Here is a 72,089-nt window from a genome sequence, read left to right on the forward strand (position 1 = left end):
CACATTGTTCCCCACTGTCCACAAAAAGAAGAGCCTATGGACATTGGGATAGCCAGATCATCCTATTATCCATCTTTAGGAACTAAGCCATCCTATCATTGTTTAATGAAAGTAAATTGGAGTCCGGTCCAAGCCTTTTGGACATAGGATGTCACCAGAGTACAATTAGACCACTTTTAATTCCAGGAAGTCTTGCAGAACCAACAGGGGAGGTGAACGTTCAATGTGTTCGGGGTGATAATAAGAAGCATCCTGTTGCAGAGGTTCAGTTACAACATGAGTAAGACCCAGTAGTACCTTTACAAGTAGGGATGATCCCACAGGTTCCAGAACCTCTTACTGTGGGGACTGACTATCCCGATTTAGATACCTTGTTGCAAGAAACCTGGAAGGAGGAAGATGGGTAGTAAAAGAATGCTCCTTTTTTCTCAAATCGATGATAACGAGTGGCCGGCTCCTAAGGAACAGAAGAGCCAATCACAAATGAGATCAGAAAAACAGATAGTGGCAAAAATGTTTCAGGTCTACTCAGTGGGATACATTTGGAAATCTGATAGAAACTTTGAAGCTCCCCAAGGAGAAGAACCCCAGTTCAGCGAAGCAAGAAATGTGGCTAAGGAAGCAGAATATCCACAAGTAGTAGGTCCCTAGTTTTTCAAACATCAGGGACTGCTATGTAGAGAAGGGGGAAATACACAACCTACACAATTACTTGTTCCCAACCCAATGAAGGAATAAGGTCTTATTCTTTGCCCAAAGATATCTATTAAGGGGACATTTTGGATTTGACAAAAAACAAGAAAACAATTCTAGACTGGTTTTATTGGCCTGGTATCTACAGTTCTATAGAGAAATATTGTAGGGATTGTCCTATCTGTCAAAAGCATAGTCAAACACTTCCTAGAAAAGCCCCCTTAGTTCCCCTGCCCATAACAGTTGAACCCTTCTTCCCGGTTGGCATGGATATCATCATCGGGCCCTTGATGCCCTCTAGAAGTGGGTGTCACTATGTACTGGTAATAGTGGATTAACTCATTCATTATCTTGAGACTATTCCCCTACGCCATCCTACTACCACCATTATCGCAAAGACTATGATTGATCTGTTATCAAGGGTGAGTTTTCCCTCCGAAATGCTGACAGATCAAGGGACTCATTTTACCTCCAAGCTAATGAAGCAGATATGCAGACAACTGGGGGTAAAACAAATCTGTACAGCTGCCTACCATCCTCAGACAAATGAATTAGTGGAGCGATAAAATGTCACTCTGAAAACTACCTTGAAAAAACTATTGGACTTGGAAGCATGAAAGTGGGAACAAATGCTACCCCGGGCTTTATTTGTGATCAGATGTCAGGAACAGAGTAGTTCGACCTATTGTTTGGAAAGAAGCCAAGTACTCTACTAAATGTGGCCAAAGAATACTGCAAGCAAAAGACAGAGTACTCCAAGTCCATATTAGAATATGTGATCAACCTGAAGACCCATTTAAATCAAATTTGAGAATTACAGGAGAACATCTGGAACAAGATAAAAAATGACAGAAAAATCAGTACGATAATCAGACTAAACTAAGAGAATTTGCAGCAGGAGATCAAGTACTATTGCTGTTACCCTCCCCTGACAATAAAATGTTTCTTGGTTTTAGAGCTGATAACCCCAGTTACTAACAGGGTAGAAGTGAATAAAGAAAAGAAAGAATCACAAATATGTCATGTGAACGTACTGAAAAAATGAGATGCCCCACAGCCCGTCCTCTTTGGGACCACTCCCATGAATCACAATCAAATACTCACCTGTATTGATCCTGAGTTGGGACAGGAACGGCGGCAAGAGTTGATCTTTCAAATGGGACCGCTCCGGGGGTCTTTTCAGCTACCCCAGTGAGAACCCGTATGGTTACTACTCAAATAATACGGAACCAGGTGGGCAAGTACGCCTAAAACCTTATAGGATCCCTGAAGCATGTAGGCAAGCCATTGAAAACGAAGCACACTCAATGCTAAAGTTGGGTGTCATTGAGCCATCTACAAGTGAATGGTACTGGCCTATTGTTCAGGTTCCAATACCTGGTGGCTCAATACGTTTTTGTATTAAAGTCAACAAGATCTCTAAATATGATTTATATCCCATTCCATGTTGGTGAAATGATAGAGAAACTGTGAGATGCCCAGTACATTGGCACCTTAGATCTGTGCAAAGGGTATTGGCAGGTCCCTCTTAACCCCTTGGACAAGGAAAAAGCTGCTTTCTCTACCCCAGGGGGTTTGAACCAATTCACTGTTCTCCCTTTTGGGCTACAAGGGGCAGCGGCCACTTTTCAATGAATGATGAATATCCTACTTCAGCCACATACCAAATATGCTGCAGCCTCTATTGACAATATAGTTATATATAGTCCCTCTCAGGAATCTAATGTTCAGCAGTTGAAAGATGCTCTTCACACTTTAGGCTCTGTAGGCCTTAGGTTGAACCTGACCAAAAGTAGTCTGGCAGCCCAACAAATAGGATACTTTGGATACATGTTAGAGGAAGGAATAAGACAGCCCTAGGCTGAAAAGATTGCCGCCATTAACGCTGTACCCTTCCTAAAGACAAAGAGGGATCTCCAGGCTTTCCTTGGGATGGCAGGATATTACCGATGGTTTATACCCCATTCTTGTCAAGTAGCCATCCCCCGACAGATCTCCTAAAGAAAAAAAAAGAGGCTGAAATAGGTCTCTGTCAGCCTTTGCAGCAGGACTTAGATGCTTTCCATACACTACGGACTGCTCACAACTTCAAACCTATCCTTCGCAGTCCTGACCTCACATACTTTCATCCTGCAAAAATATGCTTCCACCGTAGGCTTGGAAGGACACAGAGGGAATGGAAAGACCTTCCTTTGTACATTAGTTGGAAGTTGTTTCCACAAGAGAAGTATTATGCTACTATAGACAAGGAAGCAGTGGCTATTAACCAGAACGGCGCCAAGAGTTGATCTTTCAAATGGGACCGCTCCAGGGGGTCTTTTCAGTTACCCCAGTGAGAACCCATATGGTCTACTACTCGAATAATACCGAACCAGGCGACCAAGTACGCTTAAAACCTTATAGGATCCCTGAAGCACGAAGGCAAGCCATTGAAAACGAAGCACACTCTATGCTAAAGTTGGGTGTCATTGATCCATCTACAAGTGAATGGTACTGGCCAATTGTTTTGGTTCCAAAACCTGGTGGCTCAATATGTTTTTGTATTAAAGTCAACAAGATCTCTAAATATGATTCATATCCCATTCCACGGGTTGGTGAAATGATAGAGAAACTGTGAGATGCCCATTACATTGGCACCTTAGATCTGTGCAAAGGGTATTGGCAGGTCCCTCTTAACCCCGGGGACAAGGGAAAAGCTGCTTTCTCTACCCCAGGGGGTTTGAACTAATTCACTGTTCTCCCTTTTGGGCTACAAGGGGCACCAGCCACTTTTCAATGAATGATGAATATCTTACTTCAGCCACATACCAAATATGCTGCAGCCTATATTGACAATATAGTTATATATAGTTCCTCTCAGGAATCTAATGTTCAGCAGTTGAAAGATGCTCTTCACACTTTAGGCTCTGTAGGCCTTAGGGTGAACCTGACCAAAAGTAATCTGGCACCCCAACAAATAGGATACTTGGGATACATGTTAGAGGAAGGAATAAGACAGCCCCGGGCTGAAAAGATTGCTGCCATTAATGCTGTACCCTTCCCAAAGACAAAGAGGGATCTCCAGGCTTTCCTTGGGACGGCGGGATATTGCTGATGGTTTATACCCCATTCTTGTCAAGTAGCCATCCCCCGACAGATCTCCTAAATAAAAATAAAGAGGCTGAAATAGGTCTCCGTCAGCCCTTGCAGCAGGTCTTAGATGCTTTCCATACACTACGGTCTGCTCACACATTCAAACCTATCCTTCGCAGTCCTGACCTCACATACTTTCATACTGCAAAAAGATGCTTCCAGAGTAGGCTTAGAAAGACACAGAGGGAATGGAAAGACCTTCCTTTGTACATTAGTTGGAAGTTGTTTCCACAAGATAAGTATTATGCTACTATAGAGAAGGAAGCAGTGGCTATTAAATGACTCATCAAAGTCCTTCGTTACTATCTGGAAGAGAATTCACCTTGTATACTGATCACACTCCTTTAGAGTGGATGTCACATAATAAAAGCAACAATCCCCATATATTAAGGGATAGTAAGGTGGTTTCCTGCCCTCCAACCTTTTTATTTAAAGACTGCATTGAAAAGGAAAAGAACAAGCAAATGCTGACTTTTGGTCCTGGTACCCAACAGATTTGTTTCTTTCAAGAAAGAAAGTAGGGGAGGAGATATGTGAGGGGTTTCCCTCCCGTGTTCCCTTCCTCCTATCTGATGGCTATAGGAATAGCCATCCTTCTCCACCCTCAAGCTGCTGTGAACTCCAGTATCTGCAAAAGAAAAAGGACAAACAGTTATTAACATCACAACAAGCAGGAACCTTCCAGAACCAGACATTGAAAACTGACTTCGCCTTGCAGGAGGAACGGTGAGGGACCAGGTCGGAGGAAAAGACAGCTCATTGGCTACATGGAGCAACTAGAACTTCTGGGTGCTTTTTGGAGGGGGGCGCACCAGCAAGGAGACAGAGTTGCAGCACCGAAGGAATCAGGAGTTGGAGAGAGGAGATGCCCTAGGGGGTCTAGCTGAGAAGAGGGCTGAAAGGTGTGCCGGAGACCGAGGGACAGAGGAAGTCCCAGAAACTTGGTTGGAAAAGTCGTGGATGCCGCAGGATGGGAAGCAGCAGCTCACCATAACTCAGGAGAGTTGTAGCAAGCACAGTGGGTGGGCTGAGACAGGGATGGGCAGTAAGGGAGGAATGGGCTATGAATGTATACTGTTGGGGAACTGGTTTATGTCCTTGAAGGGTCTTAGAATTTTTGTTCCTTTGGGTTTGTGGTAACAAGTCTGGAAGATAGGGCAGGGACACCCTGTTACGACCCAGACCCACAAAGAAAATCCCCTTGCTCAGAGTCCTGTGTTCCCTCCTCACTGGAACACTTTGATTCTTTATTTTTTTAACGTTTTTTTTTCCTTATGGCATTGGGCATGGGTGACAATTCACTTTGGGGATTTCGCCCTAAGACCCGCAATATAATGGTCTGAAGGAAAGGTGACAAGGAAGGACCACAACTTCACAAACACCTAGGTGTGGGGTGATGGAATTATAAACCTTAGTTACGAAAGGTTTTCTTACCTCCTTGTTTGACTCTCTTAGGATGGATCTGCAGGAGCTGCAGAGAGACATTTCCCAGGAGATGCGGGAGCTACGTGCAGACATTACGTCACTAGGGGAAAAGGTGGTGAATATAGAAGACAGCGAGATCTCGCAGGGGGAAGAAGTGGAACAACTGCAATAGGAGGTCCTGCGTCTTCGTGAGCAAAAGGAGCTCCTGCAGATGGCAACGGAGGACTTAGAATACCGCTCGAGGCGGCATAACATACGTATCAGGGGAGCCCAGGCCGGGGCGGAAGGAGAAGATATTAGAGGGTTTGTTACGGCACTGTTCCACTCCATCCTGGGCCCTGATAACACGCAAGAGATCACATTGGATCGGGTCCACAGAGCAGGTCGGATGGGGGGGGAGCCAGTTAGCACCCTCCTGACATCTTAGCGTGTGTGCATAATTTTATGACTAAAGAAAGCATCCTGCAGAGAACGCGAAACCTCCCTCAGGTCCAGTTCAGAGGGCACGCGCTTCAGCTATTCCAGGACCTCTCGCTGCAGACATTGCAGAGGCGAGGAGAACTTAAGCCCATTACAGAGCACATCCGGGCGAACTCTACACCTTATACTTGGAGTCACCCCTTCCGCCTTATGTTCCGCTGGGGAGACCAGCTGCGTCAGGTGAAATCACTGCAGGAGGCGCGCTGGGCTGCGCGAAGAGGCCGCTGCCGAGGACCGCCCGCGATGGCGATGGAAAGAGAAGAAGTGGAAGCAACCGAGGCCGTCCTCGACCGAACAAGCACTGGAGAGACAATCTGTATTGAACAGTCTTGCAGCGGGGACCAGTGCCTAAAAGCGGATACCCCCGAGTGATGCTGCAGTGGTCTGGGGTTGTGTTTAGAACAAATAGTGAAGCTGCTGGAGTTTGGCCTGGGCTGTGGGGTCTCTGGATGCCAAGTGACGACCTCGTGAGGTGTTGTCGACCCCTTTCTGGATCTTGCCTCTTTTTGGACGTTCGATAGAGGACTTGTATGTGTTGAATATGCACCTGTTGTGCGCCTTTGTTTTATGTTGTTGTGCTTCCCCTAAAACTCCTATGTGCCCTTGTCTTGATCACTGTTCTTATGTGTGCTGGCCACCCCCGGGCCGACCTCGGGTCCTGCCCCTGGGTGAAGGTCCTCGACTAAGGCGCGTTACCCGTTTAATTACTCATGTCCCTTAAATGCCTAAGCCTTAATGTCCGGGGGCTTAATAGTCCTGCAAAGAGGTTGGCGATCCTCTCTGCCCTTGAGAGATCTGAGAGCCATATCTGCCTCCTACAGGAGACGCACTTATTGTCTACAGATACATATTGTATGCGCTCGAGGTGGTTTCCCCGGCAGTTTTGGTCCTCTGCTCCTACAAAAACATGCCGGGTGGCGATCTTGATATCGAGGGCCTTTCCTGGGGAGGTAGTCGCCAAGATACATGAGATTAGGGGTAGGTTCCTGGCCATTAGAGTGCGCGTTGAGTCATTCCACTTCACTATTGCCACATTATATGCCCCTAACGCACAGCAAGAAACATTCATGAGGCAGACCATATCCCCAATGCTTACTACACCGGACAGGGCTATACTTGTAGGGGGGGACTTCAACCTGGTCATGGACAATGAGCTGGATCGCTCCAGACACCGATGTGGGCAGATGGGGGCGCTGACTCCGGCGGGGCGAGAGTGGCTGGCTGATTGTGATCTAGAGGACGTCTGAAGGAGGGCGCACCCGACTCTCCGGGACCACTCATTCTACTCGGCCTCCTACAAGACTTACACGCGTATAGACTTCTTCTTAGCCTCCTCAAAGTTTACTTCTCAAATCAGGGAGACCGCGATTGAGCCAGCTCTGACAGATCATGCCCCTATTACGTTATTGACAAAGCAAAAACAACAAGTGATGGACGGAATGCTGAACATTGTCAAACATTCACCCCCAGTACAGTGATCTGGGCCTAAATCCATCGTTTTTTTGCTGCCCATGCCATTCCAGTTTGGACCCAGCCATATGCAAATCAGTCTTGACCCTGTTCCCCATGGGAACAGTCCAGCCCGAACTGCTAGGCCAGGTCTTCCCTGGACTGGAAACAAGCATCCTGGGACCGGTTTCGGGGTTTCACCCCTCATCAGCCAGGCTAGCTTGAATCCAGTGGCATGGGAAGCACGGGACCCACGTCTGGGCATACCCTTCCCACTTAGGGCGACAAAGCAAAAACAACAAGTGATGGACGGAATGCTGAACATTGTCAAACATTCACCCCCAGTACAGTGATCTGGGCCTAAATCCATCGTTTTTTTGCTGCCCATGCCATTCCAGTTTGGACCCAGCCATATGCAAATCAGTCTTGACCCTGTTCCCCATGGGAACAGTCCAGCCCGAACTGCTAGGCCAGGTCTTCCCTGGACTGGAAACAAGCATCCTGGGACCGGTTTCGGGGTTTCACCCCTCATCAGCCAGGCTAGCTTGAATCCAGTGGCATGGGAAGCACGGGACCCACGTCTGGGCATACCCTTCCCACTTAGGGCGACAAAGCAAAAACAACAAGTGATGGACGGAATGCTGAACATTGTCAAACATTCACCCCCAGTACAGTGATCTGGGCCTAAATCCATCGTTTTTTTGCTGCCCATGCCATTCCAGTTTGGACCCAGCCATATGCAAATCAGTCTTGACCCTGTTCCCCATGGGAACAGTCCAGCCCGAACTGCTAGGCCAGGTCTTCCCTGGACTGGAAACAAGCATCCTGGGACCGGTTTCGGGGTTTCACCCCTCATCAGCCAGGCTAGCTTGAATCCAGTGGCATGGGAAGCACGGGACCCACGTCTGGGCATACCCTTCCCACTTAGGGCGACAAAGCAAAAACCCACAGCGTTTTTGTTTTGCTTTGCTTTTGCCGCCCTAAGTGCACCGGGTCTGCCCAGACGTGGGTCCCGGGCTCACTGTGCCACTGGATTCAAGCTAGCCTGGCTGATGAGGGGTGAAACCCCGAAACCGGTCCCAGGATGCTTGTTTCCGGTCCAGGGAGAACCTGGCCTGGCAGTTCGGGCTGGACTGTTCCCATGAGGAACAGGGTCAAGACTGATTTGCATATGGCTGGGTTCAAACTGGGGTGGCATGGTGAGCAAAATAATGGATGGATTAAACCCAGATCTGTGACTGGGGGTGAATGTTTGATTGGTTCCGCATTCCGTCCATCCAGTTACGCTATCCCACAGCGTTTTTGTTTTGCTTTCCTATTACGTTATTGGTCCGCCTTGATGGTGGGTGGGTCGGGATCCCGGGTTGACACTTTAGGGACACCATACTGCAGAGCCGGGAGGCGGAAGAGACGCTGCGATGTGCGATCCTAGACTACCTTAGTCACAATGACGATGGGAGGACTAGCTTAGAGACACTTTGGGAGGCACTGAAAGTAGTCGTGCGCGGAGAGGTGATATCACTCTCGGCCAAAGAAAATAAAGCCAGGAGAGAGCAGAGAGCGGTGTTAGAACAGAAAGTGTCGGCATTAGAGCGCTCCCACAAGCATACTGGCGCTCCCAGAGTGTGGAGGGAATTGGAGAAGGCGCATCATCAACTGAAATGGCTGGATTGGGACAGGCCGAAGTATGCAGTAGCACGGCTTAAACACAAATTCTATATAGGGGCTAACCGCTGTGGGAAACTCCTAGCCCACAACCTGAGAGCTCAGCGATCAGCCACTGCTGTAAAGATGGTGCGCTCCCCTTCTCGGGGTGAGGTACGGATGGATGTGCAAATGGCTGAGGTGTATGCTGAGTTTTATAGAGAGTTGTATGCAGCGGACACGGGGAAGGATGCGGACCCTTCCTCCTATCTCGCGGATTGTCAAATTGTCCCGCTCCTTGAGCAGGATGCGATCGCTCTGGACCAGCCCATAAGGATTGAGGAGGTGATCTCGGCGATTTCCCGCCTAACGGTTGGGAAGTCACCTGGCCCAGACGGCTTCACCGCACTTTTCTATAAAACTTTCTGTCCAGAGCTGGCTCCGCTCCTGGTGCGGCTCTTTAACTCCTTTTTGTTGACCGGAACCCTCACGCCCAGCACGTTGGAGGCCACCATCACGGTCATTCATAAGCCGGGGAAGAACCCGGAGGAATGTGGTTCCTACCGTCCCATCTCGCTTCTAAACATAGACGCCAAGTTATTCACCGGCATTTATGCCTGGACTCATAGACCCGGATCAGGCAGGCTTCATACCCCATCGACAGTGCGGGGACAATACGAAGCTGCTCTTACACTTAATAGATCAAAGTAATAGATCTCATAGAGAGGCGCTCCTCCTCTCCATTGACGCGGAGAAAGCGTTCAATAGGGTACACTGGCCCTATCTTTTCCAGGTGCTGGAGCGCTTTGGGGTAGGTCCGGAGTTCAGGTCCTGGATTTAATGCATTTACCGTGCACCTAAGGCCACGGTCCGAGTAAATGGGACTCTGTCATTGCCATTTCCGATAGGGCGTGGGACACGGCAAGGGTGCCCGCTCTCCCCTCTGTTGTTTGCCCTTTATATGGAGCCTCTCGCCCAGTGCCTTCGCAGTGATCCTCACATCTCCGTCGTCAAATTTGGGGGAGACCATCACCTCATTAGTTTATATGCGGATGATGTGATTCTTACTCTGGCGGATCCATTGGTCTCGATGCCTGCCCTCATAGATGCCCTTAGCGCGTTTAGCGGGGTCTCTGGGTTCAAAGTGAATACGCAGAAATCTCAAGTTTTACGTTTGTCAACCCTTCCAGAGCATGAGGAGGCCTTAAGGTCTCGATATCCCTTTATATGGTCAGCGTCGCATGTACCTTACCTGGGCATTGCTTTGGCAACTTCGGCGGCGAGGACGTCTAGCCTGAACTACACTTCCCTCTCCTGGGAGATTTTGAGGGACCTAGGAAAATGGGGGAAACAGAAGCTCTCCTGGTTCGGCAGGGTCTCTGCGGTCAAGATGACAGTATTGCCGCGCATACTTTATGTGTTTCAAACGCTCCCTCTGACTCCGCCGCCACACACTATAGCGACACTCCAGTCAGCAATCTTGAAATTTATATGGGATGGGAAGCCTGTGCGGATTCCGCGGCGTGCTTTGTACCATCCTAAGGAGGAGGGGGGACTGGCGGTCCCTTGCCTGCTGAGGTACTTTAAAGCCGCCCAGCTGCGCTTTCTGCTAGAGTGGAGTCGCCCGCTCACCGAAAAGCACTGGTGCTTTATAGACCAAGCGGTCGCCGGGTCTCATATTTGAAAGGAGCCCTGGCTTCGGCGCAGGCACAGAGCGCCGGGGCTTTATTCTTCTCTGGTTACAGGTACGACGCTCCGGGTGTGGGATGTGGTGGCGAGGAAGCACGGTCTGACGACCTTCCCATCTCCCATGTCACCGATCTGTGAGAACCCCGACTTTGTCCCAGGTCTACAGGTGGATGGGAGGAAGAGCTGGGGAGGGAGCTGACAGAGGAAGAATGGGAAAGTATTCATTATAGAGAGCATCACACAGCTTCCAACACGTCAGGGACAGAGACGGCCTATAAGCTGGCTACCTACTGGTACTATACCCCGGCAAGGGTGCATGCATGGGATCCCTCTAAGTCGGGCCTTTGCTGGAGGGGTTGCAGCAACACGGGCACACTTATACACCTGCTATGGCATTGCCCCAAGTTAAAGAGATACTGGAAGAACATCCTAGACGATATAGACAGAGTATTCCAGACAGAGATCCCTAGATTGCCGTCATATGTTATTCTGGGCTTACCCAATCCTCTAACCTTCTCTCTCTGCTCGCAGAGAGGGCGGCAGATGGCCTTGGCCCTTAATGCAGCGCTGCAGGCGATCCTAGCTCTCTGGGGATTGGACAGGCTCCCGACTTATACCCCCTGGCTTCATAAGCTTTGGTTCATCCTGGCAATGGAGAAATTAACACTGGCATCCAGGCAGAGGGCGGGAGACATCTGTAAGCTATGGAGACCGTTCATTCAGATTTTGTCCACGGAATTTAACGAATTGACTTGCCCGGCATATTTAAAGATTCTGAGGCTACTGCAAGACACTTGATGATGGGAGGTTGGCCGGTGAAGAGGAGAGGGGGCCGGGTGCGGAGGTCTTTCCTGGAGGGGCCGGGGACAAGGAGGGGTCAGGGGAGGGAGGGGGTACAGCTGGGGGTGGCACAGGGAAGCACAGTTATGTATTTTGTGTTCCTGTTTGTTTTTCGTTTTCAGCTCTTCCTTGGACCGGACTGTCTTGTTATCTGTGCCACGGCTATAGGCTCCGAGGGGCGGGGCTGCAGGGATGAGGAAGTACGTCTAATTATGTCAACCAGTATTCCCTGGTGTACCGTCCATTGACATGTGTGGCAAGGGATACAGCTATATTCTGACAGCCGGCCGATTTGGATGTAGGCACAGAGCTGTGTATTTGGTTCATGTATGTTATATACCAATAAACAGATTTGATCCATAAGAAACCTTAGAAATGAATAGAATGCTCACTACAGTGTCTGACTTCCTTTTGAGAGTACTGGCGGCGGAGACCATCTTCCGAAAAGAAAGAAAAGAAGCACATCACTATGCCTGTGAAGTTACCAAGGATGACTACCCAAATGTACCCCTGAAGTGCTCGGAGTGTTCTTTATTTTGTCTCATATAAAGTCACGTTTTAATAGCAGGTGATTTAATAAATCAGCCAAAAATTGAAAAATCACAACGCTTCTGAAGCCGTATTTCCACCCAACCCTCTCAGTGCGTTTACCCCATGGCCCAATTTTTCAGTCAAGAATAAGTTAAAAGTAATGTGTTCTTTCCAAATCATATGTAGTGCAATCGTTGGGATTAAATATGTTTGTTTTGGAGTCACAGAGACATAATCTGAAGATCTGATATTTGCATTCACACAGATAATTGGTGATAAAGTAAATGGGATGTTTGCAAAGAGTGAAGGTCTTGACTGGAATGACATCACTTTAAAGATCTGTTGTAGGATTCTTTCTTTTTGTGTGGTCTTCCCAAATGAGATTATTTTCATTTTTTCAGACTGATTTGCTGGCTCACTTAGGGGGTGATTCTGATTCTGGCGGGCGGCGGAGGCCGCCCGCCAGAATTCCGCCCCCATTATACCGCTCCGCGGTCAGAAGACCGCGGAGGGTATTCTGAGTTTTTCCCTGGGCTGGCGGGCGGTCTCCAAAAGACCGCCCGCCAGCCCAGGGAAAAACTCCCTTCCCACGAGGATGCCGGCTCGTAATCGAGCCGGCAGAGTGGGAAGGTGCGACGGGTGCAGTGGCACCCGTCGCGTATTTCAGTGTCTGCAAGGCAGACACTGAAATACTTTGCGGGGCCCTCTTACGGGGGCCCCGCGACCCCCCCTACCGCCATCCTGTTCATGGCGGCTTTCCCGCCATGAACAGGATGGCGGTAGGGGGGGTCAGAATCCTCATGGCGGCGGAGCGCGCTCCGCCGCCATGAAGGATTCCCCCGAGCAGCGGTAAGTCGGCGGGAGCCCGCCGACTTGCCGCTTCTGACCGCGGCTGAACCGCCGCGGTCAGAATGCTCGTGGGAGCACCGCCAGCCTGTTGGCGGTGCTCCCGTGGTCGGTGGCCGCCAGGGTCAGAATGACCCCCTTAGTCTCTAGGCAATGGAAGTCTTTCAAACACCTTTTAATGTATGCGTTCCGACCCCTACTATGGTGTGAGCAATTTGATACACCCTACTGGCGAAAATACTTTATATGCTCCACATTAAAGTCTAAATACACAAAAATACATTAAAGACTAATGAACTATGGGTAAAGATATGTCCCTTCATAAATGACCACCCAGAACAGAGGGGTGAAGTGGTGATATCTTCAGGGTTTACAATGTAAGTGTAATTGTAGTTAAAAAGGCACCTACTATCCCTGATGAGTCATTAAATCGCTTTCCAGCGAGTAGCACACTACTCCGGAAGTCAAAAGTTTAGAGATGGATTAGTATAGGGAGATATAAATTGTTAATCTGAGTGGTGGACACATGAGTCTGTTAGACTGAATAGGATAAAGGAGAGCTAGAAGATGGAAGAGTCTAGAAAGTGTTATTTTGGAGATCATAATAATAAAATGAGGTCTAGGGTAAGTCAAGGAGGGATAGAAGAGGGAAGAGTCTAGAAAGGGTTATATAGGAGATCATATTAGTACAATGAGGTTTGGGGTGAGTCAAGGAGAGATATAGGAGGAAAGAGTCAAAAGAGTGCCTTAGGGAGAATATAGTATTAGAATGAAGCTTGTGATGAGTCAGAGAGTTGCAGTAGAGGATATACTTAGAAAGGTATAGAATGAAACAGAGTAGTACATTGGAGCGAGTATAAGGCTTTTTTTATTTTTTTTATTTCTATAGTAGGAGTAAAGTAATAAATATTTAGAGATACATAACTACATAGAAAGGATATACATGTATAAGGAAAATAACAAAGATATAAAATTGTAAAAAGTTCCCTTATGTGTATGTATGGATAGACAGTTAATAATTCCGACTTTCAGGTGTTGCTGTATATAAAGCTAATTTATTTGTGCATTTTTATAATATTCTGTAATTTATTTTTTATATGTATTTCATTTGTATATTTTCAGAAATATTTCAATAATGAAGCACTTATAGATATGCAATTGTAATGATTATAGTTACATGGTGGGATATATAAATAAAATAAAGACCCGTAAGCAACTAATTAAATAGCTTCTATGAAAACTATGCAGTGATCTATATGCATGTTAAGCATAAAATGTATGTGTGTGTGTGTGTATATATATACATATATTTATATATGTATTCACTGGGGGAAAAAGAAGTTACAGGGATGTTATAGTTAGGTTCTGAATTTACTTGTACAAAACCATAGAAATTCAGTAGTTATAATTATAGTTCTTTCAAGTAACTAAAACCCGCACCCCAAGGTAACTATAACTCACGCCTTCGCCATGCACAGTTGTCTCATCAATAATTATATTGTAAATGTTGCTGTGAGAATATGAAAGATGGCATAGAATATGTCATCAATGATATAACATTTTGAGTAATTAGCTGTGCATGGCGAAGGCACGAGTTATAGTTACACTGGGGTCAAGTTTTAGTTACTTGAAAGAACTCTTTGACTATAACTGCTGAATTCCTATGGATTTGTACGAGTAAATTCAGAACCTAACAATAATGTCCCTGTAGCCTTTTATTTTTTTCAGTGAATTTCTATGTTTTTTTTTAATGTATAGTAATTATCATTGCTATACATGAATTGAGCCACTGCCGCACACGGCCTTTTGCTGTGCATGGTGGCAGTAGGCCACAGGGCCTGGCCTGCAGCCAGGCCCTGAGGCCAACCCCCTATATGCACCCAACCTTGCATCTTGCACGGCCTTCTCCCGTGCACAGTAGAGGTTGCCCACAGGGGCTGGCCTGCAGCCAGTCCCTGCTGCCAACCCCCCTAACCCGATGCTGTGCATGACCCTTTGCGCATGCACTGCGGAAGTTGTGCGCAACCTTTCTGGGTGTGAGAATAGGTGTGAGATGCTGTATCTGGGGTAAGACTGGCTATCAGAGTGTCTGTCTGGGTGTGAGACTGCATACATCAGTGTTTTAGTGGGTGCATCAGTATGTGCGTGGCTTTGTGAGTAGGTGCATCAGGGTGTCAGTGGATCTGTGAGTGGGTGTGTGACATCTGAGACAATGTGTGAGTGGGTGCGTAACTATCTGAGTGGGTGTGTGAGTGTCTGACTGAGGCTCTGAGTGAGTGCATCAGGGTCTGAGTGGGTCTGTGAGTAGGTGTGTGAGTTTCTGAGGGGGTCTGTGAGTGGGTGCATGAATATGTTCTGAGTGGAACTGTGAGTGGGTACGTAAGTGTCTGAGTGGGTGTGTGAGAATTGATTGAGAGACAGAATTATTTGTTTCCAATTTAAAATCAAAAATGTAATTTTTCTTAATATAATATTTTTTTTATTAACAAACAAAAATGTTTTAAATGAGTCCAGCTGGACTCAAACACCTAAAACTCAGTGTGAAGGTCTGTGACCTTCACACTGAGCTATGGTGTTTTTTTGGTTTTTTTTGGCCTCTATGGGTTATATGGTACTGCGAGGCAGCCCTTAAGGGCTCCCCGCGGTCCCTCCTTATTTATTTATTTATATTTTTTTAATATATATATTTTTTAATAATAAAATACCCTTAGGGGCTACCTGGCACTGTAGGGGAAGCCTTAAGGCTTCCCCTGCAGTGCCAATGCTTCATCACAGAGATGAAAGGTCTGTTGTTTGACGGCAGGATCTGCTTTAAAGGTCCCCCTGTCAAACAGCAGACTGTTTGCTGTGGCTTGCAGCCAAGCCACAACAAACAGCTGTGTCCCGGGGGTGGGCTCTCCAGACATAGCAAGAGCCAGCCCTGTGGGGGTGGCAGTCCCCAGAGCCATAGGTGGCTCCCCTCCAACAAGGACTTAGCCCCGGGGAGCCCTTTCTTTTTTTTACACTTTGCCCCAGGGGGTGGTGGTCCCCAGGGTGTGTGGGGGGCACAGACCTCACATATTTTAATTGAAAGCCCTGGTGAGGTGGTGGTCCCCAGGGCAGCGAGGGGCTGCGGGCCCCCTGCATATTGTCAAAGAAAGCCCTAGGGAGGAGGTGGTCCCGTGAACAGTGGTGGCGATACCCCCACATATTTTAAAGGAAAGCCCTAGGGAGGTGGCAGTCCCCGCTGCAGCGGGTTGCCACGCTCCCGCATATTCATAACAGAAAGGCCTGGGGAGGTGGCGGTCCCCAGGACAGTGGGGGTGTGGGGCCATAGGCCACTCCACTCATAAAAAAATGAAAACTCCAGGGAGGTGGTGGTCCCCGGAGCCCCCGCACTACATTTTTAATGCCTCCGGGACCTGGCCCACCGGGGGCCTTTAAAAAAACAAGCGGGGAAGTCTGTGCTTGTTTTTTTTACATTTTTTGCCGTGAATTCATGAATATCAAGAACTCACGACAAAAAAATAATTAAATTTTTTTTTTTTTATCTGGGGTGTCCTTCTGGGGCCTTCCCCCGCCCCTCCACCAACCAGTGCTAAGAGGTCAGAGTGTCTCTCCTCTAGCCCCTTTCTATTTATTTGTACAGTTTTTTCTGGGACTCGGCTGAAGCTGAGTCCCAAGATGGCTACCAACACTTCCTGGTTTGAAGTGTTGGCAGCCAATCAGAGCTGGCATTTCCATACACAAGCTCCTCTTTGTTTGCAAATACTTCGTGGCCAGAGATATACAAATTTCCCTAAATTTCTCAAAAGCTACTGATCGGATTCACACCAAATAAACAGAAGCGGGATCTGCGAACCAACAGCTAGCTTTCTGCCAAATTTGGTGTAACTTCATCCAGTGGTTCAGCCTGTAGTCATGTCTAAAGAATCCTATGGAAATTAACATGGGAAATGCAACCCTTTTTTAGCCCCCTTTTTCTCGGCCTCCATTTGATGGATCACCCCAAAACTTTCCATGCGCACCGCAACACTTTTTTTTTAAAATGTCATGAAGATTCGTCAAATGGTGCCAAGGATATAGGCAAGTCAAAAAACACTTTTTCTATGGAAACATGGTCCTAACTATTTACCAACTTACTGGTGACCGCCAGTTGGTAATATATATATATGTATATGTATACATATATTTACTGAAAAAAACTAAAGGTTACAGGGACGTTATAGTTAGGTTCTGAATGTACTCTCACAGAACCTTAGAAATTCAGCAGTTATAGTTAAAGTTATTTCAAGTAACTATACACACCCTAATGTACCTACAACTCGCGCCCTCGCTATGCACAATTGTCTCATCAATATTTTATTGCAAATGTTGCAGTGAGAATATCAAAGATGCCAAAGAAGGTCTCATCAGTGATATAAAATGTGAAGTAATTAGCTGGGCATGGTGATGGCGAGTCATAGTTACCTTAGGAAGCAAGTTTTAGTTACTTGAAAGAACTCTAAATATAACTGTTGAATTTCTATGTTTTACATGAATAAATTCAAAACCTAACTATAACTCCCCTGTAATCTTTTGTTTTTTCAGTGACTTTCTATGGTTGTTTTATCATGCACAGACGTGAACATAAGCAGCGCTGTGCACGGCCTTTGGCTGTGCACAGTGGGGTTTGGCCACAGGGCCAACCATCCTGCATGCACCCAACCCCAAGCTGTGCATGGCTTTTGGCCATATGTACCATGAGTTTGGATACAGTGTATTTTTTTTTTTTCAATTTTTCTCTGGATTTGCAGATCCCCAAGTGGATTCACAAATCCGGGATCCATGGAACCATGAATCTGACAAAAATAAAATAATTGGGCATAAGCTGCCCAGACCCCTCTGTGTTAGAAGGGGCCAGGATACCTGTATCCTGACTCCTAATGTGTTCTTTCTCTTTTCTTTTCCCACCCCAAGCCGATGCAACAAACAAAATGGAGGCCGCAACTTTTCCATCAGGTTGTGGCAAGCCAATCAGATTCTTCTTGTTGATAAAGATGATCTTTGGTGGAGGCCATTGGCGTAGTCAGATTTAGACAATACCAGAGAGATAGTAGCTTGGACCTTGTGTGAAAATCCTAGGGAAGTTGCATCGCCGAGTTTTGCTAGTAATGAAGCTTGATCGTACTAACTTGTATACTTGGACATACATTGAAAATCGGTGGCCCCAGATCGTCAGCATAGGCATGGAGTGGGTCATACTTTTTCCATTCACCACATGTGAGTATTTCAGTTTTGGAAGCATTCAATTTGAGGTGGCTCCATGTCATCCACTGATCAACGGCTCTGAGGCAACTGAAGATTTTTGAATTTTGAATGTCTTTGGGGCTTTTCAGTTTAAGAAGTATTTGTGTGTCAACTGCGTAGTGATAGCATGTGAGCTGAAATTTATTGATCATTGCTAGAAATTACTTCATGTAGATAATGAAAAGCATGGGAGAGATGATAGAACCTTTAGGGACCCCTGCTTTTGGTAAGTATGGTTTGGATAATAAAAGGGGAGTACAGATGACATTTGTCCTGTTTCGAGGTAGAATGTGATCCATTTGATTGATTTCCCCTCTATGGCGACTTTGTAGAGTCTGTGGATTAGAGCATCATGGTCAGCTGTGTCACGGGGAGCTGAAAGGTCCAAGAGAAGTACTGCAGCGACCCGGTTCCAGCCTACTGTGTTTTTAAGGTCATCCCATAATGCAGTGAGGGCAGATTCTGTGCCTCTTCCTAGACGGAATCATGTTTGGAAGTTGGAAAGCATGGAGTTATCCTTAATTAATTGTGACACCTGGGTGAATGCTGCTCTTTCTATCAGTTTGCCCAGGAAAGGTCAGTTTGTAGTTGGTCTGTAGTTTAGGTCATATGGGTTCAGGTTTGCTTTCATTAATAATGGGTGAAAGTATGCCTTTTTAAGTCTTCTGAAAAGATTCCTGTAGTTGAAGAATTATTGTTTTTTTTCTTACCAATGCGGTAGCAGAGGTAGTTAAAGAATGTTTTTGAAGATTTTTGGTGGGCAAGGGTCAAAAAGGCAACCATTTGACCTGCTTGGTTTGACCAGATATACAAATTCACTTTCTGATTGTTGTTTGAAAGACTGCAGAGGCTGGGTTAGCGCTGGTAGAAATGGGTTGGAGCTGGTCGTTTTCCTTTGTTTTAAAAAGGAGTCCAACATGTCTGCTTGGGTTATGTAATGATTTGCCAGTTTTTTAGTAAATGTAAATTCTTGAGTCATGGGATGAGTTCCTGCTGTGCATTTAAGTTTATGACATTCATACAATTTCATAAAATTCCTTTTCTGTACATTCAGCATTTCTAATTCTGTCTAAATAGTACCTTTTTTGATGAAATAGTAACCATGCCCAAGTAAAAATGGCGCTTCTGAGGAATCCTTGCCAAGAACCCTCTGGGCAACAAATGCAGCATGTAAGTGAAGGCACCAGAAAATGCGCCTAATCCAAGATGACGTTCACAATTCCGTAAACATGAACATGACACTGGAGCTGACCTACAAACAACTTGATAGATATAGATGTTTTGCAAAGCATGCCAGATTCAGAAGACTTACTCCACACGTAGCTGCACTGCACACATGCTTTGGCCAGCAATTCTTGACAGAACAGCTGGTGTCCGATATTACAACAGGTCAGTAAGACATATCGGGATAAACGCAGTGGCATCCGAATGTGGAAAGTCACTGGTCCGGTTCCAGATCATCCTTGTCATTACTGAAGGGAAGAGGCAACCACGAGAAGATGACTGATGAGTACGTTTATATAGCAGATGCTGCTATAAATAGAAAACATCCAGAGTTTACAAACTGTAGCACAACACACGTAGTATACAGAACTACATGCCTATGTAAAAAAGTGTAGATAGGACAAACGTCCCAAGAAGTGGGAGAGAATCATTCAACACAAGTCACGCACCTCATTAGGGGAAAGGTTTGAGACTCCATTGGTACAACATTTATTGAAAGTAAGCACAAATCTCATGGAGTGCACTGAAACATTGGACTCCAAGGGGTAACGATCATGAAGTGATTTTACTTCACTTTGAAGCTAAAATGATTCTCAAACTATGATTGGCTAAAAATGGGCTAAATGAGTTCTTACAGATCAACAACATCAACTCAATAAGAGAACTAGATTAGTTCAGTTCCAAACTACCACATTTCCCAGAAGACCTATGGGTGGTAATATATGTGCCTTTTATCCGGTTGAACAGTTTATGAACTATAAGTTTCAAGAGTTTAATGCGATACCAAAAGGAGGAAGTATAGTTGTATCATATTCTTATATGGATAGTCTGCAAACATAACATTGCCTGAACGGCACCTTAGCCATGAATCAGTACACAATAAAAGCAAAGTCCTTTAGCATTGGACTCCCAGCAGATGCCTTCAGCATGAGATGAGGCCTGATTAGTTTCAGAAAAACGCTTGACTAATTCACACCTGTGTGGTGAAACTGATTTTTATTTACAAGCCCCCATAAAGAGAGGAGGTGAATAATCACAACCTGGTACAGTAACCAGCTGGACTACATTTCCCGTGACACTGAAAGAGACCACATGATTAGGATCACTTAATGGAATGGCATGCCGGACTTCCATACAGGCCCTAAAAGAATCAAAGTTAGTGCATCGTCATGACAGAATGTAGAAGCAATGAAGCTGGTTGAATAAACTCTGTTTAGTCTAGAGAGGCTCCGAGACTAACAAAACCAGTAAAGAGGAGATGGAAAAGTGACTTCAAGCATTACACAGATACCAAGGGCCAGATGTAGGAAAGTGTTTGCGCCCCGCAAACGGCGAAAATCGCCATTTGCGAGGCGCAAAAGCCACTTTGCCATTCAGAAATGCATTTTGCGAGTCGGCTCCGACTCGCAAAATGCATTTCCGACTCGCAAATAGGAAGGGGTGTTCCCTTCCTATTTGCGACTCGCAGTGGGATGCAATTCCGTACGCGGTCGCAAATGGAGTCGCAGTTACCATCCACTTCAAGTGGATGGTAACCCACTCGCAAATTGGAAGGGGTCCCCATGGGACCCCTTCCAGTTTGTGACTGGACCCCAAATTATTTTTTCAGGGCAGGGAGTGGTCCAAGGGACCACTCCCTGCCCTGAAAAAAAACCGAAACTAAAGGTTTCGGTTTTTTGAAGTGCAGCTCGTTTTCCTGTTAGGAAAACGGGCTACACTTCAAAAAAAAAAAAAACTGCTTTATTGAAAAGCAGGTCGCGAACACGGAGGTCTGCTGAAGACAGCAGGCCTCCATGTTAGCGAGTGCCTATACTCGCAATGGGGCCGCAATTTGCGACCCACCTCATGAATATTCATGAGGTGGGTCATTGCGACCCCATTGCGAGTCGCAGTCGGTGTCTGAGACACCGTACTGCATAGCAATTTGCGACTTGCAAATTGCGAGTCGCAGGGACTCGCAATTTGCAAGTCGCAAATTGCCGACTTGCTACATCTGGCCCCAAGTTAGCAAGGGTTCCTCCCATGGCTCAATTAGGACGATATTTACAGCAAATAAATACTCTAGGGGCTCTTTCTCGCTCCCTCTCAATCTTCCACCCCTCAGCCCTTCATGAAGTAAAGTGTTGAGCAACAGTATTACTGTAAATTGGCAAATGAGTGCCCCAGAGTGATGAACCACATGGTGTTAGGAGATGAGATATCAATACTTTTTAACCACTATATGAATCACCTTATATCATATCCTTGTCTTCGCAGAACCCAAGGACAAGGTTCTTTTGGGTATGAAAAATAAATCTATCTATCTATTTGTTAAAAAAACAAAGGTTACAGGGATGTTATAGTTAGGTTCATATTTCACACACAAAACCTTAGAAATTCAGCTGTTATAGTTACCTGAGCTAACTATAACTTACACTCTTGTGAAGCACTGCTTATGGCCACTCATATTACATCACTCAGGCCATGGTCAGTGATATCATTGATGACATCTCAAATTACATCACTGATGACATCATCCAGTGAGTATTTTTCGTAAATGATTTGAGACTTAAACATATATACTAAGCTACTTCATGAGTCAAATTACTATTCTTTCTGTACTACTACTGATCGATACTATTTCTAAAATATGCCATCTGATCTATAATTCCATTTTTAAAGTAAACTAGCCTCTACACTGATACATGTCCCCTGCTGATGTATGTGTATGATAGTGCTTTGCAACAGCCTAACCTGTTCATTGAGACTTCGCTCCACCGCGATAGCCAAGTATGGTTCTGTTTTACGACATACTGATCATTTACCTTAGACCTCTATCCTTTGAGATGAATGACTGTAGTAATAGATTGCAATAAATGAATCTGTTAACTAAAACCTTTCTCTAGGGTGATGGCTTAGTGTAGTAGACATTTACAAGAGACTGACCTCTCTGCTCACACAGTCCTTCAGGACGAAGAATAATTTTACTAGTGGCTTGTGACACAGTTGCCTGTCCGCTAATACTGCTCTATTGGTTGTATGTTGTAGTGGTTTGTGTAAATCTGCCATTTGCACTAAACCTCTTTCCAGGTTCATGAATGGTGTTGTTGTGGTAGTTTGCAGTGGGCTAGCCTATACGGTTAGATGCTTTACTTTGGTTATTAGTGTTTATAGTAGTGGTTCGGAAGAGATAGGACTATCCGCTGAGAACTCTCTGTTAGGTGATATGGGAGTGTAGTAGTTGGAAATGTTACAGTGAGCTCTTTGCTGTACGTCTCTCACCTGTGTCTTATAATTTAAAAAAAAAAAAAAATGGTATTTTATTAAGTATATTGAAGTTTACTTTTCTGTATGATGTGATCAATAATGTCATTTGAGATGTCATCAGTGATGTCACTGACCATGTCATGAGTCATGTAATATGTTAGGTCATAAGCAGTGCATTGTGGGGGTATAAGTTATATTTAGCTCAGGTAACTATAACTGCTGAATGTCTATGGTTTTGTGTGTGTAAAATCTGAACCCAACTATAACGTCCATATAACCATTGTTTTTTAGTGAATTTTTAATTAAAAAATATATATATATTCCCTAATTATATATTTCTTGTACCCTTAGTTTTTTTAGTGAATTCCACTGGTTTTTAATATAAATTGTACTACACTTTCACCTATAAGTTCAATTAAGTAATATACACTTTTACAAGTTTTGACTGTGTGTGTAAGTTGCTGTATGGGTGTCTGAATAGGTGTGTGAGTGGGTTCCTGCATCTCTGAGTGTGTGTGTAAGTGGCTGGATGGGTGTGTGTGTGTGTGAGTGGTTGATGGGTGGGTGTGTGAGTGGGTGTGTGAGTGAGTGTGTGAGCAAATATATGTGCCTGTGAGTGGGTGTATGAGTGGTTTTCAGGTCTGTGAGTGAGTGTGTGATTGGCTGTATTGGCGTTTTAGTTGGTGTGTAAGTGGGTATGTGGGTGTGTAATTGGGTGTGTTAGTGTGTGAATGGGTATGTGAGTGGTTGTGTGGGTCTGTGAGTGTTTGTGTCAGTGGTTGTATGGGTGTCTGAGAGGGTGTGTGAGTGTATGTATGGATCTGTGAGTAGGTCTGTAAGTGGATGTGTAAGTGGGTGCTCGTTGGTCTGCGAGTGGATGTGTGAGTGCATGTGTGAGTGGTTGTATGTGTGTCTGAGTGGGTATGTGCGTATCTGTGAGTGGTTGTGTGAGTGGCTGTGTGGGTCTCTGAGTGGGTGGGTGTGTGAGTGGACATCTGGGTGTGTGAGTCTGTATGGGTCTGTGAATGGGTGTTTGAGTGGTTATGTGGGGGTGTGAGTGGCTGGTGTGTCAGTGAGTGGGGGTGTGAGTGGCTGTATGGGTGTGTCAGTGGGTTGGTGCCTGTCAGTATGGGTTGGTGAGTGGGTGTGTGAGTGTTTTTGTGGGTCTGTGAGTAAGTGTTTGAGTGGTTATGTGGGTGTGTGATTGGCTGTTGTGTCAGTGAGTGGGGGTGTGAGTGGCTGTATGGGTGTGTCAGTGACTGCCAGTATGGGTTGGTGAGTGGGTGTGTCAGTGGTTTTGTTGGTCAGCGAGTGGGTGTGTGAGGGGCTGTATTGGTCTGTTTGTGGGTGAGTGAGTGGCTGTATGGGTCTGTGAATGAATGTGTGAGTGACTGTGTGGGTCTGGGAGTGACTGTGTGAGTGGTTTTGTCGGTGTGTGAGTGGCTGTATGGGTCTGTAAATGGGTGTGTCAATGGTTGTGTGGGTCTGTGAATGGGCATGTGGGTCTGTGATAGGGTGTGTGAGTGGCTGTATGGGCTTGTGAGTGGGTGTCTGAGTGTCTGCATGGGTCTGAGAGTTAATAATGTAGAACTCAAAAAATATGTTACATCATGTCTCACATGGCAACCCTCCATATATTGAAGCAAACTGTTATTTTATTATTTCAACTTTTTTTGAGTTTATTGCCTCACGAGGAGAATTGCTACAGTGTCAGACGGCCTGAACAGGAATGCAGGCCTCAAAAAATTCATAAAAATGTTACTAGACCCGCAGGTCGAGTAACTTGAATAATCTACTCGACCTAACTGTAATGTACTTTACCTGTAAACAGGTCTCAAATTGCGTGATCCTTAGCAAATATTTTAGTTTACAGTACTGCCTTTTTCTTCATTTTAACATGAGTGCACCTTCAAATATATGAGCGCAGCGTTTCTGCTGTACAAAAAAACTTGTTTGTTTGATTAAAAAGATTAAGGTGGTCATTATGACAATGGCGGTGACTGTTAAAGTGGCGGTAATACCATAAACAGGCTAGTGGTATTACCGCCAAATTATGACCATGATGGTGATAACTCCCATAGACAGCCAATGTACCAAACCAACCGCCAGGGTGGTAACACCACTGACCACGGCGGCAGCCATCAACAGCCAGGTGGAAGACAAGGTACCGCCGACCATATTATAACATAGCAAACCTCCACAATTCCTGGAGCGGTACCAACGCTATCAAAAACCTGGAGGAAACAGAACACAGAAGACAAAAGACTCACCATCACAGACACAGAGAAGATCAACGCCACCATAGAACGGAACTTCAAGTCTTCCCAATGCTCTTCTACGTCATGCTCCACTTGGAACACCAACGCTGACGAAGATGACGACGGTGAGTACAGCCGCCTAGCACACAAGGGAGGGAGGGAAGAAAAGGAGAGTGACACACACACACGCACAACACACGCCATTCACACACACCAAACACACAACCAGCTGCAGAGGAAAACCAGTGTCACAGGACCCACATCATAATAATGCAAGGACAACATATAGGTTTAACTGATATTGTAATTTGATGCCAACAGCCACCATATTGTCCACGTGATAAAAGAAATTGGAGTAAATGTTCAGAAAGGGCCAATGGCCAGTCCAAAGTACAAAAGGCCCACATGGCCACAGGGCACAGTCCAAGCCCCAACTTGTTCCCTGACAATATCGGCATTACACTGTGCAGGGGCATCATATTGGAAATGGGAAGGCACCTCGGGGGGGGTATGGGGGAACCTCAGCTGAAGTGGGGAACTTTCCCACTAGTTCTGGAGGGGGCTCCATGCCCATTTTCCTTTGCTAGGGAATGCAAGGTCATAGTCTCTGAGGTGCGGAACTTGCCCACTGGTTCTGGAGGGGGGTCCTTGTACAACAGTCCCTGGAGGGTGTGCTACATGCCCTCTGCTGGAGGTGAGGGCTGCTGTGTCCCAGCTGCAGGTGAGGGCTGCTGTGTCCCAACTGGAGGTGAGGGCTGCTGTGTCCCAACTGGAGGTGAGGGCTGCTGTGTCCCAGCTGGAGGTGAGGCCGGCTGTGTCCCAGCTGGAGGTGAGGGCTGCTGTGTCCCAGCTGGAGGTGAGGGCTCCTTGACCACTGCTGTTGGAGGTGTAACCCTGCCAGCCTCTGCTGGAGGTGAGGGCTCCTTGCCCACCGCTGTTGGAGGTGTTACCCTACCAGCCTCTGCTGGAGGTGCGGACTCCTTTCCCACTGCTGTTGGAGGGGGCCTCTTGCCTCTCTTAGTTGGTGGAGTGAGAACATTCCCTTTCCTGGGTGGTGGAGTGGGATCCATCCCTTCCTTGGGTGATAGAGTGGAATCCTTCCCTTTCTTGGGTGGTAGAGTGGGATCCTTCTCTTTCTCGGGTGGTGGAGTGGGATCCTTCCCTTTCTTGCCTCCACGACTAGGGTGTGTCTCCACTGTCCTCGTGGACTGTTTGGCTGAGGTGCTGGGCTGGGTCATTGGGACCCTGCTCTTATGGGAAGAACAGGGGGCAGAGGGGGAAAGCAGAGGTCAAGTTGGGCATGGAAAAGCTTATTAGGGATGGTGGGGCGGGAGGAGGGATGGGAGTGGAGGTTGAGGGAGTGGTTTTTGGAGGTGTACGTCTGCTGGACTTGGGGGGCAGGTACATGGGCGGTGTGCTGATGTGAGGTTGATGGCTGTTGGGAGTGTGAGTGCGTGCATTTGTGTCTCTTGGGAGGGGGGCAGACAGGGTCGGAGAGGACACAGGGGACGTGTGGATGGATGTTGTGGAGGTGTCTGAAAGGGAGGTGTGTTTGCTGCTTGGTGTGGTGATGGTGGTGGTAGCTGATGATGCAGTGCATGCAGGTGTGAGTGTGGATGTGGCTGTGAGGGAGAAGGAGGAGGGGGAGGCAGTGGATGTTGTTGTGCGTGCAACTGTCTGTTGTTTGTGTGAGTGCTTGTGGCCTGAAGTGTGCTGCTTGTGTTTGTCTGTGCCACTCTTGTGTGATGTTTGTGTGCATGCTTGTCTGTATGTGTGCATGGGATGGGTTGGGGTTGAGGAGACTGGGACTGGGAGTAGTATTTGGAGGGGGGTCAGGAGGAACAGGGACGATGGCTGCCATCAGAGAGGAGGCCAAAGCCTGAAATGAACTCTATTGGGTCGCCAATCCACTGTGGATGCCCTCCAGGAATGCATTGCATTGCTGCATCTGGGATGCCAGCCCCTGGATGGCATTCACAACGGTTGACTGCCCTACAGAGATGGATCTCAGGAGGTCAATAGCCTCCTCACTGAGGACAGCAGGGCTGACTGGGGCAGGGCCTGAGGCGCTTGGAGCAAAGGAGATGCCCACCCTCCTGGGTAGCGGGCACAGGCAACTCAGTGAGGGGCTACTGGTAGGGTGGTGCTGGTACAGTGGTGGCGGCTGTACCTGTAGCTGTGGTGGTCCCAGAGGTGCCCACCACCACCAGGGAGCTTCCATCGGAGGAGGAATCAGAGTCAGTGTTATCACCTCCTGTCTCCGCCGTTGTGCTCCCCTCGCCCTCCGTCCCCTTGGTTCCCTCAGCGTTGGTGGACTCAGCCTCCTGGGTCCCGTGGGATGCAGCTCCCTCTGCCGCCATTGCCCCTGCTCCTTCGCCAGATGATGCCAATGCACACATGGACAGGATGACAGAAGAAAAAAGGGGGGAGAGAAAGGGAGCACTGGGTCAGTTACGGCACCAACACCACAGGTGGCATACACATTACTGTCACACACAGGGATCAGGATTGAGCACCATGCATCGCACTGCCATTCCATTGGCTAGGTACCACAGCTACAGCACCAACACCACAGATGGCATACACATTACTGTCACACACAGGGATCAGGATTGAGCACCATGCATCGCACTGCCATTCCATTGGCTAGGTACCACAGCAAGACGGGAGACAAACACCACCAACTGCACCCCTCCTGGGACCCACTAAGCCCTGTCTGACATGGAATGCAACCTAGCTAGGTTGCCATATTTTGCAATACACCCATTACCCTTGAGCTTGATCACGCTGCAATGTCTGACCTGGCATTAAGGGGCACCCACTAACTGACACCCACCACCAGGATCCTATTCCACCTACCAATTATAGCTGTAACGCCAACTGTACTCACCCCCTTGTGGCTTCTGTGATGCCCTCAAGCGGCCATACAGCTCTCGGTAGGGCACCACTAGTATGCGGGCCATCGGGGGGGTCAGGTTCTGACGGGCACCCCTCCCTCGTTTGGAGGCCATCCCCAGCTGGGCCTCTGCAGTCTTCCGGTCCCAGCTGCTCAGGTCCTCCCAACTTTTCCGACAGTGGGTGCTCTGCCTGCTGTAGACCCCCAGGGTCCACACGTCCTTGGAGATGGCACGCCACAAACCCTTCTTCTGATGGGCGCTGACCTGCAGAGGTAATACAGACAGGAGGGCCCCATTTCACATACAATCCAGCCTGTCAAACATATGGCCCACAAATCCCATTTCCATCTTCATTGGCACAAACATCACCCGGCGCCCACCATGTACACTGCCACCAGACATTCCCCCAAATGACACAATGCTTGCACACACATCTCCATGCAACCTTGTCACATGCATTGTGCCCTTGGTGTACTCACCTGTTGGTCTGGAGGCCCTTACAGCTATCCATACAGGGTAGGACCCCAACCACCGAAGTGAAGACAGGGGCCCTTTCCCCGGTCATACGGGCCATGGCAGGATCCAGACACAGGTCACAACAGCACATGCAGTGTAGGTGTTGTCCTGTGGAAAGTCAGGAATCAAGTGAGGTCATAGATAGAAAATGGCGGTCATGTCCGCGGCGGTGTACACTGTCATCGCTGCCGGTGATCCCCATTGCCCATTGTACTCCATAGAGCCCCATATTAGACAATGAGGAATAGCACGATGGTGCAAGACCGCCTTCGGCCATGATGCCCAACGTCGGCAGAGTTACCTCACTTCCACCTGTCCCTACATACAGGACAGACATTCGCCATTTTATGGTGGTGGACAACATTCAGATAATCGAGGACTGCGTCATTTCTATGATTTGCACATACATTGCCATTCCCATTGTGCCAGCACATTAATGCTCAATGTACACTGAGGTGGCGGTTCCATTGTTCAAACTGTGACACCCTACTCACTCTTGTGGCCCTTAACTACCAATGCGGATGAATAGGAGGAGGAGACGACCCCATGTACAGACCCCTTGTGGACTTGGCTACACTGGAGGACAAGCACATAATATTCATCTATAGACTGGACAGGATCACAATCACAGAGCTGTGTACTCAATTGGAGCCCTATCTGATATCAGCTATCTGTCATCCCACTGGGATCCCCCCTCTTGTGCGAGATCTATCTGTGCTCCATTTTCTGGCATCTGGCTCCTTCCAAGTGACAGTGGGCTTGGCAGCAGGAATGTCACAGCCAATGTTCTCAATCGGGCTGGCAAGGGTTTTGTCTGCCTTGGTCAGACACATGTGCAGCTACATTGCTTTCCCCCAGGTGGAAGATTTGGCCACTGTGAAGGCAGGATTCTATGCAATGGGACATATACCTAATTTTATTGGGGTGACTGACGGAACACATATAGCGTTTGTCCCCCGCCACAATAAACAGGTGTTCAGGAATCGTAAGTTTTCACTCACTCAATGTGCAAATGGTGTGCCTGGCTGACCAGTACATCTCTCATGTCACTGCCAGATATCTTGGGTGGGTGCATGACACCTTCGTCCTGAGGAATAGCAGCATCCCAAATGTGATGGCACAACTACAGAGGCACAGGGTGTGGCTAATAGGTGAGCCTGAGTCCCCACCCAATGTATGTCAGTGTATGCCTTCATGAGTTAACCCCAAACCATTGTGTAAGGCTAATGTTTGTCCCACAATACTTGCAGGTGACACTGGCTACCCAACATATCGTAGCTCCTGACCCCTGTGAGGAATGCCAGGACAGGGGCTGAGAATCTGTATAATAATGCACATGGGCGAACCAGAAGAATTATTGAAAGAATTATTGAAAGGACCTTCGGTCTCGTGAAGGCCAGGTTCAGATGCCTCCATCTGACAGGTGGATCTCTGTGCTACTCAACCGAGAAGGACTGCCAGATAGTAGTAGCATGCTGCATGTTGCAGAACCTGGCCCTCAGATGACATGTGCCTTAGGATGCCCCTTCCTAATTGCGACTCGCAAACCTATTTTGCGATTCGGTAAATAGATTACTGAATCACAAAATAGCGTCTGTACATACCAAAATGCTTTTTTCTTGTCACAAACAGCCCGATTGTATGAATTTGGGCGTTTGTGACAAGAAAAAAGCTACGTACATGTGGCCCTAAGTTATTTAAATAATGTGTTAGGAAAACCTACCACCATACAGCCTTTCATTTAATTTCACACTCTTTATACAGCAGGTCAGAGAGTTCACCTTACAAATCCTAGAACTCTGCAGTCAGAAGGAAAATGAATTGTAGAAGACAAACTGACTTTAGACCTCTGTCTCTGAATACAGAGCAAATGTGACAAGATAAGAACAAGATTTAAATGCATCTTTATTGCTCCTTCACTTTCTGACTAAGCAGAACACCTGTTCTTTGTCAACTCGCCAGAAGGGGCGAGTAGGTCCTAAAAATAGCTCAACCTGATAAAATATGACTCACCATAGTGAGTGGGCAGGTAGATTTTTTGAAATTAGATACATGGTAATGATGCCCGTCAGCTAACAGATGCTCCTATGCCTACCCCCAGTCTCACGTACTCTGCCCAAAAGACTACCTTTGCAAGGAAAGTCAATAATCTGGGTGTAACTTCAGAAGACCAACTAAATCTAAATTCCTATTTTAGGAAAGTTACTTACGTTCGCTAAATCATATCTGGTAGAGACTTTAACTAGTTGCAGATTCCTTACCTTTAGAATTTCCAGGCATCAGTTTGGAATCCAGAACTTTTGCTGAGCAATAACCCTGCGCATGGTGTCCAGTTGCGTTGTCTGGATCCGTGTGGCGCCGGTGGTGTCGTTGGAGCCGTCTCAGTGAAGACACAGTCGTCTATAAAGGCAACACCCAGGCACTCATACATCAGTACTTTTCCACAAACTTCCACACCACAAGCGCAGAGCCATGGAAAGAACCAACAGTTCTGTCTGCACAAAAAACTAGGGCCCTGAAAGGGAGAATCCTTAGCCCTAGTAAATGAGTCTACAGAGTGGGGAGGCATGGGTGGGTACAAGGAATCTGCAGTTAGGCAGAGTCTCTACTACATAATGAGTTACTGAAGGTAAGTAACTTGTTGATCTGATAAAGAATTCTAGCTGCAGATTCCTTACCTTTAGAATAGATACCCAAGCCATAACCTCCTGGTGGTGGGCTGCAAACAAATTTAACTCAAACTAAAAAGTCCTGCAGGACCGAACGGGCAAAGTGCCCATCTCTGCGGACCTGCTTGCTCAGGCAGTAGTGTTTGGCAAACTAGTGCAGAGACGTCGATGTTGCAGCCTGACAAATGTCCAGGATTGATACAACTTTTGCTAACGCAGTGGTAGCAGCTTTGTCCCTGATTGAATGAGCTCTCAAGCCATCAGGAGGCTGATTTTAGGCCAGAGCGTAGCAGATTTGTATGCAGAGAATGACCCAACATGAAATGGTTCATTTCTGCACTGCCTGACCTTTCTTTGCTTCCATGTATCTCACAAAGAGTTGGTCATCCACTCTGAACACTTTTGTGCAGTCAAGGTAGAACGACAACACTCTTTTTGGGTCCAGTCCAGTCCTCTTCCTTAGAGGAATGCGGGGGAGCAAAGATGGTGAGCAGGGTGATGTTCTGACCCAGATGAAATGGGGTCACCACCACATGTGTGAGCACTACTTTGTCCGAAAACATAGTGAGATATGGAGGTTTTGATGAGAAAGCCTGCATCTCACTCACTCTCCTGGCAGATGTTAATGCCACTGAGAAGGCTGTCTTAATGGTGAGCAGCCAAAGGGGTCAATTATGCAAAGGCTCAAAGGGAGCACACATGAGAAAAGTGAGAACCAGATTTAAGTCCCACTGAGGCATGATAAAGGGCGTAGGAGGAAACATATCCACAAGCCCTTTAAGGAATCTATTTACAATAGGAGATTTGAATAAATAAGGCTGATCCGGCAGCCGGAGAAAAGCTGATTAGGCAGAAAGATATCCCTTCAGTGTGCCTAATGCAGAGCCCTGCTGGGCAAGGGAAAAAATAAAGAGAAGGATATCAGAGAGAGTAGCAGAAAGAGGATCAATAGATCTTTCTGTACAATAATATACAACACATTTCCAATAGCAGGCATACAGCGTCTTGGTGGAGGGACACTTGGCTACCAGAATAACTTTACAGACTTTGGGAGGAAGGTCGAAGACTGTCAACTGCCACTGCTCAATCTCCATGCATGAAGGAGCATAGTTAATAGGTTAGGATGGAGAACCTTCCCCTGCTGCTGCGACAGAAGATCTACCTGAAAGGGCAACCTGATTAAAGGATCGATGCACATTTTCAGAAGCTCGAGATACCAGGCTCCCCGTGCCCAGTCTAGCCACTCCTTATCTTCTTGAGAACTCTGAGCAAACGTGGTATGGGTGGAAAGGCATGCAGGAGGCCTGAGCTCCACTCGTGACAAAAAGTGTTGCCGAGCATGTGAGCCTTGGAAACTCCAACACGCAATTCTCTTCAGAGGCAAACAGATCTAAACAAGGCTCTCCCCACTGCTGAAAGAGTCATTGTGCCTCCTCCGGATTGAGATGCCACTCATGATTTGCTAGGCATCGACGGCTGAGTTCTTCCACCCTAGCATTCAGAGAACCTGCCAGGTGGTGAAACACCAGGGTTATGCCATGCTGTTCCAGCCAAGTCCAGAGACGCGGGGCCTCTCGACAGAGGGTCCACAACCCCACACCACCCTGCTTGTTGAAGTACCACATTGCAGTGGTGTTGCCCGTGAACACCTGCACTATCTTCCCTTTGACAACAGGAAGAAATGCTTTCAGTGCTAGCCAGAATGGCCAGAGCTCCAGTAAGTTGATATGGAGTCCGGATTCCGCCAGAGACCTATGATGTCTACCTCTCCCAAATGGCCGCCCCATCCCAGAAGTGACACATCTTTCACTACTGTGAACTCTGGTAGGGGGAAGGGAGAGAAGTCTGCCTCTGACCCAATCACGGTATTTTAACTACCACTGGAGGTCTTTTGCAGTTCCCTCTGAGATCTGAACCGTGTTAGAGAGATTTCCCTGATGCTGCGCCCAGTGGAACTTCAGGTCCTACTGCAGAACCCTCATATGCCATCTGGCCTGTTTTACTAACAGGATGCAGGAGGCCAGGAGGCCCAGCACCCTCAGAGTCTGTCTCATCGAAATCTAGGCTAGAGGCCGAAACATCGGAATCATACAGTGAATATCCTTGACTCGCTGCTCAGGAGGCTAGGCCCAAAACTGCACTGTGTCCAGAAAAGCTCCAATGGAAGGGAGCATCTAAGAGGGAGTCAGGTGTGACTTTGGCACGTTTATAGTGAACCGCAGTGAATGCAGAAGGTTCGCCGTAGTCTGGAGGTGGGAGACGACAGCCTGGGGCAAGCCCATCTTCAACAGTAAGTTGTTAAGGTAGGAAAAGACTGAAACCCCTCATTTGTGCAGATAAGCTGCAACCACCACTTTGGTGAACACCTGAGGGGTACTAGTAAGGCCGAAGGGGAGCACGGTAAACTGAAAGTGCTTGTGGCCTACCTTGAACTGCAGGTAACACCTGTGGGCAGACAGGATGGGGATGTGGAAATACATATCCTGCAAGTCCAACGCTACCATGCAGTCTCCTTGGTCTAAGACAGACAAGACCTGAGTTAGAGTACGCATTTTGAATTTCTCCTTTTTGAGGAAGATATTGATGTCCTGTAAATCCAGAATAGGGCAAAGATCCTTGTTTTTTTTGGATATCAGAAAGTAGCGGGAATAACAACCACTGCCTACTTCTGATATTGGGACCCTTTCTATGGCTCCCTTGGCCAAGAGAGCTGCAACTTCTTTGCAGAGCAAAGCCAAGTAATTCTCCATCAGTCGTTCTTTTGACAGAAGCATTGGGGGAGGAAAAGACTGGAAGGGGAGGGAATAGCCCTTCTGTATGATCTCCAAGACACATTTGTCTGATATTATTGACTGCCAGTGAGGGAGATGATATTGAATCCTCCCTTCAACTGGAAATATATGATCTTGCAGAATCACACTAGGAAGGCTTGGCAGCTGTAGAGGCAGGGGCTGGATGGCGGACAACTTCTGACTGGACTCTCGGGGTCTTAAAGCACTGCGTCTGCGCACAGGTTGTGGGCCCGGCACCAGACAGTGGTTAACCTATGAGTGTCGTGGCACTGTGGCCTTTTCGTAGCCACGGAAGAGTTGAAAGGCAGACTGTGGGTGAGGGGCCACTGAGAGGCCTAAGATCTTGGCTGAAGCCCAAGAGTCTTTAAAGTGCTCCAGCGCTGAGTCTGCCTTTTCGCCAAATAGGCAGGACCCATCGAAGGGTAAGGTTTGCCTGGACATCCCTCGAAAAGCCAGATGTACAGAGCCAGGCGTGGCGTTGAAGGGCTACTGTCGATGAAATTGCCCTACCCAGCGAGTCAAGTCGTGTCCAAACCACTGTTTACGGTAAACTTCGCTGCATCCCTCTCATCCTTAACTCCTTGAGAGAGAATGGCCTGCATGACCTCTGGGACCTGAGGCAGCACCTGCACCACTGTATCCCACAAAGTGTGGGGAAAACGGCCCAATAAGCATGAGGTGTTTACTAGTCTCAATGCCAGGATGTTAGAAGAAAACATTTTCTTAACAAGTTGGTCCAGTCTCTTGGATTCCCTATCCAGAGATGCCGAAGGGAAGGCACCCTGGGAAGTGGATGCTTGGACTAAAAAGCTCTCCGGAGTGGGTGCTTTTTACAGGGGACCTTGTGATGGGTTTGGACCACGTTCCCAGCAAGACATCAGTGAGGGCTTCATTAAAGGGCAACATCAGCTCCGATGTGGAAGTCTCCGGCTAGAGCACATCTGTCAGGAGGTTAGTCCTGACCTGCACTGTGGGCAGTTCAAAGTCAAGGACCTCCACTGCCCTACGCACCACCATTGCATATGATGCACCCTCCTCCATAGCCACAGCAGGAGGGAAGAGCAAGCCAGTATCTGGAGAAGTGTCCAGTCCACTGGCATCTCCTACTTCCTCATACCAGTCCAAAGGTTCCATATGGGTTTCTAGAGGGTATAAAGACCCCTCCCATTCCTCACCAGTGCCTGGCTGATTGAGCAAATGCTCAGACAATGACCTGGTGTAGGAAAGTGGCCCTTTCGGCATGGTTACCCCCCCACACTTTTTGCCTGACGTTGATACTAACTTGACTGAGTGTGTGCTGGGATCCTGCAAACCAGGCACCAGCACTAGTGTTCTTTCCCTACACTGTACCATTTTTTTCTCAATTGGCATACCCCTGGCACACAGCTAAGTCCCTTATAAAAGGTATCAGTGGTACCAAGGGTTCTGTGGCCAGGGAGGGTCCTGAAGGGCTGCAGCATGTATTGTGCCACCCTAAGGGTCTCCTCACCAAACACATGCACACTGCCACTGCAGACTGTGGGGGTCATTCTAACCCTGGCGGTCGGTGATAAAGCGGCGGCCAACCCACCAACAGGCAGGCGGTCCAAAAAATGGAATTCTGACCCTGGCGGGAACCGCCAACACAGCCCGCCACATTAACACTCCGACCGCCTCGGCGGGACCGACAAACAGCGTGGCGGTCACCGCCAACAGGCAGGCGGCAGACAATGTACCGCCCACCCTATCACAACTCACCAATCCGCCACCTTTTCCAGGGCGGGAGCCCCGCCGATAAAAACACAGCGGAAACAGACTACGAATGGGAAAACGCTCACCTATACACACTCCACGAGGAAGGAGGACAGCATGGAGCCCGAATTACACATCCTACCGGCTATTGTCTACCTGCTCATCTACCAGGAGTACGAACGCCGGCGCAGACGACAACGGTGAGTACTGCACCTACGACACAGGGGAGGGGGGAGGAGGAAAGCTTACGGCACACACATACGCGATACACCCACCCCCCCAATACCTACACACCAATGCAGAGCAACAAGTCAGAGTGACACCCCCCAAACCCCCCAGAAGAATGCAAAGACATAATTCAAATGAAGTTTAAAATTTATGTATAAAATAGGTTCATTTAAGTCATGGTAAATATGCCATATGAAATATACAAAAGAAATAATGAACATAGTGCAAAGTATAAACATAGTCAATAAGTCCTTCACAGTCCGTTCAATATCCATAGTCCGTGGGCCAATGTGTACAAACACATGGGCAAAGCCCACACAGGAGACCGGAAACCATTGGAGAGAACACTGCTGGGGCATCAGATGAGAAAACAACAGGCACCTCAGGGGGAAGGGAAAGGGGGGCACCTCAGCCACATGAGTCCACGACGCCAGATCCACGAGGGGCCTCCATGCCCACTGTACCATCCTGGGGAGTGCAAAGCCACAGTCCATCAGATGGATAACCGACTCCACTGGTATTGGAGGAGGCATGGTGCCCAGAGTGCTTCGTGAACACCTGCTCGACACAGAACCGGCACTGTCAATGGACCAGCGGTGCTTGAGACGACGGTGCCCAGCGGACCGGTGCTTGAGAGGAAGGCCCCAGCGGAGCGGTGCTTGAGACGACGGTGCCCAGCGGAGCGGTGCTTGAGATGAAGGGTCCAGCGGAGCGGTGCTTGAGATGAAGGCCCCAGCGGAGCGGTGCTTGAGAGGAAGGGCCCAGCGGAGCGGTGCTTGAGAGGAAGGGCCCAGCGGAGCGGTGCTTGAGAGGAAGGGCCCAGCGGAGCGGTGCTTGAGATGAAGGGCCCAGCGGAGCGGTGCTTGACAGGAAGGGCCCAGCGGAGCGGTGCTTGACAGGAAGGGCCCAGCGGAGCGGTGCTTGAGATGAAGGGCCCAGCGGAGCGGTGCTTGACAGGAAGGGCCCAGCGGAGCGGTGCTTGACAGGAAGGGCCCAGCGGAGCGGTGCTTGAGATGAAGGGCCCAGCGGAGCGGTGCTTGAGATGAAGGGCCCAGCGGAGCGGTGCTTGAGACGGCGGTGCCCAGCGGAGCGGTGCTTGAGATGAAGGGCCCAGCGGAGCGGTGCTTGAGATGAAGGGCCCAGCGGAGCGGTGCTTGACAGGAAGGGCCCAGCGGAGCGGTGCTTGACAGGAAGGGCCCAGCGGAGCGGTGCTTGAGATGAAGGGCCCAGCGGAGCGGTGCTTGACAGGAAGGGCCCAGCGGAGCGGTGCTTGAGACGGCGGGGCCCTGTTCAGCGGTGCTCTTCACGGCGGGGCCCTGTTCAGCGGTGCCTGTCTTGGCGGGGCCCTCTTCAGCGGTGCTCCTCACGGCGGGGCCCTGTTCAGCGGTGCTCCTCACGGCGGGGCCCTGTTCAGCTGTGCCTGTCTTGGCGGGGCCCTCTTCAGCGGTGCTCCTCACGGCGGGGCCCTGTTCAGCGGTGCTCTTCACGGCGGGCCCTGTTCAGCAGTGCCTGTCTTGGCGGGGCCCTCTTCAGCGGTGCTCCTCACGGCGGGGCCCTGTTCAGCGGTGCCTGTCTTGGCGGGGCCCTCTTCAGCGGTGCTTGTCCTGTCTTTCAAGGGAGCCAAACCTGGCCAAGACTCCCCGCTTAGTCGCCCTCCGACCTTGCGGTAGCGGGGCCCTCCTGTGATGGAGTCTTGTGCCCGTGGGTGTCGTCCGTCACACCCGGTATGGGGCTGGTGGGGCCCTCCTGGTGCGCTCGGCTGCTGCATGTCTTCTCCGCCCTGCTGCCCTTGCCCTCCTTCGCTGCAGCTCTCGGGCCTTTGCCTCCCTTAGATGATGTGGCAGGTGACGTGGCAAGGCCACTCTCCGTGGTGGCAGCCGTCTCAGGCTTTTCGCGCTGGCCCTTAAGTTTTCTTGTCCTCTTCCCAGGGGGTGGGCTGGCTGTCCCCTTGCTGCTGGCCGATGCTCCTTCCCTAGGAGCTGGTGGACTCCAATAGCCCTGCACTATGGTGATACTAGATGCAGGGCTGGTGGTGGCTGAGGTGCTCTTTGGACTCTTACCAGATGGAGGGGGTGGGTCAGGTGATGCAAAGAGGTTAATCTTGGAGAGGAAAAGTTTTTTAGGAGCAATGGGAACGGTAGGTGCAGTGGGTATGGGAGTGGAGGAAGAGGATGTGGTTGTAGGAGAGTCAAGTGTACTGTCTTTGGGTGCAGGTGCTTGGGCTGGAGGCTGTCGTGAGGTGGATGGCTGTTGGGTGGGTGGCTGCCTGTGTTTGTGTGGTTTGGAAGAGGGGGTGACAGACACAGTGGGAGAGGACACAGGGGACGTGTAAATGGCAGTGGGGGTGGTGACTGCACGTGTGCTGACTGTAATGGAGGGTGTGCTGGTGATGGAAGTACTGGCTGATGGTGGTGTGCATGCAGGTGTGAGTGGAGACGTCACAGGGAGGGAGGAGGGAGACGAGGAGGAGAGGGACACAGAGGTGGTAGTGACTGTTGGCATGTCTGCATCTGGATGTTGTTTGTGTGAATGCTTGTGGGATCTGTGGTGCTTATGTCTGGATGAGCTGCCCTTGGGTGTTGAGGTGTGTGCAGGCTGGTCTGATGGTGTGGATGGGATAGGCTGAGGAACAGGAGACTGGGACTGGGTGGAGGGAGTTAGAAGAAGGAGGCTGGAGACAGGGACAATGGCTGCCGTCAGTGCTGAGGCCAGAGCGTTGAACGATCGCTGATGGGCAGCCTGACCCGAATGAATGCCATCCAGGTATGCATTGCTCAGATGCACCTCCCTTTCCATCCCCTGGATGGCATTCAAAAGGGTAGACTGCCCAACAATGAGCGTCCGGAGGAGGTCAATGACCTCCTCACTGAGGGCAGCAGGGGTAACTGGGGCAGGGCCTGAGGTGCCTGGGGCGAAGGAGATGCCCGCCTTGGTGTGCGAGCGGGCACGGGGCGAACGCTGAGGGGCTGCTTGGAGGGCGGAGCTGGTGCGCTGGGTGGCGGCTGTACCTGTAGTTGCGGTGGGCACGGATGTTGCCGCCACCGCAAGGGAGCTCCCTTCCGAGGACGTGTCGGTGTCGCTGACGTCTCCACGGGTCCCCGTTGTGGAGCTCCCCTCGCCCTCCGTCTCACTGCTGAACTCGGAGTCCGTTGCATGGCCCTCCGGGGCCATGTGAGATGCAGCTCCCTCGTGCGCCGATGCCACTTCTCCTCCGCCTGATGATGCTAATGCACACATGCACAGGAAGAAAAAGAAAATGGGTGGGGGGGGGAATGAAGACAGGTTGAGTGCATGCATTGGCAACACCGTTGGCGGAGAGGACAGACACAGAAGCCCCCTGAACTACGCTGCGCAATCGGGGTACACTACTCAGTTCTTGTGACTAGGCCTACAGGTCTATGGACGACAAATGCACACATGGGTGATGCAGGACCATGGATAGCTGTACTTGGCACCCTACAGAGGTGGGGGGCGGGGGCACAGGGCCATGGCTAACGGAGGGGACTAGCCTACAGAAAGCGCCCTGGCCTTGAGTTACCCACAGCCCTCCTCCCCCACCCAGACACCTCCACTGCGCGCAAAGATAGCAGAATGTGCTGATACTCACCCCCTTGTGTCTGCTGTGATGTCCTCACGCGCCCATCCAAATCGGGGTAGGCCACCGCCAGGATCCGGGACATCAGGGGGGTCAATTGGCGGCTGGCACCCCTCCTACGTTGGGAGGCCATCCCCAGCAGAGACTCGGCGGTCTTTCTGGTCCCGCAGCGGATGTCCTCCCACCTCTTTCGGCAGTGGGTGCCCCGTCTGTTGTGGACCCCCAGGGCCCGGACGTCCTTGGCGATGGCACGCCAAATGTCGACCTTCTGATGGGCGCTGACCTATTTGACATGTACAGGGTGGGAAAGGAAATATCATCACTTTTCAGCATGGTAGATGTGAGTGGCCCCCCCTCCCCAACCTTGCCATGTAGCACATGTTCCCATCTGTTGTGCGTTGCACTCCTCATTCGCTCCCCTCCCCACCATCTTACATACACCCCACTCAACACAGGCATAGCCCATTCAGCGTGCACCCTGTGTACTAACCTGTTGGTCTGGAGGACTGTAGAGTAGCGCATACTGGGGGAGGACCCCATCAACAAGTTTCTCCAATTCTTCGGAAGTGAAGGCAGGGGCCCTTTCCCCAGTCGCAGCAGCCATTGTATCTCCCAGACCGAGGTCACAGCAGCACTTGCAGTATAGGTTCTCTCCTGTGGATGATCAGGTCTCGAGTGATTAATCAGATAGAAAATGGCTGTCACGCCCGCGACGGTGCGTACCGCGACCGCCGGCGCACATCGTCATTGGCTCCTGAGACCCATAGGGTTCAATGTTAACCAATGCTGCTTTGCGCTGCGGTCTTCGACCGCCTACCGCCACGGTGTGCCACGCCAGCGCAGTGACCTCACATCCCACTGTCACACTTCACAGGTCAGGCAGCCGCCATTTCAAGGGCCCACATGGCATGATTTCTACTGCGTCACACAGGCCTAGGCCTTGCATTGCCACTCATACAAGCCGTTCCATGCATAGCGATTCGTGTACTGTGCAAGCTGTGTGAACGAACCTGTGGGTTGCTTGACTCTGTGCTCCATGTTGTCCTTCCTAGGCACCGTCCGCTGGGACTTGCGAGGAGAAGGATGAATCCTCCCGTGTACCGACCGCTGGTGGACCTGTCGACAATGGAAGAACGACATATCATACTTACATACCGGCTTGACAGAGCAACTATACATGAACTATGTGCCCAGCTGGAGCCAGACCTGATGTCCCCCATCCGCCAACCCACAGGGATTCCCCCTCTGGTGCAGGTTCTGTCAGTACTCCATTTTTTGGCAAGTGGGTCGTTTCAGACAACAGTGGCCATATCATCTGGGATGTCTCAGCCTATGTTTTCAAAGGTTTTGTCCAGAGTGTTGTCTGCCCTGATGAAATACATGCGGAGCTACATTATTTTCCCTGAGGTGGGCGAATTGGCTACAGTGAAGGGTGATTTCTATGCCCTTGGACATATCCCCAACATCATTGGGGCCATTGATGGGACCCATGTGGCTTTGGTTCCCCCCAAAGACAGTGAGCAGGTGTACCGAAACAGAAAAAGTTATCATTCGATGAATGTCCAGGTGGTCTGTTTGGCTGACCAGTACATCTCCCATGTAAATGCCAAGTTCCCTGGGTCAGTGCATGACGCGTATGTCATGCGAAATAGCAGCATCCCTTATGTGATGGAACAGCTACAGAGACACCGTGTGTGGCTAATTGGTGACTCTGGTTACCCCAACCTGTCGTGGCTACTGACCCCAGTGAGGAATCCCAGGACAAGGGCAGAGGAACGCTACAATGAGGCCCATGGGCGAACTAGGAGGATCATAGAAAGGACCTTCGGGGTCCTGAAGGCCAGGTTTAGGTGCCTGCATATGACAGGGGGATCCCTCATGTACTCACCAAAGAAGGTGTGCCAGATCATCGTGGCCTGCTGTATGCTTCACAATCTTGCATTGCGACGCCAGGTGCCTTTTCTGCAGGAGGATGGTCCAGATGGTGGTGTTGTTGCAGCTGTGGAGCCTGTGGAGAGTGAAGAAGAGGAAGACGACGGGGATGACACGGACAACAGGGATACAGTCATACAACAATACTTTCAGTAGCACACAGGTAAGAAACAGCCACCCCAATTTACATTTACTTGAGGCCTCATGCGTCTCCACTGTCTGTGTTTCCCCCCAGTTCCTGTTAACTGATTTGTGACTTTCCCTTCCCTTTTCAGAGCTGTATGACCCACTGCCTGACTTCAGCTTTGTTTGCCCATGGACTAAAGCTTATTGAAATTGGTATGTTGTCATCACAAAGTAACTGGACATTATTGAACCGTTATGTGTAATACATTTGTTAAGAATACAAGCAGACTCCTGTTTATTTAAGTGGAATAAGTGATTTATTTAAAGTGCTAGATATAGGTAAATGATTGGGAAGCGGGGATGGGTGGGGGTGGAGTAATGTCCATGGCAGAGTCCAGTTCTCAGTCGCACAGGTGCATTGTCCATATGCCTGTGGAAGGATGGAGCAGGGACAGTTCAAGGTTGGACAGGGTGACAATGTGGGACAGTGGGATGACATCAGGGGGTATCTTAGGCTGGCGGGGGTCTTGCAATCCTACTCTGTCTTCTTGTGAGATCTCAGGTTCCGCTTGCGGGGTGGTTCTTCTTCTGCAGGAGGTGGGGTTCTGGTGGCCTGTCGTTGTGTGGGGGCCTCCTGTCCACTGGTGCCGGCAGAGGTGGTAGGCTGTTCCTGGCCTGGGCTAGTGACAGGGGCCCTTTGGGGTGCCACATGGTCCCGCAATGTGGTGACGATCTGGGTAAGGGCCAGGACGATGGTATCCATTGCGGAACCGATGTTCCTCAGTTCCTCCCTGAACCCCATGTACCGTTCCTCCTGCAGTTCCTGGATCTCCTGGAACCGGGCCAGTACCGTCGCCATCGTCTCCTGGGAGCGGTGGTATGCTCCCATGATGGTGGAGAGGGCCTCTTGGAGAGTCGGTTCCCCGGGCCTGTCCCCCCCTGTCGCACAGCAGCCCTCCCATTCAGGTGGGGTGGGGGTGGGAAGCAGTAGTGAAGATTTGCCTTACCAGAGTCCATTCCTCCGCCTACTCCAGCGAGGCCCTCAGGATGCAGGATGTGCAAGACTTCCTCCTCCCACGCGATAAATTCTGGGGGAGTAGGTGGGGGTCCGCCGCCAGTCTTCTGCACCGCTATGTTGTGCCTTGATACCATGGAACGCACCTTCCCCCGTAGGTCGTTCCATCTCTTCCTGATGTCCTCCCGATTGCGTGGATGCTGTCCCACCGCGTTGACCCTGTCCACTATCCTTTGCCATAGCTCCATCTTCCTGGCAATTGTGGTGTGCTGCACCTGTGCCCCGAAGAGCTGGGGCTCTACACGGACTATTTCCTCCACCATGACCCTGAGTTCGGCGTCACTGAACCTGGGGTGTCTTTGGGGTGCCATGGGGTGGTGTGGTTGAGGTGTGGGGTGGCGTTTGTGGTGATGAGTGTGGTCCGTGTGGTGGTGTGTGGTGTTTGGTGCGTGGATTCTGTGTGGGTGATGGTGTTGTGTGCCTCTGTGTTGTGGGATTCTCTATTCTGTGCTCTGTCTCTAGCCTTCGTCAATGATTTCGGGTGGTAGGGGCTTGTGGGTGATGTGGGTGTGTGTTTTATATTGTGTTGGGTGTGTGGGAGTGGTGTTAGTATGTGTATCAGGTGTGTGTATTTCGAAGTGACCAATGTGGCTGAGTTTTCTATGGGTGTGTGTATTTTGACCGCGGCGGTGTGTACCGCCAATGGAATACCGCGTTTGAAAGACCGCCGCGTGGATTTGTGGGTCGGAATGGTATGGGTGTATTTCTGTTGGCGTGACGGTGGAGGTTTGGTCAGCGCCATTTTTTCGCTGACCTTTGGTGTGGCGGATTATTGAGGATGTCGGGTTTTCGGCGGTTTGGCAGTTGCGGGTCAGAATGACCGTGGCGGTTTACCGCGGCCGCGGCGGTGTTATGGCGGTCTTCTGACCGGCGGTAAGCGCCTTTTACCGCCGAGGTCAGAATGACCCCCTGTGTGTGTTGGTGGGGTGAAAAAGGTGAAGTCGACATGGCATCCCTCCTAGGGTGCCGTGCCCACAAACCATTGCCTGTGGCTTAGGCAAGTCACCCCTCTTGCAGGCCTTACAACCCTAAGGCAGGGTGCTCTGTACCATAGGTGAGGACATAACTGCATGAGCAATATGCCCCTACAGTGCCTAAGTCCATTCTTAGACACTGTAAGTGCAGCGTGACCACATTGAGTACATGGGCTGGGAGTTTGTCATTACGAAGTCCACAACTCCATGATGGCTTCACTGAAGACCCGAAAGCTTGGTATCAAACTTCCCAGCACAATAAGCCCACACTGATGCCAGTGTTGGATTTATTGTAAAATGCACACGGAGGGCATCTTAGAGATGCCCCCTGTATCTTATCCAACCCTTTAGTGTAAAGATGACCAGTATGTGCCAGCCTGCCATTAACAGACAAGTTTCTGACCCCATGGGGTGAAAGCCTTTGCGCTCTCTTGGGTCAGTAACAAAGCCTGCTCTGGGGGGAGATGCTTCAGAACCTCCCCCTGAAGGGACTGAAACACTTGGTGGTGAGCCTCAAAGGCTCAGGCCTCCTGTTACAGTGCCCAGGGCACACCAGCTAGTGGAGGTATCCGCCCCCCAGACCAAGCCCCACTCTTGGTGGCAGATCTGGAAGGAAGATTAGTAAAAACAAGGAGGAGTGACCACTGCAGCTAGAACGGCCCCTAAGGTGTCCAGAGCTGAAGTGACCCCACACTTGCAGAATACCCCATCTTGTTTTGGAGGAGAGTGACCAATAGGGATAGAAATGTGCCCCCCTTGCCAAAAGGAGTGGGCACAGGAAGGGTGTAGCCATCATTAGAGACAATAGCCATTAGCTACAGCCCGCTGACTGCCTGTAATGCCCCTAAATCTAGCATTTAGGGGCACCCCTGAACCTTGCTCCACAGATTTCTGGTGACCTCAAGAAGAAGAAAGAAGGAGGACTGAAGAGCTGACCCCAGCAGTAAAGACTACAGATGACAACTGACTTGGCTCCAGCCCTACCAGCCTTTCCGCAGCTTCAAAGACTCCTGCTACAAAAAGGCAACGCATTCTGCAGGATCCACAACCTCTTAAAACCCCCAGAGGACTGCCTTCCTAGCAGAGGACCAAGAACTCCTGAGGACAGAGGCACTGTTCACAAGCAAAAACAACCAAGAAGTACTCTAGAACCACCCCTGATCCGCAAGCCTTGCCCACTCTGCACCCAATGCCCATGGCCAATGTCCAAGTGGCCCACCTGTCCAGAGAAAATCCCCAGAAGATTCTGACCTCGCGTCCACCTTGGGTTGACCCCTCCTGGCCAACAGGACGGCACCTGTAGCCTAAATCCAGAGGACCCACGTGACCGCAACCAGATCCGACGAAGGTCCCCGACGACCAAAGGTACCCCTGCACCTGCAGCCCCCTGGCCTTGGGAAATCCGACTAATGGTCCAGCAACGACCAGCTGGCACCTCTTCTCCTTGTCCAGCCTTTGTTTTTTTGCAGCCAACCCCAGGGACCCAGCCTGCAGCACCTTTGTAACCACTGGGTTCCCCAAATGGAAAGCATTAGGCGCCCAACGTTGTGTTTGCACCTTGCACCGGCCATTCCTGTGCCACTGAAGGTGTTTGTTTGGTGCTGACCCGTGCCCCACCCCGGTGCTCATCTATGCCCACCAGGCCTGTGCCCTGAAACTGAAGGTACTTACCTGCAACCTGTTTCTTCCAAGTGCCCCCAGTCCTCATAGGACTCAATTGAAAACCCAACACCAACTTTGACCTCTGCATCCGGTTGACCCTGTGTTGCTGGTTGTGCACTTTTGGGATCAACTTGAACTTTGACCTTTGGACATCCTAACCCCCGAAGACTGGGATCGTAAGTCGAGTGCTTACCTGTTAACTGTGCTGACACTTTTCCTTCCCAGGACATTATTGGTTCCTATGAGAAATTGCACTATCACCGAAATCAACATCTTGTGACACCGTTCCGAATCATCGGTGATGAGAATGGGGATTGCGTCACAATGGGTGGTGATGGTGCTGGGTGCTGGGAGCATCAACATCAGGAGCGGTGCCGAGAAGGTGGACTGTGTGAAGCTGGTGCCATTCCGGATCCGGTATCGGATCCTCGAGACCCCATCGAAGCTGAGGCCGAAGCCGCCAGCGCAGAATCTTATGGGGCCTCCACTGACCCAAAGGCTCCAGCAGGGCCGGCCTGATCAAATACAAGGTGCATGACTTTGTAAACTCCCTTTAATTAAGAGGGGGTAGCTCCGTCTTCTGGAAAGGGAGGAAGGCGGAGTCGGCCATGGCAACAATTCCACGGACTCATGTCTGAAACGTCGACATTCCTGAGTCGCCTTGTTGGCCGATGGGCAACGCAAAGTTGAAGTACGCTTGGAATTCTTCTTCTTCTTGTGCCTCTTCCCTGAGTGCCCGGAGGACCTGGAGCAGTCCCACGACCTTCTCCTCGACCGGGACCTCAGAGAAATCACGACTGCCAATGTCGACTGCCAGGTCACCATTAGCTTTAGGGACCACTCCCTCAAAGCTTTCGAAGCCAAGTCCTGACAGTCCGAGCACATCTTCAAGTCATGGTCGCGCTTGAGATACCAAAGGCATACCTGATGGGGATCCGTCACTGACATGGCGCAATGGCAGGTGCCCCATGGCTTAAATCCCATCTTCCTCAAAGTCATCCTTCACACAGACGAAAAAAACTCGACAAAAGGGCCTGTTAAAAAGGACAGTAGGGTAGCTCTATTACGGATATGCGCTTAACCGACACAGAAGGAAAAGAACTGTTGTACGCGCACCTGGGTGGTGCCTTTATAGGCGACTGTGATATCACAGAGAGCTCCAACGACGATGCCACGCAGATCCAAACCATGCCACCCAACAGCGCAGGCATGGGTATTGCTCAGCAAAAGTTCAGGATTCCAAGCTGACGTCTGGAAATTCTAAATGTAAGGAATCTGCAGCTAGAAGTCTCTATCAGATAGGGTAAGCGAACACTGTATCTGTGGCTCCAGGACCAATATACTGCCTTTTCACATAGCGTCTGCCTATAAAGTGAATATTAAACCTGTTTCACAAGATTTGCTAGCGATAAAATGGTTACACATTGTCATCAAGAAGGTGCATTGCTATACTTTGGAGTCATTTTGATTAAAATGAAATGAATCTAGCTGTGATAGGACACAATCAGCTTTAGAAATCTGACGAAGGGTATATTCAGCTTTTTTTTTTTAGATCTCTCCCAGTCCTCAAGCTTCTCCTCCTGATTGCGTGGATGCATATCCCCTACTGGCCAGGTGTGATTTTCCTTCTCACTGTATTTTCCTGTATTGGAAGCGTTAAGGTACAGCTTTTACCACGGCAGAGATCAAACATAAGATGGATGCATTCAGCTTTCATCGATCAACTGTCCTCCTGAATAATTCGGATACACCATCAGCTAGCTAAGTAAATCCAGCTATGCACAAAATCGGTTTACAAATTAGCAACTGCTATCTAGTGATCTATCAGCAACCAAAGGAAGAGAATCATTTTCAGATTTATTTTAGAAGCTGGCAGAGCAATGATCTGACTTTTCTGTAACCCTTTTTCAATTAGGAATATTTGCCCTCATTCTGACATTGGCGGTAAGTACCACTTACCACCATGCTGACTGCCGCCAACATATCGCCGCTGCAGAGGATTACCGATACCCATATTATGACACACACATTGCAATCTGTCACTATACAGCCACACACACAAGTCCGCCAGCCCAAAGGTCAGTGATAAACTGGCGGTATCCAAACCCACACCATTACTCCAACAGAACTACGCCCACAACATTATGACCCACGAATCACTGCAGCGGACATTCAATGGCGGTAAACCATTGGTGCTACATACCGCCACGCTCAAAATACACACACACATACAAAACAACACTACATTGGACAATTCATATAACACACACCTGACACCCATACACACACCACACCAACACCACTATAAAACACCCACCCACATTAACCCACAACCCTCTATGACTACAAACAAGTGCCACAAGAGAGACAGCAAGACCACAGACAAGACCACAGCCACACACCACCATCACCTATACACCATCCACGCATCTTACATCACACACCCCAACACATCACTCCACACACCCTCACCCACACCACTCACACAACACCCATGGCACCACAATGACACCCCAGGTTCTGGGAGGAAGAGCTAAGGGTCATGGTGGAGGAAATCATCCGGGTAGAGCCACAGCTATTCGGATCACAGGTGCAGCAGACATCCATTGCTAGGAAGATGGAGCTATGGTGGAGAATCGTCGACAGGGTCAATGCCGTGGGACAGCACCCCAGAACAAGGGATGACATCAGGAAGAGGTGGAATGACCTACGGGGGAACACTGCATTTACATCCCCACAGGTCCCCCAGCCAACATCACTGGAGAGGAGGTGCCAGGAACATCCAGTCCCCCCAGAAGAGGCCCACAGTGATGACAGCAGCTCTGGACGCCTGGATCTGGATGACCAACCTGGCCCATCAGGGATCTCCAGACAGTCGGTTAACCAGGCACAGTCCCATACCACCACAGAGCGTCCCCCCTCAGGAATTACCAGCACAGTAACCACCCAGCGGGCTCATACCTCTGTCCCCAGGACACGTCAATCAGCAGTGTGTCCACCACTACAGGGACCCCAGGCCACCCCACAAACACAGGACGATCAGGGACCTGGGGTCAGTGGCAGTGAGCACACGGTTCAGGGGACAGAGCCACATGACAACAGGAAAGCTGGGAGGACTGCTGTGTGACAGGGGGAGGACAGGCCCAGGAAACCAACTCTCCAGGAGGCACTCACCAAGATCCTGGGAGCATACCACCATTCCCAGGAGACGATGGGTCAGATACTGGACAAGACGCAGGAGAACCAGCGGCTGCAGGAGGGACAGTACCTGGGGATCAGGGAGGACTTGAAGTCCATTAACACCACCATGGTCTCCATCGCAGGGGTGCTGGCAGACATGGCCAACAGTATGAGGGAGGCAGTGTCACACCACCGGGCCCCTACCACTAGCCAAACCGATGAACAGCCCTCCACCTCCACTGCCACTAGTGGACAGGAGGCCCCGCCACAGGACCAACAGGCCACCAGTACCCCTCCCCCTGCAACCCCTCCCTCTGCAGAAGGACAACCACCCCACAAACGTTCCCTGCGATCCATGCAAAAGCCAGAGACTATTGCCAAGACCCCCGCCAGGAAATAAGACTCTCCTGATTGCCACCCTTGTGTCCCACCCTGTCCACCTTGAACTGCCATTGCTCCACTTCCTATGCCCCCTGGGACAATGCATCTGTGATCCACATAGACTGGACGCAATCTTGGACTTTCCTCCACCATCACCCCATCCCATTGCACATCCCCCTCTACTTATTAGCACTTAAATAAAAACCATTTGAAAAAATACAAGTATGGAGTCTGTCAAATGATTGAACTATGTATTTGTTTAACAAGCTTTACACACTGCAATACAACTGTACAGTAATGTATACATATGAATGACCTGTAGTTGGCTGCAGTCAACACACCAGGAGCGATAGTGGGGCACACATATCTGCAAATAGAGATGCCAAAGGGTACAGTAAGTGGCCATAGAAGTGGGAAAATCAGCCTGCCAGTGACAATGTCAAACAGAAAACTGTATATTAAAAGTGAAGTTACACTGTCTTACCTGTGTGTCATTGGAAATATTGACGAATTATTGCACTGCTGTTGTCCTCATCCTCTACCTCCTCATCTTCCCTGTCCACAGGGTCCACTGCTGCCACACGCCCATCTCCAGCCTCATCCTCCTGCAGAAAAGGCACCTGGCGACGTAAGGTAAGGTTGTGCAACATATAGCAAGCCACAATGATCTGGCAGACCTTCTCGGGTGAATAGCACAGGGAACCACCTGTCAGATGGAGGCAACGAAACCTAGCCTTCAGGAGGCCGAATGTCCTCTCTATGATTTTTCTTGTTCGCCCATGTGCCTCATTGTAACGTTCCTCTGCCCTTGTCCTGGGATTCCGCACAGGGGTCAGTAGCCATGATAGGTTGGGGTAACCAGAGTCACCTGCAAATATCGAGGGACCACTGTTAGACACACACTAACCCTTAGGGCCCACACCATACCCATACAACAACATCCACTGGGTGGGAACCAGGGCTCACCTATTAGCTACACCCTGTGCTTCTGGAGTTGAGCCATCACATAGGGGATGCTGCTATTCCTCAGGATAAAGGCATCATGCACAGACCCAGGATACTTTGCATTAACACAGGAGATGTACTGGCCTGCCGGGCACACTATCTGCACATTCATTGAGTGAAAGCTCTTTCGAATTCTGAACACCTGTTCATTTCTCCGGGGGGTGGACAAATGCAATATGTGTACCATCAGTAGCCCCAATAATGTTGGGGATATGTCTCATTGCATATAAATCAGCTTTCACTGTGGCCAACTCCTCCACCTGGGGGGAAACGATGTAGCTGCGCATGTGTTTAATCAGGGCAGACAACACTCTGGTCAGTACTATTGAGAACATTGGCTGTGACATTCCTGCTGCCAAGCCCACTGTCACTTGGAAGGAGCCAGTTGCCAGAAAATGGAGCACAGATAGGACTTGCACAAGACGGGGGATCCTGGTGGGGTGACGGATAGCAGATATCAGGTCAGGCTCCAATTGGGCACACAGCTATGTGATTGTGGCCCTGTCCATTCTATAGGTGGGGATAATGTGCCTGTCCTCCACAGTTGCTAAGGCCACCAGGGTCCTGTACACGGGGGATGTCTCCATCTCCTATTCATCAGCAGCGGTTGCAATCTAGGGGGCAAAACGGTGGGCAGCTGGTCAGTATCCCATATTTTCAAACAGTACACTTCATTGCATGTTGTGACTGTAACAGTATATTGTTGGATAGGCCCAAATGGTGCTTATGTGTACTGTGATGCAGTTAGGTGCCATGGCCTGCCCCCCCCCAAATGGCGTCCGCCTGTCCTATTAGGAGGGACATGTGGAAATGAGGTAATTCTGCTGACGTTGTGGGCAGTTGCGGGAGGCGGTCGAGAACCGCCGTGCAACTCCTCATTGGTTACCATCGGGCCCTATGGGTTACAGTGGCCAATGGTGATATATGCCGGCGGTGACGGTATGCACTGCCACGGACATGACCACCTTTTCCTATTTGTTCCCTCACTTGCTACCTGACCTTCAACAGGAGAGGACCTACACTGAATGTGCTGCTGTGACCTGTGTCTGGAACAGACCATGGCTCGTGTCACTGGGGAAATGGCCCCTGCCTTCACCATGGCAGAGTTGGAGAGACTGGTGGATGGGGTCCTACCCCAGTACTGAATGGTGCATGGGCCTCCAGACCATCAGGTGAGTACACTGTGAGCACGATGCATGGGGCATGAATGCATGGGGTGGTGTTTGTGAAGGCCTCGTGTAGGGGGGCTAGTGGAAGGGCCCTGGGCAGCGTGCTGCATGTATGGTGGGCCATGTCTGTGCATAAGGGGATGTGAGGGCTTTGGTGGGCCATGAGTGTAACAGGCAGGACGGTCTGACTGATACCTTTTCCTATGTGTATTTCTCTGCAGGTCAGCGCCTATCAGAAAAAGGGTATATGGTGTGCCATTGCCAAGGACGTGCGGACCCTGGGGGTCTATGGCAGGCGGAGTACCCACTGTCAGAAACGGTGGGAGGACCTGAGACGCTGGGCACAGAAGACCACGGAGGCCCAGCTGGGGATGGCCTCCCAATGAGAAAGGGGTGCCCATCGAACCCTGACCCCCCTGATGGCTCGCATACTGGCGGTGTCCTATCCGGAGCTGGATGGGCGCTTGGGGGCATCACAGCAGCCACAAGGGGGTGAGTACAGTGCCCCAATATACTACTTGCGCGTGGTAGGGTGGCATCCGGGTGGGGGATGTGGGCCTGTGGGTGCCCCTAGGCCAGGCCAGACATTGCAGGGTAGGTCCCTTGTAGGGCAGGATCTGATGTAAAATTCCTCCAACCAAGCTAGTAGGCATCCACTACTGGGCAGGGGTCTGTGGGTCTCAGGTATGCTGCAATTGGCGTTAGGTGTCCCTGTCCATGGGCTGGTGACTAGCATTGTGACTGTTAGTGGATTGCCTAGTGCGTAGGGCTGTTCCCTGTGTATCTGTCGTGTACTCCAATGGTGGTGTTGTTGCCGCCATTGACCAAGTGTATCCTTTGTCTCTCCACCCCCTTTTTGTTTTGTCTCCCTGCCCTTATATGCGTTAGCATCATCTGGCAGAGGAGCAGAGGCACCGGCGATTGGGAGAGCTGCATCCCACAGGGCCCAGGAGGCCGAATCCACCGTAGGTGAGGGCACCAGTGGGACAGAGGGCAAGGGGAGCACCACAGCAGAGACTGGAGGGGACAGTTCGGACAGTGATACCTCCTCCGATGGAAGCTCCCTGGTGGTGGTGGATGCCTCTGTGCCCACCCCAACTACAGGTACAGCCGCCACCCCCTGTACCAGCACTGCCCTCCCAGCAGCCCCTCAGCATGTTTCCCGTACCCACTCACCCAGGAGGGTGGGCATCTCCTTCACCCCAGGCCCCTCAGGCCCTGCCCCAGTTAGCCCTGCTGCCCTGTTTGAGGAGGCTATTGACCTCCTGCGATCCATCTCTGTTGGGCAGTCAACCATTGTGAATGCCATCCAGGGGCCGGCAGCCCATTTGCAGCAGACAAATGCATTCCTGGAGGGCTTTCACTCTGGCATGGCGGCCCAACAGAGATCAATCCAGGCTCTGGCCTCCTTCCTGATGGCAGCCATTGTCCCTGTTTCTAGCCTCCCCCCTCCAACTTCCTCTACCCAATCCCATTCCCCCCAACCTATCCCAAGCACACAGACAGAGCAGCATGCACACAGGACAACACACAGGAGTGGTTCACGCAAACACAAGCACCACACATCATCCCACAGGCACTCACACAAACACCATCCAGATGCAGACATTTCAACATCCACTGCTTCCACTGTGTCCCCCTCCTCTTCCTCGCCCACCTCCCTCTCAGTAGCTTCTACACTCTCACCTGCATGCACTACATCCTCATCCACTACCACCATCACGCCTATCACTGCATGCCCCTCACTGGCAGTCACCACCCCCACATCCATGCACACGTCCCCTGTGTCCTCTCCCACTGTGTCTGTGCCCCCTCCTAGCAAAGTACACAAACGCAAGCACTCAGACACCCAACAGCCATCCACCTCACAACAGCACCCAGCCCATGCACCTGCACCCAAAATCAGCAGACACCTCCTACAACCACTTCCTCTTCCTCCACTCCCAAACCTTCACCCTCTTCACGCCCCAATGTCCCTAAGAAGCTTTTCCTCTCCACCATTGACCTCTTCCCTACCACTTCCCCTCCCCCCCATCCTTCACGTCAGGCCAGGGTGGTCAGAACCCAGACGAGCACCTCAGCCACCCAGTCCACGGCCACAGTAGTGTTGACAGCTACTGCAGGTGGGAGAGGATCCCGGGCACCAGGCAGCCACACTGAAAGGGTGCCTGCACCAGGTGCTTCAAGGAAGGGCAAGGAGGCACCACCAGCTGCATCTAGGAAGGGCACGGAGGCACCCCCAGCTGGTACAGGGAAGGGCAAGGAGGCACCCCCAGCTGCATCTAGGACAGGCAAGGAGGCACCACCAACTGCTACAGGGAAGAGCAAGGGGCAATCCCCAGCTGCTGACAGGAAGGGCAAGGAGCCTGCACCAGCAGGCAGGAAGGACAGGAGGCATGGTGCTTGGACTCATCCAGAGCCCCCACCACCAACCATGGTGGTTCAACCATCCGAGGCTGCAAGGGAAGGGCTAGAGCCTCCCCTCACCACTGGCAGCACCGCCACCAGCACCACTGCCAGCAGCAGCAGCAGCCCTAATGGGCAGCCGTCCAAGGCTGCAGGGGAAGGGCTGGAGCCTCCCCCCACCACTGCCAGCACCGCCACCAGTAGCTGGAGCCCCAGTGGGCAGCCGGCTGTGGCTGCAGGGGAAGGGGGGCTGGAGCCTCCTCCCACTACTGCCAGCACCGCCACCAGCACCGCCACTGTCACAACTGAGCAGCCGTCACCGCCGGTGGGCAGTGTGTAGTCCTGCATCCATGGGCTGTTGTGCGGCCTGGGCCAAGCAAATCCTGTGGGTCTGACACCCAGGTGAGAGACTCTGACCTTGCACTCCCCAAGATCTGCATCACAGGGCACAATGCGCCCTCCAGAACCAGTGGAAGAAGCCATCCACTCACCCCCCCTTCCCAGGATGAAGCACACTGGGCACAATGCCCCCTCCAGAACCAGTAGAGAAGCCATACACTCACCCCATCCTTCCCAGGATGATGCACACTGGGCACAATGCCCCCTCAAGAACCAGTGGAGAAGCCATCCACTCACCCCATCCTTCCCAGGATGAAGCACGCTGGGCACAATGTCCCCTCCAGAACCAGTGGAAGTAGCCACCCATTAGAGAGACTGTGGCCTTGCAGTCCCCAGGACCAAGCAGTGGGCAAACCACCCACTTGAGAGACTGTGGCCTTGCACTCCCCAGGACCAAGCAGTGGGCATGTAGCCCCATCCAGGACCAGTGCGTTGTACCATCTTCCAGCTGAGGTGCCCACCCACTCCCCGTCCCCCTGAGGTGCCTGTCTGTTTTCGACCTGATACCCCTGCAGTGTTCTCTCCGTGTTGTTGCAGGAGTGAGGTGGGGCCTTGACCTATGTGTTGTGGCCCTGTGGCTCACGGACATTGAGGACTGGGCAGTGTCCCTACATTTGTAAATATGGATATACGTTTGGATTTTGATGCAGTTATTCATAGTATTTTGTCGTATTACACTCACTTTCTTCAAAGCATTTTGTCCTTGCATTATTCCTGAGGGGTACGGTGTGAATATGTAATGTTACTGCGTCTGGTTGTGTGTATGGTTTTGAGGGTGGGGGTGTTGCATGTTGCGTATGTGTGTCACTCTCTTTTTCCTCCCCCCTCCCTTGTGTGCTAGGCGGCAGTACTCACTGTGGTCGTCTTCACCGGCGTTGATGTTCATAATACAGCAGAAGGTAGAAGAGCATGGGGAATATGTGCAGCTCGGGCTCCATGGCATCATGCTTGTTCACTGAGTCTCCACAGGTGAGTTCTTTGACTTTGACTTTTGATGTCGTTGGTACCGCCCTGGAAAAGGTGGCGGATAGGCCTGTCATAATAGTGTGGGTGGTACATTGTCTTCCGCCTTTGGCGGTTATCACCGTGGTGCTTGTTGATTCCGCCGTGGCGGTCGGTGTGTTAAAGTGGCTGTCTGTCTGAGTGGTTTCCGCCGTGGTCATAATTCAATTTTTGTTACCGCCGGCCTGTTGGCGGTATTACCGCTGCTTTATCACCGACCACCAGGGTTGTAATGAGGGCCATAATGTGCAGGGTGCAGCAACAACACCACTTGTGGTGACTGCAAAGGTGATATGTGCAGTGATCTGCAGTATGCCTAAAGTACATAACATAAACAGGGCGCTGATCAGGTGCAACACATGATAAGATGAGGAGGCCCAGTTCACTAAGAATACGGTGCACGCCTTAAGTGTAAGGAAGTATGAAAGCTTAAGCCCAGTCTCAAAGCACAGCGTAACGCACAATGATGCCCCCTGGAGAAAGTAATGAGGGCCCCAGAGACCCCCTTCACATCTCATCACTATCATTAGGCATTAGACATAATGGGGACGCCCTAGAAGCAGCCCCCCTTCCCACTGCAGGCCTATCTACGCACACTCTCAAACTCAGGAATCATCAAAAATATTAACTTTGTGATTTGCGTAGCAGAACCTGCGAGTAGGGAACAGTGAAGCTCATACCTGTTGTAGTTATGTAGGAATAAACTAAAACTGGCCACAAACAAAAGGGTAAACAATACAAGTTATTGAAGAAGGTATGAAATAATCATGAATTTGTTCGTCACCGGAACAGCACACTTGAAGAGAGCTGCGGGAAATAGGATGTGCCTGTGTTGAAGTAAGCCTCAGCAAGGCCTACTAGTGCAAGGGGTTCACCTTTCTCTGCACAAAGTCCTCAGACCATGTAGGAAGAAGTTGGCACAGAAACTGGAATAAAAGACAAAAGTTTATTAACCTCATGAGGTGGTACTACAGTTCAGACAGCACCCTTGGGTAATGTCTGAAGTAGCACACTGAACTGAGAGAGCATGGTCCTTTTATACCCACGCAGGGGCTAAAAGGAGATGGTACAATTATGGAAACAAGACTTGTATACATGTAAGGTCATGTGGAAAATACACAGTCGACAGGTAGGAGGAGCTAACAGTTTCCAAGGACTAACAGCTGCAGACCTTACTGAGCATGTGCGAAAGTAAGAGATGCTAAATATAACTTGTCACTAGGCAGATTTCAAGAGCAGTTAACAGAAAGGTAGGACAGAGCACATGGTGAGCACATGGCAGCATGTAGCAGAGAAAATGGCTGCCATGAATACAAAATGGATTCCGCAAAATGTTCACAATAGTTACTAAATACAAGATGTCTTCTGCTAATGCTTAATCTAATCACTGCTAAATTACAACAGACGACCCTTTCAGCATTAGCTGAAGACATTCGTCTTTCTGGGACAATCTAAATATTCATCTTGTATATTTATGCTCATCATTTCAGCTATTTCCTTATCTAACATATGTTGTGCCTTCATTTCTGTAATATTTCTTTTGGTAGGCATACAAGCAGTAATACACATGGAGCAGAACATTGGACCACACTGAATACAGGTACAGCATGTAAAAAATATTGCAATTATTACACACAGGATAGTCAGTAGTTTCCAGCCCCAGGCAGAAACAAGAGCCCAAAACCATCCAGAAAAAGTCCAAGTACCAGTCTCTGTATGGATTTCTGCAGCAATTTTATGCAATTTAGATATTGCATCATATACTGAAGGTGAGTGATCTGGGATAAAAACACAACAACTACTACCGATGATTCGACATGCACCACCTTGATCAGCTAATATCACATCTAGTACCATACGATTTTGGAGCGCTACAATCCTCGCAACTTGGAGCTCCTCAGTAATATTCCCAAGTGCCAGAGCTGCCTGATTGGTAACAGCTTCCACAACCCTAGTCAATTGTCTCACTTTCCTACTGTTTAACGCAACACCTACAAAGGGGAACAGTCCTAAATTAAAATCAACATATTGTTGCAGGCTAGTATCCGTTTGGTCTACCTCATTTGTACTTATTTCCCTTTTATATCTATTGTTAATGATGTCATTGAACAGTTTTAAATCTCGGTGATATGATGCAGGAGCCAAAAACACAGGGGGTAATAGAAAAGATACATAACACACACCTGACCACCCAACAGGTAGTTGGTAATATCCATAGTTACCACAAACAAAATATGTATTATGTGAAGCTGTAAAACTACTATTATTTACACCCTCAATAGTTAAAATCAAGGTACAATCGCTTATCCCTACTGGAATTCGTCCAATGCTTCGTATACATAAATCTGCTTTAGTTTTTGTAACAGAAATCACAAATTGTTCTTTCTTGTCCGAGTCTCGTATATTTGTGAAGACATATGGTATTGAAACATTGTCCGGTTGATACTCTTCCGATTCCCATTTAGTTCCTTTAGCTTGGGGATACCCATCTTTGTCTTGGTAGCATACTTTATTAAGGCGAAAAAGAAGTCCACCCTCTGTACGTTTTCCAGATGCAAACAAAAGCATGTACCAAGCTTGACAAGAACCATTGTGTGAAAAAGGAAGAGGAATGAAAGGTGTTCCTCCTTTCTTTTGATGCGCAGGTATCATTCCACATATCCAACAGTTAGTAGTATTTGTAGCATTATGAGTATGATGCAACATCTGAATGAAAGTATTATTGAAGTACGATTGACGGTGCTTCTGCTCCTGATAGGGAAGCGTAAAGTAATAGTGATCCTCTGGTACTGGAGTAGTGGCAACAAAAAACTCACGAGCAGGAGACTTCTTTTCAATAAACCAGGTGATTGTTGCTGTAACCACCAAAACAACAACAAACCCCATAATACTAATGATCAATTTGTTATTCATTTTAGCAACAGTGATAATCGACCCTTTCAGAAATTAATTAAAAACAATTGTTGGAGCTCTTATCCCTGGGCAGCCGCTGATTTCTTCACCACGGGCCAAGGTGGGTGTCACTACTCTAATGCACGGCTGATCCACCCCCTTGCCACATTGGCTCTCCGTTTCACTAACCCAGGGCGGTAGCTCAACCAGTCTTTTCAAAACAATTTTCAGATTCTTTCCTTGGTCTCAAATTATATCGCAACACTCCAGAAGTCGTATGGTCCGGGAAGCCCTCTGCAGATTCGTCAGGTGATATAGCACGGCCTTTCTCCGTAGTCAAAATCTCTCGATGATCGGTCAGCACATCAGGTTCCACCAAGGTAGGTAGCACTCTCTTGCAGTGAGTACTATGGACCCAATTCTTTCGGTTCGTCACTCGAACTGCTGTCCTTGTCGCAAGGAGCACCTGTTCTGGGCCTCGCCACCTTGGTTCCAAGCTGCTTGATCTTTCAAAAGACTTCATCATCACCTGGTCACCAGGTCGGAGTTCATGGCCTTCACCTGTAGATCTGTCAGGAAGTGCTTCTCGAATCTGTTGATGAATAGAAACCAAATTGTCGGTTAACTGTGCCAAATAATCATTCATCAGGACACAAGGTACATCATATACAGATTTTGGTTTAGGAACTCCCCAAATATTCATTGGTCTCCCAAATACTACTTCATAGGGGCTAAGGCCAAGTCGGTAGTGTGGCACTGACCTAATAGACAATAATGCCAATAGTAATGCATCCGGCCAAGTTAAGGATGTGGAAGCATGTTTCTTCTCTAATTTCAGCTTCAATGTAGCATTATACCTTTCCACCAACCCTGCTGATTGTGGGTGGAAAACCGCATGGAACTTCTGTTTGATCCCTAATCCTTTCAGGACATACGTAATAACTTCCCCAACAAAATGAGGTCCATTATCACTCCATAAAGGTCTGCAAACACCAAATCTAGGGAAAAATTCTTTCAAAAGCACTTTCGCTGTGGTAATGGCAGTATTATCCTTTGTGGGGTACGCCTCTATCCATTTACTGAAGGCACAAACCACCACCAAGACATACTTTAAATTGTTGCAGCATTCAAGCTGAATATAATCCATTTGTAGAACTTCAAAAGGTGCAGTTGGTGTAGCAAACCCTCCTGCAGGAGTACGTGTCCCTTTTCCAGGATTGTGTTGTAAGCAGATCAAACAAGACTGTACTACTCTCTTAGCTGTACTGGAAATTTCTGGATGCTCCCAAACTTGCGTAAGCAACTTCGTTATTGTTGAAGCTCCAACATGTGCCAGCCCATGTGCCATCTGAACCATAGGTTGTACAAAAGCTATAGGCAATTTCCATTTATCCATCTGCTTATTCCACCAACAGCCCTCATCATCCAATTCTCCATCTTTAGACCATTGCTCACGTTCTTTCACAGAAGCAGATTTCTGTATATCTAATACGTCTTGTCTAGCATTATGCCAACGTTCAGCTTGTGACTTCACTACATACATAGAAGTAGTACTTCGCTGCATCGCAGTCTCACGTGCTACACGGTCTGCAAGAGCATTACCTTGCCCTATCTTATCGGTCACTTTCTTATGTGCACTACATTTCACAATAGCTAGTTTATTTGGATATGTCAATGCAGTCAAGAGGTTATGCACTAATTCTCTGTGCATTATCTGCATCCCGTGGGATGTGAGAAAACCTCTCTCCTTCCAAAGCAAACCAAAATCATGAGCCACTCCAAAAGCATAGCGGCTGTCTGTGTAAATGTTCACACTTAAATCAGTACTAAGCTCACATGCTCGTGTCAAAGCTATTAGTTCAGCTGCTTGAGCTGACTTCTGTGGTATACGAGCTGTCTCCACTACCGTGTGTATTGTGGTGATTGCATATGCAGCTGAGGTCGTACCATCTGGCAACTTCAAACAAGACCCATCAACCCACAATTCCCCGTCTACATCTAAAAGGGGGGTATCTTGTAAATCAACACGACCCTTTGTCTGTTCTTCGGTAAGGAATATACAATCATGTGATTCTTGTGACTGAGGCTGAGTCACCGGATATGGCAACAAAGTAGCTGGATTTAGTGTTGCACATCTCTTCAGTGTAATGTGAGGAGCCAACAATGTCAACTCATAACCTGTCATACGGGCGCTAGTTAAATGTTTTGTCTTTGTTTGATTTAAAAGAGCATCAACCGCATGGGGTACTAGCACCAACAGCTTATGTGACAAACTATCCCTTCACTCTGACGTATTGAGACAGCTGTTGCGGCAACTGAACGAAAACACCCGGGCAACGCTCGAGCGACAGGATCAAGTACTGCTGAAAAATATGCACAGGGACGCTGCTTATCGCCATGTGTCTGTACTAAAACTGACAATGCACATCCATCTTTCTCGTGTACGTAAAGTGCAAAAGGCTTCATGTAATCTGGAGTACCTAACACTGGTGCAAAACAAAGGGCTTGTCGCAGCTGCCGGAAAGCAGTCTCACATTCATCTGTCCATGGGAGGGGCATTGGAGTATCTTTAGTCAAAAGTGCTAGAAAAGGTTTGGCAATGTGTGAAAACCCTAATATCCATTGCCTACAAAAAGAAGTAAGACCAAGGAATGCACGAACATCTTTCTGAGTAGAGGGTACTGGTGTGTCTAAAATTGCTTGAATACGATCTGACGTAAGTGCACGGCCCTCCTTAGACAAAAGGTGACCTAAATAGGTTACCTTTGGTCTACAATATTGCAATTTCTTTCGTGACATTTTATGATGGTGTGAAGCAAGAAAAGAAAGTAAGGACAAAGTGCACTTTTCACATTGCTCCGGGGTATCAGCTGCCAACAAAATATCATCAACATATTGTATGAGAGCCACACCTTCAGGCAAAACAAAAGAATCAAGTTGTCGTTTTAACGCCTGACTATAAATACTTGGACTCTCCGTATAGCCTTGAGGAACTCTGCAAAATCTAAATGATCGTTTATTCAAAGTAAAACCAAACAAATATCGGCTGTCAGGATGAATAGGGATCGAAAAGAAAGCATTCTTCAAGTCTATCACAGAGAACGTAGTTGCAGTCGGGGGAACCAAAGTAAGGAGTGTCGTGATGTCAGATACCACAGGATATTGTGGTATCACAATCTTATTGACTTCTCGTAAATCAATAATGAATCGGTAAATCCTAGTATCAGTATCCTTTTTCAGAATAGGAAGAATCGGACTGTTACAAACATTATACAGAACTTCCTCGACAACTCCAACTGCAATAAGATCATGCACAATTCGTGTGAGTGCTTCTTCGCCCTCCTGTGAAATTTTGTATTGAGGCAAACGTGGCAATACAGCTCCCTCCTTGACACTAATATGTACCGGTGGAATAATCATTTGTCCCACATCAGTATCTGAAGTAGCCCACAAAGTACTAGGGAGTGAAGCTAATGCAACATCCTCTTTAACAAGACAAACTCTTTCCATCACAGGATGATTATCATTTAAAATAACACGCACCCCTTCAGGAGAGCATCGTATTGTAGCCCTGAAATACTTGAGCATATCAAGACCCACAATATTGTCTGGTGTATTTGGAGAAAGCAAAAATGGACATGGAGCAGTAAATTTATCAACATGGAATGCAAGTGGTTGTGACAATGGGCTAGGGGAAGGTGTTCCATCGAAACCTATCGATGTAATGGTTAAGCCAGACAGGGGAGCCCTTGGAATCAATTGTTTAGACAAGGCGCTACGAGTAGCTCCTGTATCAACCAGAAACTGATCAGTAAGACCCAAAACATGTGCTCTAACATAGGGACCCCTCTGATCTACTGGAACTTCAACTGATTCCTTACCCCATCCTAGGCAATCCTATGCATAAGCAGAATCTTGGAAATCAGGCTGCACATGATCAGACATCTGGTATTGGTTCCGTCTATCAAAAGTGTTAAACCCATCCTGCCCTCGTGTATTAGCATCAACCCTAGCATGATCATTTGTGCTTCTTCTAGGTCCTGAATATCCTGAGCGATTTCTCACTTGTCCCGACCGCGTGAACACTGCTGAACACGTAGTGCTGGACAATCGGCAGCCCAGTGCCCAAATTTCTTACAATACGCACACTGATCATCAGACAAATTCGAACAAGTGTAAGAAGAACCATAAGATCCACGTCCACCTCTATCACTACCTCTATCACTACCTCTAAAAGGCGGACCATAAGCTTGAGCCAACATAACCTTCATCTTTAATTCTTTAATCTTTTTCTCCTCGCTATCTTTTGCTTCTAATTCCTGTCGTTCATAATACTGAGCCATAGTCAAAAGAGAAACCGGAGTAGAGGTAGTCCATGAACTTTCACTAGCTTTTAGACGACTAGCTATTCCTGGTAACAGATTTGCAACATATTTATCGACAAACAAATGTCTGCCCGTATCATCTGACAATGACTGACCGCTAAAATCATGAAATGCTTCTTCAAAGCGTGTAAAGAAATCAGAGACCGATTCATCTGCCTTTTGTTTACAAGACGCTAAAACAGTCCAATCTATCTTTTTAGGGGGAATAATCGTTTTCAACTTAACTAATATGGCTGCAGGAAGATCTAGAATCAACTGATATGGCTTTTTCGCAGGTTCCCTATCCCTGTCCATCTGTTCTATTTCTTTCCATGGTGCCCCAAAAACTGTACGATCATCAATTTTACGAACAGTTCTCCACATATCTGGCGGTAATATCAATCCGAAAAATAAATCAATGTCAGCCAAAGTCATAGTACAAGAACTAATTGCTCCCTCAACTTCCTCATAAAAGGCGGCTGGATTTTTCCGCGGGTCAGGTAATGCTGTTTTAAGTGCCATTACATCTGCCCTATTCCAAGGAGTATACACCCAATTATAAATAAAATAACCCTTAGCATCAACAGAAGTTTTATCATCATTTGTGTCCTTTAGGAGGAACATACAAAGGCGCGGCCTCCCGCATTGGTTTCGCGTGAACTATCATAGTCTTATCTGTTTCAAAGATGGAAGCTTGCGCCCCTTCGGTCTGAGATGCTCGTGCAACTGCGTCCGCAGCCCTTTTCTCTTCTTGCAAACGGACTGCCACAATACGTAATTTCCTTAAACGCCTGATTGCATCAGCCACCTGGGAGAAAACAAAAAAAACATCACGCATTTGCTTATGATCAGCTGCTACATCATCGGGCTCTAACTCTTCAGAATATTTCCGATATAGTTCAATAACTTCTGAGCCAAATGCCTCAGTAAAATATAGCTGCTCCTTTTCCGTCCACCCTTTCATGTTGTCTAAAAGTTCAGAAGCAGAAACAACGCTACGAATTGTTTTACGAGCAATCGATCTAAGCTCAGACGCACGGTCAGCAGGCAGCATAGAGCGACTGTCCCGCATCTTCTGTTGCTCCGAACTGGAGACTTTAGGTAACTCATGAGGGGCAGAAGGGACGACATACGGAGGTGGAGGGCGATCTAGTAACAATAAATCATCATGTGGTTTATTAAGGATAGGATAGAGAGGTTGCCTAACAGTATATTGGCCAGTTACCTGTAGCTTACGTTCTTCCTCTTCTAGCTCCTTTAAGTCATTTGTTTATTTCTTTCTCATTTCCAATGCTTTCACATATACATTCTTCCGCTGCTCTTTCTCAAGCAAGGCTTGCTCACGCTTCACTCGTCCACGCGCTTCTTTCTCCCACATTCGTACACAGTCAAACATATCTTGCCTAGACTTTCGCTTACACATACATTGTTCCACATACTCAATCTTTCGCAAATCAAATGACCCATGCATAGGCCAACGTAACTCAGGATCCGCGCGGGTGTCTTTATTCCATAATGTGCTGTACATTATAGAAGAAAGACCATGTTTAACATACATATCTCTATTTGGCGTCCCCTCTGGGGGTGCCGGTTGCGATTCTTCCAGTCTCAAATTGGTACCATTACAAAAGCAACACATCCTACGAAGTGTGCTAAAAACAGGCATGCCAAAAATAGTGCAGAATATGCAATATTATAATCAAAGTAGCACTTAAGGTGCCGTTCAAATCAAAATTAAATTGGAGAAAATTCTCCTCATTACCTGCCTATATAAATTGCAATTTATATATCAAATCCAAAGAATACAAATTGACTAGTCACCCAAATCACGAGAGCCACAGTAAGTAGTGCTAAACTACATTACCAAACACAGGCATCAAAACCCACAGCAAGTGCCGTAAAACGGCTCTTACCAATCACAGGGTGTCCAGGTTCCAACTGCCAAGTTCTAAAATCGACCAAATGGTCACTGCATGACGAATGAACAAAAAGCATCTCAGTCGAGGTCCGGCGCCACCTGGATGGTCAAATCAGAAAGAAGGGAAAAACGTCGTGGTTGCCAAGACTCGGGTCTCCTCAGGCATTGATCGTCCGCAGCGAGATTCCAATCCTTCGTCGCGACCAATCCGTTGGGCATCCGAGTCGCCGATGAGTCCTTGTTCGGGCGCCAATTTGTTGAAGTAAGCCTCAGCAAGGCCTACTAGTGCAAGGGGTTCACCTTTCTCTGCACAAAGTCCTCAGACCATGTAGGAAGAAGTTGGCACAGAAACTGGAATAAAAGACAAAAGTTTATTAACCTCATGAGGTGGTACTACAGTTCAGACAGCACCCTTGGGTAATGTCTGAAGTAGCACACTGAACTGAGAGAGCATGGTCCTTTTATACCCATGCAGGGGCTAAAAGGAGATGGTACAATTATGGAAACAAGACTTGTATACATGTAAGGTCATGTGGAAAATGCACAGTCGACAGATAGGAGGAGCTAACAGTTACCAAGGACTAACAGCTGCAGACCTTACTGAGCATGTGCGAAAGTAAGAGATGCTAAATATAACTTGTCACTAGGCAGATTTCAAGAGCAGTTAACAGAAAGGTAGGACAGAGCACATGGTGAGCACATGGCAGCATGTAGCAGAGAAAATGGCTGCCATGAATACAAAATGGATTCCGCAAAATGTTCACAATAGTTACTAAATACAAGATGTCTTCTGCTAATGCTTAATCTAATCACTGCTAAATTACAACACCTGCCTGGAGTCACTGCTCCCTCCTCCGCAGAAGCTTTTTAGCACCCCCCTCTAAGACTTACTCCATGGCAGGAGCACCCGCTTCCTCATGCTCTACTCCTTTTTGTCCACACAGGTGAGCAGGTTGAAAACGCAGCAGCCGGGGGCTAGTGGCAACCAGACGGAAGTTCTGGAATAGGACCGTTGGCCGCAGAAAGAATCTATCTCTAATTCTGCTCTCCTGTGTATATCGTCAGATTCCAGAAATATTGGGGGTGATTCTAACCTTGGCGGGCGGCGGAGGCCGCCCGCCAAAGTTCCCCCAACAGAATACCGCTACGCGGTCAGAAGACCGCCGCGGTTATTCTGTGTTTCCCGCTGGGCTGGCGGGTGACCGCCATTAGGCCGGCCGCCAGCCCAGCGGGAAACCCCTTCCCACGAGGAAGCCGGCTCCGAATGGAGCCGGCGGAGTGGGAAGGGTGCGACGGGTGCAGTAGCACCCGTCGCGATTTTCAGTGTCTGCAATGCAGACACTGAAAATCTTTTAGGGGCCCTCTTACGGGGGCCCCTGCAGTGCCCATGCCATTGGCATGGGCACTGCAGGGGCCCCCAGGGGCCCCAGGACAACCCTCACCGCCATCCAGTTCCTGGCGGTCACGACCGCCAGGAACAGGATGGCGGTGAGGGGGTCGGAATCCCCATGGCGGCGCAGCAAGCTGCGCCGCCATGGAGGATTCCTCAGGGCAGCGGAAAACCGGCGGGAGACCGCCGGTTTTCCGTTTCTGACCGCGGCTGTACCGCCGCGGTCAGAATGCCCTTGGGAGCACCGCCAGCCTGTTGGCGGTGCTCCCGCGGTCCCCGGCCCTGGCGGTCAATGACCGCCAGGGTCGGAATGACCGCCATTGTGTATACAAACCAAAATAAGGGAAGACGATGAGCAGGCCCATCACACCTTCAGAGATCCCGACTTGTCTTTTTTTATTATTTTTTCTTACATCTCGGCTGAGTCAGAGTCCCAAGATTGCAGCCAGCACTTCCTGGTTGAAGGCCTGGCAGCCAATCGGATCTCACCATGAGATCTGGGCTTAGGCTCCGCCCAGATATCTATATTTCTGTTCTCTTTAATATCTCAGAAACTACTGAATGAATTTACACCAAATTACAAAAGAGATCTTTCTGGACCAAGACCTAGCTTCCTGTAAAATTTATTGTAATTCCATTCAGTGGTTCGGGCTGTAGTTGTGTGTAAAAGCTTTATGGGAAATAACATTGGAAACACACATTTTTCAATCCCCACCCCTGTTTCTCAGCACCCGCTTCACAAATCACCCCGAAACGTTCCATGCAGAACTAGACAACGTAGGGCACTTTTCTGGAAAATTTTGTGAAGGGTCATCAAACGGTGGCAAAGTAATAAGCAAACAAAAAAATGCTTTTCCTATGGACTCAAGGTCCAAACTACAACTACCTACTGGTGACTGCCAGTAGGTATATATATATATATATATATTTTTATATATATATATATATTTGTATATATATATGTATATATAAAATATTGTACAATACATATATGTATTGTACATACATATACAATATATATTTATAAATACCTATACAATGAAAAAAACAAAACCAAAGTTAATAAAAATACGGGTTTTGGATTAAGAAAAAACCTGAGAAATCCACTGAAAAAAACACAGAAATTCACCATCAGCACTAACTATAACTTGTGCCCCGACATACACTGTTTATGATCTCACATATGACATCACTCATCACATCTTCTATGGCATCCTTATGACATCACTGATGACATCTCAAAAGACAGCACTGATGACACCACTGCTGACATCATCCAAACTTTGTTTTCCTGCATACACATGTATAAATCACTAAAGCATTACAAAATAGCTCAGGACAAGATCAGGCATAATTTCTACAAACACAGAAACAACTCCCTTAGGTGTTGAAGGCAAGCATTATGTGCAACCTTGACCCTAAACCAAATACTTTACACGAAGCATAGTCCACATTGTCAATCAACCACAGATATATTGGAAATACTAATTGCACAAAAAAGGGAAGGCCAATTCCAAAACATATGCCCTACTAGGGACATATTAGACACACACTGAAGTTACATTAAGAAATAAAGTTCACATCAGTAAAAAGTGAGTTCTGTAAACAGTGTTTAGTCTATGAACAGAGTTTATTCTATACCATACTGTTTGCAATCAGTGAATTTCTCATGGAAAATCAAATTTACTAAGAACAGTGTAATTGAATACAAAAATTGTCAAAAAAGACTAAAGGCCATACTTCCTGCAACCTTCATGCTGTATACTGTATACTTTACATATAGGCCATCTTCTGAAGCAAAACAAGGAAACATACATAGATTAGTATCTGGTGCACACACTCTTCTACATTAAGTATGAAGTATTATCCTGACACAACTCTCTCTGATAACTCAAGGATGCTAACAAAAGTTAGTATCTACTGTGTAGACTTTTTCCTGTTTGAAACATTTCTGCAGAACCAAAAGGTTGTATAGGCCATAATGAACACAACTGAACTGTTCCTTGTACACACGGTCAGCCTTCAATGCAAAGGCTTATAAAGTAATCAATACCTCTCCACACATATGGTGCATTACGTGTAAATGTGTTTTGTACACACTTACAACCATTAGCTGTACCCAGGCTGTACAAAACTAATATAGTCGTCCACCACTACGTAATCTGTAAAACAAACAAGCACACTCATTGGATGTTGTCAACAGTGATGTCATCAGTGATGTAGTTTGAGATGTCTTTTTTGATGTCATCAATGTCCTCTGAGATGTCATTGATGTCATACGTGATGTCATAGAACATGTCAACATGTCATGAGTGATGTCATATGTGAGGTCATAAGCAGTGTATGTTGGAGGTGCAAGTTATAGTTATTGCTGCTAACTATAACTGGTTAATTTCTGTTTTTTTGTTCAAAACATTAACATTGTCACTGAGAAATTCATCTAACTATAATGTTACTTTACCCTTTGCTTTTTTCAGTGGATTCCTAAGGCTTTTATTAATCAAAAACTCATATTTTTATCACACCTAAATATAATGTTACTTTAACATTTGTTTTTTTAGTGATGTTGAAACCCTGTCCCCTGAGAACCTCAAGGATAGATAGGCTGAAAGGGACCTAAGGCTGCAGCTGGCCCAAATGCCTACAGGAGAGAAGAGCTGAGGCTGACAAAGTCCTGGCAGAGGAGAAGATGAAGAAGGCTGAAAGGACCTTTGCCTGGGAAAAACTTGCCATGGAGGCAGCTGAGAAAGCCATGGAAGAAAGGAGGATTTTGTTGGCTCATAAACAGAGTCCCAAGGAGCTGGATCTGAAGGCTCAATAGCTAGCAGAGTCTGGCAGAAATGGTGGCAGTGAAAGTACCATGTCCAGTGCTCAGGGAAAGGTCCACACACCCAGAGATTTGGGGCCTGTCTTCAAGGTGGGGGGGAGGCATAGACAGGTGGTTTGAGGTGTATGAGGTCACTGTAGTAGTGCACAGGATCACTGAGGAGGATTGGGGGGCTGTCCTATGGAGGCATATACCTGGAGATGGGAGGTATGCCCTACTGGCCCTAGATAGGAGAGACAAGCTGAGGTATCCCACCATGAAGGAGACCCTTGTCAAGAGATATGGCTTCACCCCAGAAGAGTGAAGGTTGAAGTACAGGGGCAGTAGGAAGCTGTCTCACCAGTCCTGGGGTGATTTTGTGGGTCACTTTTGCAGAGCACTGGATGGTTTGGTGAAGAGCTGTATGGTGAACACATTTGAGGGGCTGCACAATTTGATTGCTATAGAGCACATGTTCAGTCATTGCTTTCCAGAGCTACGCCTACACTTGGTGGTTTGTACATTCTCTGACCCCAGAGAGCTTACAAGGGAGGCAAAGCTCTGGGTGAGAACCAGAGTGTCTGGGATGGCACTGGGGACTGATCCTAAGGGGTGGCTCAGCTTTTCCACATCAGAGTGAGGGGAAGGATTACAGTGACCCACACAGGTCCCAGTGTAGTTGGGGGAGTGGGGGAGGGTGAGAAGGACCCCATGTCCTTTCCAAGAACAGGAAAAGGTGTGGGGTTGGCAAAGGCCGAGGATGCCCTATTTCCAGCTCCAGGGCTGGGACTGCTTGTAGAGTGAGCACAAGCAGGGATCCTGGTCTGTACCAGGAGCCAATCCACCGATGGGAAGCCCTCAGTATCAGGAAAACTTGTGCGGGGGGGCAGCTGCTAAAGTGTCCTATTGGTCACTCCACAGAGGAGGGTGCGGAAGCCCAGATGGAGGGGAAAAGGGTGGAAACCGTCCATAGTGGGGGACCAGAGGGTCAGGGGTTGCCAGCTCTCAGGTCAAAGCACCCCAAATCTGACCCTGGTGAGGGTACTTCTAGACTGGGGGGGCACCATGTACTGTCACAGGGTCAGAGAGCTAGGGACCTGCACAAGGTAGACTCTTGCACAACACATGCAGAGTGTGATTCCCTTGAAGGGGTTAGCTGTGCTCCCCTGGAAGTCCTAGCGTGCCAGGAACAGGTTCAGCCTAATGGTACAGACCCTTGGCTAGAAGGCAAGTTTTAGGATATCACCCCTGAACTGGTGGGAGGGGTGGTTGCCATATTCCCCCCAACAGTTTTGGCTACTGGGGGGGTACCACTCCCAGGTGGAGGGTGCAGTACCCCCAGTGGGAGGAGCAAGGTGAAGGAGAGCCCACCCTTGCCTACTGGTCAGCCTCAGGGTACAAACCCTGGGCTGATTGACCAGTGTCGGGATACCTCTCCTGACTGGTGGGAAGGGGAGATGAGAAAGGATGCAAGGCATCTGGGGCTTCTGCCCCCCACTCTGAGAAATCAAGGACCCAACCGAGTTCAGCGAGGTTTGGAACTGGCAAATGCCCTGCACTAGTGTGCCATTGTCCAAGTTCTATTGCCAGAAGTCCATTAAGGAATTGATTAGTCTCCCCTGGCTTTAGGCTAGAGGCGGTTGTGTTGGAAATGGCCCTTTCTGCAGGGTCTTCCCCAAACTTTTTGCCTTTCTCCTTCTATTTTTCTGACCCTGGTTTTGTTGGTTTTAGGGCTTTGGGCACTTTGCCACAGCTAACCAGTGTTAAAGGCCTATCTCTCTCATAAGCTGAAATTGGGGTTACCTTAAAACATCTTTGAAGGGTAACTCCCAATTGGGAAAAGATAGAAACATGGAGTTTGGTGTCTCTGGACTCACAATTTAAAATCACAACATATGGTTAAATTGTAAGTCTGAAAATGCCACTTTTCGAAAGTTGGCATTTTCTTGCTTTAACCACTCTGTGCCTCTAGATACATACCCGGGTTGGGTGACAGCTGGCCTTTGTGCATTTCCTCTAGATAGCCATACACAATGGGAGATTAGGTGTGACCTGATGGGCCTTAATGGGTCTTTACGGGCCATTAACTGGCTTGAGGGGGTAGAACGTGACACCTGAATAAACTTGTCCTGTCCACCCACAATAGGGCTTAATGACCCTCTATTGCCACTCCAGCCAGTTTGGAGCCAGGACAGGGGAAACAGGACATCTGTACATTTCAAGGCCTGCCTCTGGAAGCTTCTCCCACCTTCCGGAACCAGGGCACCAAAGTATAAATACTGGACCCAAATCTCAGAAATTCACATTCTACTTGAACCAAGGACACTCTACCAGGAAGAAGGACTACTGTGCTGCCAGAAGAGACTGCTACTCTGCATCTGCATCGCTGTGTCGGCCTACTGCTACTGTTGTAGGAGGGACTGCCACTTTGCTACTTGTTCTGGTGTGTTGGCTTACTGCAGCCGCTGTAGGAGGAATGCCACTTTGCTGTTTGCTCTGCTGTGTTGGCTTGCTGCTTCTGTCCTTCAGTGAGAGGGACTGGGCTTGCTCTCTATATCCTTGAACCCAAGAATCCTCAAAGGCTTGTTGGCTGTACCTCTGTTCTTCTGCAGTCTCAGGGACATCAAAGGTTGCTGCAACTAATCTGCCACAGCACCTGGACTCTGCCATCCTTGAGTCTACCCTGCCAAGTGGTGCCACCCCAGTCCTGTACCCTTGGACGTGGGTCTAAGGTACTCTGCCTTCTTTGGTTTTCATCAGAACTGCAGCGAGGCAATGCAAAGCCCCGATAAGCCTTGCACTGCAGCTTAACCAGAATCAGCGCCGGGCGACACAAGCCCTGTAAAACCTCGTCGTGCAGCTGCCAGCCCATGGGGCCCAAACGCACCAGGAATTAAGGTACTGTGTTCAGCGGGCCCAAGTGGATCCCTGTAGCCAGACTGTGCTCCATCGCGGTCGGCCAGAACTTATGACTTTGTCCCTGTCCAGCATGAAAAGATAACCATTGTTGGCGCTTTGCGTTTCTATGCACTATTTTCACTTAAATCTTTAAAGTTGCATATCTCAGGATCTACTTATTGGATTTTTGTTGTTTTGGTATTGCTTTTCTCAGATAAATATTCTCTATTTTTTAACCTGATGTTGAGTGTTTTTGTGGTGTCTTTCACTGTGTTACTGTGATTTAAGTGCTGCACAAATATTTGCACATTGCCCTCTATGTTAAGCCTGACTGCTCTGCGCCAAGCTACAGGGGGTGAGCACAGGTTAATTTAGGGAGTGTAACTGTCTTCCAATAACTAGGATTGTGGTCCTTACTTTGACAGGGTGCATGTCTCTGCCAACTAGAATCCCAATTTCTAAAAAGTGCATTTTTCTAGGGTTTTTTAAAAATAAAAATATATTTAAAAATACATAGACAGTAACTACTTCAACAGTGTTTGCACTGAAAATGTTCAACTTCTTATTCCCAGCATAGTTTTCATAGTCTTTGTATGTAATATCGCATAAACTTCATATTTATATTTTCAAAAAGGCACAATCAGTTTCTCCTATATTGCAAACTATGGGGGTGATTCTTACCTTGGCGGGCGGCGGAGGCCGCCCGCCAAAGTACCCCCGCCAGAACACCGCACCGCGGTCGTCAGACCGCTGCGGTGATTCTGGGTTTTCCACTGGGCTGGCGGGCGACCGCCAAAAGGCCGCCCGCCAGCCCAGTGGAAAACAACCTTCCCACGAGGACGCCGGCTCTGAATGGAGCCGGCGGAGTGGGAAGGTGCGACGGGTGCAGTTGCACCCGTCGCGAATTTCACTGTCTGCAATGCAGACAGTGAAATTCAAAGTGGGGCCCTCTTACGGGGGCCCCACGACACCCCATACCGCCATCCTGTTCCTGGCGGCAGAGCTGCCAGGAACAGGATGGCGGTATGGGGTGTCAGAATCCCCATGGCGGCGCAGCAAGCTGCGCCGCCATGGAGGATTCTTTTGGGCAGCGGAAAACCGGCGGGAGACCGCCGGTTTTCCTCTTCTGACCGCGGCCAAACCGCCGCGGTCAGAATGCCCTGCGGGGCACCGCCAGCCTGTTGGCGGTGCTCCCGCCAACCCTGGCCCCGGCGGTCAATGACCGCCGGGGTCAGAATGACCCCCTATGTGTTTTCACTATGCACATTTATTTTTAAGGTGTGTGTTTGCTCTTGCAGAATGCTTGCGAAATGGTTGAGTCATACATTTTGTTGTAATCTGTTGTACAGAGTTCTTT

The sequence above is a fragment of the Pleurodeles waltl genome, chromosome 6 (genome assembly GCF_031143425.1).
Source record: "Pleurodeles waltl isolate 20211129_DDA chromosome 6, aPleWal1.hap1.20221129, whole genome shotgun sequence".
NCBI classification, from domain to species: Eukaryota; Metazoa; Chordata; class Amphibia; order Caudata; family Salamandridae; genus Pleurodeles; species Pleurodeles waltl.